The sequence below is a fragment of the Myodes glareolus genome, chromosome 10, assembly GCF_982192425.1.
Source record: "Myodes glareolus chromosome 10, mMyoGla1.1, whole genome shotgun sequence".
Taxonomy (NCBI): Eukaryota; Metazoa; Chordata; class Mammalia; order Rodentia; family Cricetidae; genus Myodes; species Myodes glareolus.
Window position 1 is genome coordinate 12,842,559 of NC_142035.1, and position 60,948 is coordinate 12,903,506.

At 49.1% G+C, this 60,948-nt stretch overlaps 2 long non-coding RNA genes across 4 annotated transcripts; one reads left to right on the forward strand and one right to left on the reverse strand.

Moving 5' to 3' along the window:
• Nucleotides 1-22,412: 22,412 nt before the first annotated feature.
• LOC125404747 (uncharacterized) lies at nucleotides 22,413-51,308 on the reverse strand. Its single transcript, XR_007233353.3, has 4 exons — nucleotides 51,082-51,308; nucleotides 46,924-47,008; nucleotides 23,550-23,989; nucleotides 22,413-23,201 (listed from the first exon to the last, which is right to left on the reverse strand). It is a non-coding gene; the product is annotated as an uncharacterized LOC125404747 (long non-coding RNA).
• On the forward strand, nucleotides 50,012-58,484 carry LOC146892741 (uncharacterized). Of its 3 annotated transcripts, none has more exons than XR_015004248.2 (3): nucleotides 50,012-50,130; nucleotides 56,613-56,743; nucleotides 57,545-58,484. It is a non-coding gene; the product is annotated as an uncharacterized LOC146892741 (long non-coding RNA). The 3 variants fall into 3 exon arrangements; XR_015004249.1 differs by lacking the exon at nucleotides 57,545-58,484 and adding an exon at nucleotides 56,095-56,205 and having other exon boundaries at nucleotides 56,613-56,858; XR_015004247.1 differs by lacking the exon at nucleotides 57,545-58,484 and having other exon boundaries at nucleotides 56,613-56,858.
• The last annotated feature ends 2,464 nt before the right edge of the window (nucleotides 58,485-60,948 follow it).

Sequence of the window (60,948 nt, forward strand, 5' to 3'; positions counted from 1 at the left end):
CGCATGCTTTACATCAGCATATATGGTAGAAGAGGCCACGCCCAAGTGGGCGGTTAACTTAAAGGCTACTGGCAGTAGGAATTCCTACAGCACCTCCCGCTTTTATTTAAATAAGACTGTTCTAAGCCTAATACAAAGTTATATACAATAAGAACAGATATCAGGTATAAAAATAGAATAACAATCAGCATAAACAATGTCAAGCAAGAAACATGTGATAACTGTTTCAATAATTATCCTATCCTAATGAGTTTAAGTCTTGTATATAATAACTTGGTCAAGTCATGAGAGGAAAGTAACTACAACTATCTAGTCTTCAACCCCATCAAAGTTCCCAAGAAGGGAAATAACATTACTTGAGTAAGCAGGAAGTGCAATCCCGCAACTTCCAAAATGTATAACACATGACAGAGACAACTGGCTACCTAGGGAATCACCCAAAGTCTCACTGCAACGTTGGAGCAACCAACTTTAGCTAAGGCCTAGAGTAATTGATAGACCGTTTTCAGAGGCAAGAAATTTTTCAAAGCCATCTTACCCTGTCTTGGAAAGATTTGACAGTCTTTTTTCTTGTATCCTGCTTGTCCTGTAGAGTCATTTTGTCAGTGGTTGACACATAGGCAGTCCCTTGCCCAAAGGCCAGTTTGCCAAGAAGAAAACAAGCTCCAAGTAGAGTGTCTTCGATGCTCAACATTCTCTCGGGAACAGATAGGTGCTGCCAGGAGCAATAGTGTTTCACATCAGCAGAACCCTAAGTTATTTAAATGCCATATTCTACAGCTCTTTGGAGTGGTTGAAGATTACCTATCTATGCAGAATATAATCTCTATGTATCTAAAGAACCTGATTAGACTAAGTATAAATATAACAAGCATGGATAACTGTTGGCCTATAAGTCTTAATACCTATATAACTTAAAGACTAAGACTTCATGTTGAATATTAAACAATCTTTAAACAACTGTGCAACAAATAAGGACAATAAACTCAAAATGTAAACAATCTATAAGTATCTTCATGAGAGGTAGAAATGTAGAAATTTATCATATTGCAATATGATAAATATATCCTAAAATTGTATCAATATACAAAATGTCTTAAACAGAGGTAGAAGCATGCCTGCATACAATATGACAAAATAACATTGCCTGAGTATACAAATATTGTGGATGAAAATAGAAACATATTCAATATAATTTAAGCTTGTATCAATATGCAAGAATCTATGCCAATGTAAATTGCCTATCAATAATAGCTCACAAGTATTCACTCTATTATTCACTATTATTACTGGTGCGAGTAAGCTCATGCTAATCTATTAACCCATCCAATTTCCTCCCTTTTATTCAAAGAGATCCCTGATTCAACATAATTTCCCCCAATCTCCAACCCTATACCAATTATAATTAACCTCTAAATGATGTCCCTAACCCTGAGAACAAACTTTGTTGGGAGAGGGGACGTCATCTTCTAGAATTACTTCCATCTGTCATGGGGACGATGTTTTTTCTATGGGATCCTGTGAAAGTAAAATGATGGTTAAGTTCCAAGATTACTGTTTGGAATTGCAATTAACTCTGAGTATTCGGTAGGGTTTTTCTGAGGTTCTTGTTTGGCGTTCTGGCCAGAACATTTCTAAAAAAAAAAAAAAAAAAAAAGTACACCATTTCAGTACAAGTTGGAACCGTCTTGTGCAGCTGGTACCCAAAACAGGTCTTGTAGTAGTGCTATCAGCATCATGACGTCATATCAACCAGGTTCAGTTGTTGTTGTGGGACTCCATCTTCTTCCTGGAAACTTCAAAGATTATTGCAGGAAAATTCATTATTTATTGTGGAAAACTTAAATATTACTTATATAGACATACACATCCTGGAGAGATGCTCTATCTACTAACCTATCATAACTTTTTAACAAATTTTGATTGTCAAATTCAACAGTATGAATTCTTTCAGATAATTTCTCAGTATCCTTTGGCATGGATTCAATTTTACTTATCAAATTGATGTTATCCTTATTCAATAGTATTAATTTGAAATAGCACGGTGCGATTGGTAATAAAAGATTCGCCAGACTAGTTTAATACAAAATATACAGCTTTAATAAACAGAAGAAAGGAAACTTAAAAAAAACAGGGTTCCAGAGATCCAGGAATGCAGAGGGCAAAGAGGAGGGGGCAAGTGCACCTGGATCTTTTATTTGTTTTGTGTGGCCCCAGAGGGACACACCCTAAGCAGAATGTGATTGACTGAAGTTCCCCATCATTAATTTTTTCAAGTAACTTTTGATTTTCGATGGTATTAATCCGGTCAGCTAGCTGTTCATTATTAGTCTATAACGATTGCATCATTTCTAAAAGTATCTCATTCTTGACTCTGTTATCACACCATTTTCTTAAGGATATAATATGAAGAAAAAACTGAGTCCCAATATCTCATAATATCTTCTTCGAGCTGGTTAGCAGCTGATATAAGCTTCCACAGCCTGGACACCCACCTTGACTGCTGGCTTAGCGGAAGCCTTCACACCCAGTGCAGAGGGAGGCAGAGGAATTGTGCTCTCGCCGTGCAGGCAAAGACAGTTTGAGCTCGTGAAAACTCAGAGCTCTGTTCACTAAAAACACCATTAAGAAAGTGGAGGAGATGGAAAAGTAAGGTCAAGTGGGGAAAAGTTATCACTCAACATCACACGTGTGTTAGCTGCTTTCCTATTACTGTGGTAAAACACCATTGCCAGGGCAGCATAGAGAACAAGAGTATGTTGGAGCTTACAGTTACCGGGAGATAAGTCTATGATGGTGGAGCAAAAAAAAAAAAATGCTGGCAGGATCAGGAAGCTAAGGGCTCACATGTTGGATCGTAAGCACAAAGTGGCAAGGATGAACTAAAAATGGCAGGTCTCTAAACTCTCGAAACCCACCTTCAGTGACACACTGCCTCCACAACAAGACCACACCTCTTGGGCCTCAAACAGCAACATCAACTGGGAATCAAGTATACAATGCTGGAGACTGTGGGGGACATTTATTTATCACCCAAATCACCACACCCAGTGTTGGGACAATTTTAGGTCATTGACATTACTTGGAAGTCTTGGGTGACAAGCTCCTGAGAGTGATTCAGATTCACTCTGGGATCTGGAGACAAGGTGGTGGTTAAGAACACTTTCTACTCCCATAGAGGACCCAGATTTGGTTCCCAGCAACCACTGGGAGTAGCTCACCACTACCTCTAACTCCAGTTCCAGGGGATCTTCTGCCCTCTTCTGACCTCCACAGGCACTGCATGCACGTGGTACACATACACTCATGAGCACACTAAAGTAAGACTTACTCTAGAAACCAAAGAAAATTTCCTCTCTGTCTACCTTCCCTGCCACTCCCCCATAGAATGCAGCTTTGAAGGGCCTTCGATGGTATCTTAATATACTTGTGCCAACCTATGCTTCAGAAGGCCGCTGCAGATCTTCCGAGGATTGCTGGTGTGGGGAGTTTAATGCTAACTCCACACACACACACAGTTGTTTCCTGTTGCTGAGGTGTGTGCTGAGTGGTCCTCGAGGGCCACTGCTAAATGTCCAAGTGTCTTCTTCTGTTGATCCTGTGGCTTCCCTAGAGGCTGCTCTGTGTGAGAGTCAAGAGGACACTGCCTCATTCTCAGAAGGTGGCAGTCTCTCTCCCGTCCCCACATGCTTGAGTTAACCGATAATTGCAAGGAAGCCCATGATCTCTCCCAGACTTTGGCACCCAGCACTTTCCCCAGCGCGGCTCCATTTATCCATGAGGTTTGTCCCTGGAGGGAGTCACATCCAAGTTGGCTCCTTGGCACTGTCTCTTCCTTGTCTCTCTGAAGCTACACTGCCGAATCCAATCTTAGAGCCTCTGCTATCAACTGTAATGAACATAAATTCCCATACAGTTTTAAATTGGCCATGGCCTTCTGGGATCCCAGTGTCCACATTACTGACATCACGGGGTTCCAAACTGAGCCCAGAGTTCCAAAGCAGAGCTGAGCCTCAGTCTCTCGAATACTTGAGAGAAGCACCTCTCCCGGCCGGCCACCGTGGAGGGTACTAAGAATGCTGTGATTGTCACTTCATTATCTCCGCTGTGAGGATGCCTCTGGGCTGATGAAACATTAAACCATTTGAAAAGTAATTTTTAACTTCTTTGTGTGAAGCCCTGCTAGATGTGATCAAATGTGGAAAAAAAGTGGGATAGAGTTCAAGGACATGAAGCAGATCACCACGGGTCTCCATCCTTGCCAACAATTCTGCTGGCGCCGGAGCGAAGCCAGTATGACAGAGGTCCCACCACTGCAGGTGGCAGAGTCAAGTAGGACATTTACTAATTCCGAACTCTAATTAAGGTTCTGGACTGGGGCTCAGTTGGTAGAGTGCTTGCCTAACAGGCACGAAGCTGTGAGTTCAGTCCAAAGCACTCAGGAAATCAGACATGGGGGGGGGGGGGTGCATGCCTGTAACCCCAGCACTCGGGAAGCTGGAGCAGGAGGATCGGGAGTTCAAGGTCATCTTCGCTCCATAGGAAGTTGAAGGCTGCAGTTTCCCAGACTATGAATATTAACCCTGACACCTGGTTGCTTATGAATGAGACAGTGTGCATGAAGTGCTGCTGAGAGCTGAGCTCAGAGCAGGCAGTGGGGGCGACTGCTACCGTTGGGGAGCTCGCTGAGAACTGTGCTCTGCAGACCCCAGTCATGCCTTGGAGACTAGGATGCCCTGCCAGTCCCAAGGACTCAGCTTTATGTCCAGATATAGAGCCAAGCTCACTCCCAGGCCAGCAGAGGCTTCGAAGGTGGGAGATGCACACTGCACTGAGCTGTCCCCACAGGGTAGAGGATACTCAGTGGGCAGCAGGTTATTGTGTCATTGTGGACACTCTTCCCAGATGGCTCCTGCCCATCCCAGGAACGGGTATGGTATAAACAGAAACTGCTCATTCATTTCCCGGCCACCCAGACCCAAATAATCACACAAAAATTATATTAACTACAACACCGTTTGGCCAATGGCTCAAGCGTATTCCTAACTAGCTCTTATATCTTAAATTAACCCATTTATATTAATCTGTGTATCACATGAGGCTATGGCTTACTGGTAAAGTTCCAGTGTCCTTCTCCTTTGACAGCTACATGGTGTCTGTCTGACTCCACCTTCTTTCTCTCTATATCTCTGTTTGGATTTCCCACCTGGCTTTATTCTGCCCTGCCATAGGCCAAAGAAGCTTCTTTATTAACCAATAGTAATAAAGCATATTCATAGCATACAGAGGGGAATCCCACATCAGGTGTGTGTGTGATGTTGCAATAAGTACCCATGAAAACTTAACTTAATGTTAAAATATAGTTACTTGCTATAGCAATGTCTTTGTAACAGAGTTCAGTGTTAGAGTAGCCTTCATGGATGAAGACACAATGGTTTCCTCCAGTTTGGGTTGTCATAGTGGATGGAGTAGTCCTGGCACCTCCTAGGTAGAAACCAGGAAACATACCACGTGCTGAACCTAAGACTTCAGAGGTACTGAGGCTGAGAACCTGGGGTAGGCTAGGCACATGGCAGATGCACATAGGTTGGGAGGGAAGTGTTGGATCATCCAAATCTGAATATGGAAGTCACAGGAGTGAGATGGGGAGTCTCCTTGGAGTAGGGGTCAGAGTACACAGGAGGATGAGGGGAAAGGTGTCTAACTTGGCTGGATGATGTGTGGTTACTCTTATGGCCCATGTCTCCCTTCTGTTATAGGATTCTGGCTGTCACAAATGGGTCCCCCACTGGGCAGTCACATGAGACTTCTAGCTAGACTCCAGCACCACTCCTACACCAGGACTGTGTGCCTTGTCTCTGGTCTCTTGTTTCCCCCCGTTACCATGAGGTAAGCAGTTCTCACCGCCATCCCCTCCCCACACTCTGTTCCTGCGTCCCTAGACCCACACCAGAGAGTACTCAAAACTGTGAGCCACAATCAACCCTCCCTCCTTTAGTTGGTTAATGTTGGGTATTTGTCACTTTGGTGAGAAGCTAACCAACACCCAATCAGATGACCAGTTACAGAGTAGAAGGAGGTTTAGCTGAGTTCAGTGTCACAGCCTTTCATCTCAGTACTTGAGAGGTAGAGTCTGAGGTCTTCCTGGTCTACATAGCAAGTTCCAGCCTAAACAAGGCTTCACAGAAAGATCTTGTTTCAAGAAAATTATATATATATAATATATATAATATTATATATATATATATATTATATATATGCCCAATGTGCCCAGAATCTTCTCTCCAGGTAAGTCCTTCCTCCTTCCAGCCAGATTTATGCTTTGTTATCCATTTCCATAAATGAGAGTGTCTCATTAGGTATGTCTTAGTCAGGGTTTCTATTGTTATGAAGAGACATGATCACAGCAACTCTCGTAAGGAAAACATTAATAGAGTTGGCTCATTTACAGTTTCAGAGGTTTAGTACATTATGATCGAGGCAGAAGCGTGGCAGCCCGGAGAAGGAACTGAGAGTCCGAGACACTGGGCGTTATCTTGAGCATATATGAGACTTCAAACCTTGGCATCTCCAACATCTTGGGGTCACCAAGGCAATCCAGGCTTCAACTTCACAGCTTCACGCGATGACCTCTCTAGGCCTCCATTCACCCCTGACACATGACTCAGTGGCTTTCCTTAGATGCAGAGGCAAATTCCCTAGTCCCTTCTGTCCTGAACTCCAGAATCACATGGACAAAGCTGCCACGTTCTGCTGCTTACTGTAACTGGAACATGGCCCCCTCATTCAATTCCATCTTCACCAACTTTGTTTCCTTCCCTGCCTAAGCTTGGCAGTCCTTGAACTTGCTCTGTAGACCAGGCTGACCTCAAACTCAGAGTTCCACCAGCCTCTGCCTTCCTAGTGCTAGGATTAAAGGTGTGCACCACCACACCCAGCTCTAAGCTTTTCTTTAGCTGGATGGGTTCTTACCCTGAGGACACTTCTCCCTTTATTCCATTTCTCAATCTGTTTATCTTCTTGAACACAGGATTGAGCTCCATTCCACTTTCTGGTGCTCCCTTTCTTCTCAAGTATTTTTCCTTGCTTAGCTTGTTCCTTTTCACCATAAATCTTTATTAGAGTTAACACCACATGACAGAGTCTATACTAGGCTGTTTTGAGATTTCCCCTGCCAAGGGAATTAATCCAAAACTCTTCATTTTAACCTCAGGCAAATTTTTTCAGACAAAGGTAAAAACCCCACATTCTTCAACAAAATATCACAAGAATGAGTTCTAGACAACATACTAAAATTCTTCTTCTCTGAAATCTCTCGAGCCAGCCCTCCACAGTTCAAATCACTCCTAGCACCTCTGTCTTCCATGCTCCTACTAGCATGGCCCATTAAGCAGTGCTTAAAGCATTCCACTGCTTTCCTAACCCAAACTCCCAGAGTCCAAATTCCTCCAACAAAAACTTGGTACCAGCTTCTGTCTTAGGATTTTTGTTGCTGTGAAGAGACACCATGGCCATGGCAACTCATATAAAGGAAAATATTTAACTGAGGTAGCAGCTTACAGTTCAGAGGTTCAGTCCATTGTCATCATGATGATGGTGGCAGGCAGATAGACATGTGCTGGAGAGGTAGCTGAGAGTCCTGCATCTTGCAGGCAACAGGAAGTAAACTGAGACTCTGGGCAGCATCTTGAGCATATATGGGACCTCAAATCCCGCCTCCACAGTGATACACTTCTTCCAACAAGACCACACTTACTCCAACAAGGCCACACCTCCTAATAGTGTCACTCCCTTTGGGGGTCATTTTCTTTCGAATCACAGCAAGACCTATTCTCCCCTTGGATCTTCGACCCTCTGTCCACTTCCTGACTGTGGGAGTAGCTTAACCAGCTTGGGAAGCTCCTGACTGTGCTGCAGGATGAGCATCATCCTCACAGATGCCTCCTTAACAGTGGCCTGGCTCTCCTCATCACCACTGAGCTCCGAGACACCTGCAGCCTCAGCCCCTTGCTGCTGCTGTTCCAGAAACTCCAGAGAGCTTTGGGACCACCAGAGGAGAGCCTGCTGAAGCTCCATCCTGACCCCCAGGGTCCCATTCAGCAGGTCCAGAGCCCAAGAACTGACATCATTGACAAGGTCCAGAGAAGCAGCGGCGGCTGGGAGCTGAGAGGATAGGGATTCTCCACCATGTTCACCTAAAGATGGAGACCACTGGACCTGGGTCTCCTAGTGTCTCACTCAGTGCCTTCTCCCGTGTCAGAGCCTGTGGCACATGGCTCATGGGCTTCATTTTTGTGCCCTCACCCTGTCCCTGAGCCTGGTCAGAAGTCTCCAGCTGCACCACCTACAAGGATTGCCAGGATCTCTCCTCTCCCAGGGCCTTTGTACAGAGGTCGTCCCCTACTCACCTTGGTCTCTCCAGCGCTCACTCGCCCTCTCAGGCAGACCATGACTGCTCACACAAACTTGACCTTGACTTCTACTACCCTTTAAATCACCTGTCACCTCTGAAAGGTCCTGCAACTGTGTATTCAATGGCCACAGCCTGTCCTTTGGCATAGAAAGCAACTAGGCAGAGGGCAGGTTCCCTCCTATCTCTGCACCCAGAGCAGAGACTGGTGGGCTAGGGCTCTGTGAACACCTGCTGGTAATGTCATGGGAGCAGAGACCATGTCCCAGGCTTTAGATCTACTACTACTACTACTACTACTACTACTACTACTACTACTCTCTCTCTCTCTCACACACACACACACACACACACACACAGAGAGAGAGAGAGAGAGAGAGAGAGAGAGAGAGAGAGCAACATCTTGGTGACCGCATCTCTCACTTCACTCTTGCCAACAGCTCTTGACTAGCCTCAGAGCCACTGAGAGAGAGAGAGACTTGCAGGTCTTGGGGGGACTGAGCCCAACCCCATGGCGTCCTGCAGGGCTGTGCCTGTCTGTTCTTTTTCCTCTTCTCTGGCTCTCAGCAGGAGACAGCGCCCAGCCGCTTCCATTTCATCCATTAAGATGGGAAAAAAAGGAAAATGAAAGAAAGGCTCTCAGAAGAGCACCCCGAGAAGGTGGCGGCTGCCTGCCATAAAAGGGACTCCATTCAGGGTCTTCCCTGTCATCAATTATTGACCAAGCCCTGATTGTGTTCCTGGCGCCACCACCAAGACAGAGAGGACACAGGGTCCCTGCTCTGGGGTTTCCCATGGAGGGTTCCGAGTCTGAGGGGCTGCGTGTCACCCACGGACACCTCCGCTCTTCTCTTGGGCCATTTGCTTTCAGTGTTATCCATCTGATTCCCGACTTTAAAAGCAACAGAGTTGAGAAAATGTTTCTCGAAGATAAAGAAAGCTGACGTCCATCTTCAATATTTTTAACACACAAATTGAAGTCTAGTTATAAAAGAAGCAGTTAGAGCGGATGAGAGTTCTTCAGAGTCCGCATGGAGTTTTTCTCCACAGGACGTAGATGCATTCTTTATTGATCTTTGAAAATTACCCACTGGCTCCAGAATGTTCTCCTCTGCTGCTGGATTCGTTTGTTGTTATAAAGACCCTGAAGTGGACATCCTCAGCCAGGATAAGGATTCTGTCTTCTGTCATCTCAACTCACGCCGGGAGAAGGGCAGAGATGACCCTACCTGTGAGACCCTGGTCCTCAGTCTTCCTGGGACCCCCCACCTAACATCGTCTTTCTCAAGAGGGGAGCAGGTACAGGGCACTGCTGGGTCTGCCCAGTCCACACAGTGATTCCCTGAGTCGTGGTGATGCTGAATAAATGAACTGAGTTGGAAGGTTAAGTCAGCGGTTCTCAATCCCTTTGGGGGTCGAAAGACCTTTCCACAGGGGTTGCATATCAGATATCCTGCATATCAGATATTTACATTGCAATTCATAACAGTAGCAAAAATACAGTTATGAAGTAGTAGCAAAACTAATCTTATGGTTGGGGGTCAGCACAACACAAGGAACTGTAAAGGGTTGAAGCATTAGGAAAGTTGAGAGTCACTGGGCTAGGATTCCCCATCTTCCTCCTGCTGTATTTTAGTTCAGTACAAGGCAGTGTATTCCAGGACGTATCAGGAGTACCACTGAGGCACAGTCAGCCCTGCCTCTGCCTCATCCAAGAGGATGAGAGAACACAAGGCCTCTTCAGACCCTCTAGGTGGAAGTGTGTCCCAAAGGTGATGGTTCTCTCCAAGTCTCTAGTCTCTAGCACCAGACAGAGCAGTGATACTCACAGACACCTGTAGTTTTAGGGTTGATGCATCATTGTTTCTTTGTCCTAAGGAACCAGCTACTATAGTCTTAGCTCATTTTTTAAAAATTACTATCTATTTATCTCTCTCTCCCTCTCTCTCTCTCTCCCTCTCTCTCTCTCTCTCTCTCTCTCTCTCTCTCTCTCTCTCTCTCTCTCTCTCTGTGTTTGCCTACACTGTGTACATGCAGATGCCCTCAGAGGCCAGAGTAGGCCAGATAGATCCCCTGGAATTGGAGTTACTGAGAATTGTGAGCTGCCTGATGTAGGTGCTGGAAACTGAACCTGGGTCCCCTGCAAGGGCAGTAAGTGCTTTTAACTGCTGGGCCATCTCTCCAGCCTCCGGTACTCAGACACATTAACACCGAGTCACCCTGTTTCCCCACACACAATTTTCACAAGTGCCTTGTTTAGTTGTTTTTGCAGGGGTGAGTGAGGGAGCATTGTTTTTGCTATTTTTTTTTCAAGGAAGGGTCTCCCATAGTTCAGCCTACCCTTGAACTTACTATGGTAGATGAGACTGGCTGGGCTCGATCTCCTGACTCTTTGAAGTGAAACCTCCCAAGTGCTGGGGTTACCAGCATGCAATGCAACACCACACATCTCAACAAGTGCTATTTTTACCTTCTTGATTTTTTTAAGACCCTCTGAGGGAGACCCACAGAGGTAAGCAGCTCGCAACTACTCTGACCTGTGCATATCCCCAAAAGCCCTGTAGTAAAAGGTTGGTCTCCAACCCATAGTGATGACTGGAGGCGGTGGGAACTTTAATAAAGGTATCCATCCCAGTTGGAAGCCCTCTGGTGATATGCAGGCAGCCCTTGAAAGGGATATTGAGGCCCCACCTTCTTCCTTTTCACTTTGCTTCCTGGATGTCAGGAGGTGAACAGTTTCCTCTCCATGGATTCCTACCATGATTGACTTCCTTGCAACAGGCCCCCAAAGCGATAAGCCACCTGGCCACAGAAACCTCCGGAACTAGGAGCCAAAACAAGATTTTCCACTTTTGTAGCTGATGATCTCAAATACATCACTGTATTTTGTCACCATGATGCGAAGTAGACTGATTGATTCTCTCTCCTTTGCCTCTGGTTCATAGCCACCAAGCAAATCTTTGTCCTCATCCTTCCCATCCTTAAGACATGCATGATAATGATCGTAAGGATGATGTCGATGATAGTGATGATGATGTTGATGATGATAATGATGTTGATGATGATGTTGGTGATGATAATGATGTTGATGATGATGTTGATGATGATAATGATGTTGATGATGATGTTGATGATGATAATGATGTTGATGATGGTAGTGATAGCAATGATGATGATGGTGATAATGAGGCTGATGATGATGATGTTGATGATGATGATGACGGTATTAATAATGATAACGATGATGGCAATGATGATGGTGGTGATGATAATGATGATGGTGGCGGTGATGGTAATGATAACAATGGTGGCGATAATGACGATGGTAGTAATGATGATAATAATGATAGTAATGCTGCTGCTGCTGGTGGTATTGCTGCTGATGGTGGTGGTGATAATGATGGTGACAGTTATGTCGGTTACTTGGTGGTAAGATGAATGACCCACAGATGGATGCCCTCCAGAGAAAATGTCAGCATGAACAAAAGCACCAGAGAATCCAGAACATGCAGACCACCAACACTTTTCATCCCCAGGAAGAGGTTGACTCTTGTTTAACAAACAGAGACAGAAAGATTAGGAAGTGTGAGATATGAGCCAACGAGCTGACATTCTCATGGGCTTTCTCCATAGCGGAGAAAAGTGGGCTGCGGGCTGTCTGGTGAGAGAAAAGCAAAGCAAACAGACACAGAAACACAGGCCAGAGGAGCACGGACTGACCCCGTGGGAATGCACGCACATGGAACTGTTGCCAAGACAAATGAGTAAAGTGCGGGGACGCCATCTGGATGTGCTCAGACGCGGCTCTCACAGGAGGAGACAGGAGGATTCTCCGGGGCCCTGGCTCACAGGCCCAGGGGCCTTTGAATTTTTGCTAGTTTGAAGTTGAAAGTCCATTCCTACAGCCAAAACTTCAGCCTCTCTGCTCATGCCCTTCAGGACATGCTGAAGGTGGTATCTGTGTCAGGGCCTGCGGTACCACACTGTATCCTGGACAAGGATAAGCCTGAGCCACAGCCGACGGCAGGGGTTTCTGTGCTGGGAATTACCTCGTCCATCTGCAGGACAATGTTCCTCCTTACGTTCCAGGTTCTTGTGAGAACACGGGTCTCCATCAGTGGCCAGTCAGCTGTCCTTGGAGCATCTAGGAACATTGTTTACAGAGCCAACATGTCAGATATCAATGTCTGACAACAGTTTTATTTTCATATTGGAGGTGGGGTGCTCAGCTGTTGGGTAGGAGAGGTCAGAGATGCGAACAGCCAAACCTCCTAGAGTGCACAGGGTATCCCCCCAAACAGGTTTATCTTTCCCCCAGAGGTCAAGAGAACTATATCGGTTGCTTCTGCACTGTTAACAGAGTCTGCCAGATTCAGTTTAAGGCAGGAAGGATTTATGTTGGCTTCATTGTCTGGTCCCATGGGCCTGTACTGAACAGCATGGCAGCAGGCATGGTTATAGCAGCCAGACCATGCGACAGAGGGATGTCTTCACATTGTAGTGAACATCTATCAGGAAGCAGAAAACAAGAAAGTAGGGTCAAGGACAAGATACACCCCTCAAGGACATGCTCCCGGATACCTACCACCTCCAGCTAAGTCCTGCCCCCTACAATTTCCAGTACCTCCTAAAACTGTCCCCAGCTGGGACCAAACATTCTGCTCATAAGCCTATAGGCAGATAGTCCACGTTCAAACTGAAGCCCAGCAGGAGAGACTGATTTGGAGCCTTGGTGGACATTCCCGTCCATCACCTGGGCATCTCTGGGGAGCACATGGCTGGACACGACTACCTAGCAGGCTCTGTTGGCTTCATGCAGAACCAGGCCTGCTGCGGGGCAGGGGAGCCATGTGGCAATTGCTCTCCCACCGTCGTCCTACTGCAAGCATTCCGCTTGGATTTTTTTTGTTTTGTTTTGTTTTCTGTTGCTGCGAGAATAGTGGGGAAAAATAATGGCAAAGTCGTTAAAAAAGAATGTTCTCCAGTTAAAAAAAGAAGCAGCTTGAAGTAACACGTGTGGCCCCAAAATTAACAAGAACAGAAGACACGCTCGGCATCCAAAAGCTGAGCAACCGAAAGTGAAACAAAGAAGGGTGTCCAGATGCGAGCTGGCTGGTGGCAGGGCAGTGCAGCTGAAACTGTGGGGCTGTGGGCCAAGGCTGCAGGGAGGCAGTGCCAACTTCCCAAACTAAACCCAGTCGGTGCCTACAATCAGCATTTTACAAAATGGGATACTGGGATTGAGAAGGAAACACCCAAAAGCAGCATTTGACATGAAGACACGAGCTTCTCTGTAAAGTTCTATATTCGCGTGTATTTGGTGTGCTTGCATGTGTATGCCTGTGTGCATTTGCTGGGCTCTATTATTATACGCATATGTACATACATACATGTGTATTTATGTGTGTGTATGTGTGCATGCACGCATGTGTGTGTGCCTGCGCGCATGTGTGTGTGTGTATGTGTGTTGTAGTGATTTGCATAAGAAATATCCCCACTGTCTTGGGCATTTGAACACTTGGTCCCTAGTTGGTGGCATTATTTGGGAGGCTTAGGTGGTTGCAGCCTTACTGGAGGAAGTATGTCACTGGGGGTGGGGGTTGAGATTTAAAAGTCTCCACCAAGTCCAGTTTGCTCTCTCTTCTTCAGGCTCCAGACGGGTCAGGGTGTGAGCTCTCGGCTCCCCGCTCTTACTGCCCATTGCTTGCTGTCACGATATCCCACCACTGCGGACTCGAAACCTCTGGAACTGTGAGTCAAGTCAATTCTTTCTTCTGTAAGTCGCTTTGGCCATGGGGTTTTGTTCCACCAGCAGGAAAGTGACCAAGACAGAAGTGTCCCTTTGTGGTGCCCAAGATGGAAGCCAGGTTCCTTCATGAGCAAGTGAAGCACTCTACCACAGAGCACAGCCCTCTCTGAAGAGGAGATTTCTTCTACTGGGTCATGGTCAGCACAGGGAGAAAAACACTGCACCTGACTAAATCATGACAGGTTTGCAAGTGACGGAGCAAGGGGACAAACTGGAACAAACTGGGAGAAAGGGAAGTGACGTAAGAAAGAAAGGCACTTGCTTCTGATACTTACCTGGCTTTGCTGAGGAAGGCGTCTCCCTGCTGTAATGACATACCCGCCTCCCACCTCCAGCTGCCCACAAGCGGTCGTTCCTCGGTGGAAACCTCAAAGTGTCCAAGACAGAGAAGTAGCCTCTGGCCTTCTACTCTGTTGGCATTGTAAGTCCCTTGCCAAGCTGGTGAAATTTTATATCAATAAATACGTGGCGCCTAGTCCTTTATTTTAGTGGTCATTTAATAATCATCATTTTAATAGTCTCGTAGTTTAGCGTGTCCTAGGGAAAGAACCAAAGCTGTGGTTTCAGGAAGGTGGCAGATAAGGTAGTGCCATCCTGAGCAGAAGAGTTCAGTGACATAGGTCTCTTTTTAGCCGAGAACACACCAACAGAAGACAGCCGCCTGGCTCCACCAGCATCTGCATCTCAAGAGATGACGCCGGTAGGAACTTGGGAAATGCTGTGGCCAACGGGACTGGCCTCCTTAGAGCTCTGCAGAAGTGCTACTCCTTCACTATCCATGCCCATTACCTAGGGAAAGGTAACACAACGCAAGATCTCAGGACTGCACAGTTAACAGGTTGGAGACACTGAAGGTCTGCCTAGAAAACACTCACGAATGATGAACAGTGCAGAACTCATGATGATTCCTCCACGGAGTCACACTCCTGACGTTACACACACACACACACACACACACACACACACACGCACACACGCACGCACGCACGCACGCATTGGGGACCTAGCACAGGATGCTCAGATGGCCCCTGGCTGCAAGAGAAGTGGGCTCTGCACACACAGCGATTAATGTTATTTGACTCGTTAAAGAGAAACTTATTCCGGGGCCCTTGTACTGGGCTATGACATGACCTCTGAATTTTGCTCACTGTGGCCTGTGTAACACACAGATGGATAATCAAGTTCCTGGATCCCCATCCCTCCCCAGCTGTGGTCACACACAACCTTCCATTGTTCCTCATAAGGAGACCTAATTCTGACCTGCCCTGGCTTCCAATCTCTGTCAAAGACTACTGCCTTCCTGAGATCAGGGGTCACTATAAGCATCCTTGACATCTGGAGTAGGTCATAGCTCAGATCCCTGGCATCCCAGCACATCCACAAAAAGCCCAGCTTAGCGGGACTAGACAGAGGAGCCTGGCGTGAGCCAGGTGCAGCGCAGATGGTATCATATTGACTCCAGGATCTCCAACAATGGAAAAAGGAAATGACCTGTTTGTGACCTGCCGTCCCCCTCTGCCCAATTATAAGGGACCTAGTACTCTCTGGCTGTCACTGCTCCCTGGGACTGGTCTGGAATGCATTGACTCGGAGCTTGGCTTGCTTGATCTGAGGTTTTCACGTCAGCCTAGAAATCTGTACAGTTCAAACTCCACCCACTCCTCAGTCACCCATGTGACCCCAGGCAGCTCCCAAGCTCGTGTCTCTCTGTGGAAAGTAGGAATAGTGAATACATGGGACTGATGTGCTCACTGGAGCCATATGAGACACCCCAGGGAGGCTCCGCCAGATCATGCATGGTGCCACTGCAGTCTCTAGGGAGGAAGTCACAGCTGCTGGAAGGAGGTCCAGGTCAAGAGGGAACCAAGAGGGCAGGCCTGTGTGAAAGGAAAGGATCCAAGTCTATGGACAGACAGTCTCCAGAGCAAGGCCATGGGCAGTTACATGTCTGTAGCTACCAGTCCCCTCTGCAGCCCCAGGCTCTCTCGCCTGCCACAGGGCACTCAGATAATAGCCAGGACCTGAAGAGTTGAAACCCAGGGCAGGGAAGATCAACTTGAGAGACATCAACACCAGGACAGCCGCCATACCACCCAGGGCACAAAGCAAGATTTGTAAGAGCCTTGGGTCAAACTGACTGCCAAAACCATCATGTTTTGCTTTTCTCCTCCTTCTTCCTTCTGGCTGTTCCCCCAAGGTGCTGTCCCTCCCAGTCTGTGGCCTGAGAGGACATCCCATCAGGTCGAATGTCAGAGCTCTCTACCACTGCCACCACCCAGCCTCCTGTGTGTGAGCTCCACCTCCAGGAGAAACCTCCTCCAGCTCCTCCATGGTGGGTCCCCAGGTGCAGAGTGTCTTCTGCCTGTTGCAGAACCCTGGACACCTGCGCTTTTAACTTAAAAGATGTATCTCTGATCAGGTGAGACGACTCGGAAGGGCGAAGGTTCTTCCCGCCACGCCTGCCAACCCGAGGTTATATTCCTGGGACTCACATGATGGAAGGAGAGAACCAGCTTCTGCAAGCTGTCCTCTGACCTCCATACATGCGTGTGAAACACACACACTCACACACACACACACACACACATACACACAATGTAACAACAAAAAACCCTTTTATTTTCGTTTTTTTAAGATTGTGTCTTAATGACAAGCCTCTAAACTGGTTTATAATGAAGGATCAGAGGAGCTGGCCCTTCCCGTGGTCTCTGTGCCATCATGTTCCTGGTTCCTGGACTGGACAGAATTTCTCTCATGGAGTCTGGCTTTGCTCAGCCTCAGAGGGCAAGAAGAGGAGCTGGTGCCAAGGAAGACGAATCAGACTGGAGCCCTAGAAACCCTGCCCATGCCTCTGCTTGCTCCTTGAGTGACTCAGGTGTTCCCTGCGGGGCACCAAGATGGGATCCAGCCTGTGACCTCTGGGTGGAGTTCTAGAAACGTATACCTGGCTTCCAAGGCTAACTTCAGGGCTCGGCCATCTCCAGCTCTGGGATTGGACTGGTTTCCATGGTTCCCTGGTGTTGGGGGAGCCTCCAGGAAGCACAGGGCCTCAGGGTTGCAGCATTCCTGTGATCCAGGGGCTGAGACCTGCCTGTGACACTAATGCATTAAATCAGCAGCCTCAGCAACATTAACAAGCTCCTGGCTGGACTGTGATGTTTGGTAAAGGGATCATTAGCTGCTGGCAAACACCATGTGCTGAGGAAGGGCCTCAGGCTCTGACAAATGATAAATGAGAAAATTAGAGGCTTGGAGAAAATGTAAATATCATCCTTTGTAAGTCTGTCCCTCGGCAGGGAGCGAGAAGATGTTTCCTCAGAGCGCTGAGCCAGTTCTTCTATTCTCTCCTCCAGCGGGAAGACGCTGTGGATGTTTTACATGTGTTTAAATATCTTGATTTGTCTTCTAGCTCCCAGCAATAGGTGGGTAACAGGTTGCGGTGTCTGCTTCCTCTAAACCCGTGTTTCAACATCACCCTGGAAGGAAGGCATTTAGACACTTTCTTCTTCCTTGGCCCTTCTTGTGAAATTTTAACACCACAGAGATACTATACCCATGTGCTCTGTGGTTATCCCTGTGTGTTTTCATAAAGATCTTGTTATGCCACTAGCCCTGTCTCTACTCTTCCTTCAGAGCCCACTTTTTTCCAGGATTTTTCTCATTCATTCTTTCAACCAGTCATTTATTCATGCATGCATGCAACAGAATAGGGTCTGGGGACATGGGCGCACACACAGGAGAACCTGAGTTTGGATTTCCAGCACTTACGTAAACACTGAGCACGGCATCATGGGAGACAGAGACACGTGGGGCTCACTGACAGCCAGTCTCGCCAAATCGGAGAGTTCCAAGTTCAGTGAGAGACTCTGTCTCAAAATCAAGGGGAAGAGCCATTTTGGAAGGCATTCAGTATTGACCTCCGGCCACCATACACTCGTGCACACAAGCATGCACACATTCAAAAGAAGTACAATTAATAAAAACAGCAAAGCAGCCAGCCACTGGCTCTTACCTCGAACTCAGTCCGAATTGGCAATCCTGCCTCCAAGAATCTCAGAATGAGACTAAGTCTGAGAACTGTCCTCTCCTGATTTATATTCCTCTCTAGGGATGGGATTAAAAGCATACACCACTGGGATTAAAGGCATGCAACACCCGGTTTCTATGGCAACTAGTGTGGCTGATGGGATTAAAGTTGTGTGTTGCCACTGCCTGGACTGTAAGGTTGACCAGTGGAACTGTTTTACTCTCTGATCTTCAGGCAAGCTTTATTTATTAAAATACAAATGAAATACCACTACATTCACATATACAGCATGCACAGAGAAGCAGCCATACTTGCCTGGCACAATTTCTAGGCAGTTGTGTGCAGGGCACTGATCAGGCAGCCTGGTTCCCGTAGTTCTGGCACTGTCGCGAGGTCGAAGGACAGTGACAGATCAAAGAGTGACTACAAAGTGCACCCAGTGCAGATGGATGGATGCTGCTGAGGATGAAGATGCAGAATAGGAGGACCGGACGGGTTCCGAGTGTAGCCTTGCGGCCCAGAAGGGCTTGGGGTAGGAGAAGGTGGGAAGCTGCCTAGGTTGTGGGGTTGTGGGGGCACAGGGATGTAAGGAGAGAGGATGGCAGTACATCATTTGAGAGGGATGGGGAAAACTGACTTTGAGACCAGCATGGCTGCAGCCCAGGGGTACAAGGTAGTGTGGGAAGACAACACCTGAGAGGTGATAAGTAGGGGAGGAAGGCAGGCCTCAGACCTGTGAGGACTTGGGGAATGGGAGTCACATGACCTAGATCACTTAAACAGGATTAACTTTCTGAGAACAGGTGAGGTGTGCCCCAAGGGCTAGTCTGGGAGACCTGCAGTGAACCCACAGTCCTGAGCCAGGGAGTGGAAGAGAGGAGGGGCCTGGTGCAGGCATCCCTGCAGGATCTGCTGAGAAGTGAAGCGGAGAGGGAAGGCATGGAGGATGCCTTCCAGACTACTGCCTGGAAGCTTGGGCAAGGTCTACACAGGCACATGAAGGAGGGTAGAAGGTGATCTAACAGTTCTTCTGGCTAACTGTGCAAGGTTGGACAGTGTGCTCAAGAGACATTATGGTTCTGCGGGCGCTGCAGCTGAACACTTCTTGAATCTGTATAAATGAAAATGTGTGGGCCACATATCACAACGCAGGAAGAGAATCGCATCAAAGGGACCGCACGGGGCTTCCTGCTGCAGTGTCTCTGGACCTGGAATGCCCCTTGCTGTTCCTGTTTGGTGGTTGTACCACTTCACAGGCCACACACAGCAGGATGGACCCTCACAGGCCGGGATCTATGGGGCAGAAGGGTTCTCTCTGCTGAGCTGATTCTCCAAGGTGGAGTCTTCTTTTCAGTCATGGGTTTGAAGGCATATGTTGGTGTGTCTGGTTAAAACTACAATGAAGGCCGACAAGGTAGCTCATTCGTTAAAGAGGCTGGCTGCCTAGACTGATGATGCCTAGATGCTTTCAGCCCAGGTGATGAGTTAATTCCTGGGCCTCAGGTGGTGGAAGAACAGAACTCACTCCAAGCTGTCCCCTGACCATGCACACATGCACACATATGTGTGCGTGCACACACACACACACACATACACACACTAAATTAATTACCATTTTTAAAATGTACAAATCATAATGGAAGGTGTCAGGATTCTCTGTGGAGAAACTCCCCTATGGAGCAGAACTCCTGCAGACTCAACAGCTCAGGCCTGCATGACCTCTCTCCACTAACAGCACCTCACCCAGGTTCCTCACCTGCATGGTCTCACCTACCCTTGGCCCCTCCCCCAGCTTGCCTTGCCTTGTCCCTGCTCTTCTTCCTCTTCTAGCTCAGAGACCCAGCCCTTCCAGGCTCCAAACCACCGAAACCAACTCGTCCCTTTCAGACCCCACTGCCACCTCTGATGTACCCTCCACTGTAGTCCAGTCTCCTAAATTGGTCTTGCCCTCCTCCTCCTGGCCTCACCCCTGCTCTGGCCACGCCCTCCCTTCCTGGTGCATCACTGCGGTCTTAGCTAAGGCAGAAAGTGCCAGGTGGTTTTCTGAACGCCTCGCATCTACAGCCTAAGGCACTTGGAGCCCCTGTGCTCACTCACATCTGAAACCTCCTGAGACTGCTGTGTGCCACGTCAGCCCTAGGCTCTCACTGGTGACAGACCCAGGAAGTCCCACCCCTGAAAGGACCCTAGTGAGCTGTGCACAAGACAAAGGATGCCCATGAGACCACTCCGGGAGGCGGGGGGCTAACCCCAACCACATAGTAAGTTCCTGAGCAGATTCAGGCTTGGTTGTTTCTGCCTGCAGGTCAGTCTATAGCCTGGTCTGTGGAGTTGGAGGACTGGTTATCAGGTAGTGAGCCTCCCTTCAATGGTTCGGGGACCAGCACCTTTGCTGACCCAGGGACGACGGACAAATTCCAGTGACACTCACAGCTGCCTCCTGTCCCCGCATCTGCTGACGACTAATCCACCTGACATTTTATTCTGATCAAAGGCGCGTACACATCTCGCTCCCTTTACTGTGAAATCAATACTGCACAACCTGAAGCGTCCACGACCCCACCTATGGGAACTGCAGAGTGCAGAACGGTGAAGTTAGTATGCACACGTGTGCACGCAGATCCTGTGAACGCAGAGCAAAGCCCCGAGGGCCGTGCCACCCATGTGTGAGTGTGTTCAGATGCGGTTTTAGACACACGTGGATTGCTCAAAAGCCTCTTGAGTCAGGCCCAGCTGCTGCTCTGGCCTGTGGGTTATCCTCTCAACCCCACCACCTGTTTCTCTCCACACACTGCCCACTTCACGTTGCTCACAGCCATGCCTTGATGTGTTCCAGTTCGGGCCTTGGCTCCTGCTACCCCTGTAGGGAACCAGTCCCACCCTCATGACCTGTTCACACCAGCCTCTGCTGAAATCTCAGCTGACTTCCCTGAGTAGCCCCTCATCACCCCCCAGATGATCTGCTCCACAGAGACCAAGCCGGGTACCCAGTGGAGGTTTGGTGGGCATTTGTGCAAGGACTTGGCGTTTGTGTGTCTGGCATGAGTAACTACACGGATGAAGAATAGGCCTGTGCAGGACTCCCACCCAACCGGCAGGGACTGGACAGGCACGGGGCAGCCTCCGGAGAGGACAAGAGGACTCAACTCTGTCAGGCTCACGTTTCACGGCAGGGTGAGATACTTGTGTAATAAGAACTAATTTCAGCTAAGTCAGTTTCAGGCAATATCTGTTTCACAGTGAAGGAACAGAAGTGTCTGTCCCTCGCTTGAAATGAAACAACTTCCGGAGCATTAAAATAGCCCCGGCAATAGCCATATTGGCCCTCCGCCTCCCAGGATGCTGAGCCTCCTACCTCACCTGACCCTCGGGACAGCACAGAAAAACTGTAGGAAGAGTTGTCATGATTCCTCACATTTGGCTGAAGACGACGGCTGAGTGACTTTACTGCCTTGGGCACCTGAAGGCAGATGGCAGGCATCCATTCACCTGGTCCTTCTCCACCTCCCTACCCAGCAGTCCCTGGGGCTGACCCCACCTCTAGCCCCAGGATCAGGCTGTGATTGGCCAGATCCAGTGAGCACACCCCATTCCCCACAGAGAGTGGTTCCCAGGGGCTCAAAAGCAAGGGGCAAGGTGCTGCCCCTGTGTGAGTCAAGTGGGCAGGCCGCAGCATGCTGCCCCTGACACCTCCTGTTGTCACTGTGGGAGATGAACCAGGGCTGACCTGAGAGAGGAGGCGGCGGCCACAGGGAGCCGACCCTGCCTGATCCCTCCATCCCTAATGCCCTCCACCCCTAGAATCTTGAAGACTGGAGCCTTCAGAAAGCTGTTTACAGAGCTCTCTGTCCTTTATGGCCATCAGCCACCTACTTCTGGCTCTGGAATCACACAATGTGGCCAGTAGACTACGGCCCAAGTCTCCCAGGTCATCTCTGTGAATTTGTATCCTTCCCAAAGCCAATCTGCCCCTTATGTATGAACATCACAGTTAGACTAAAGACCGCCATGGTCATTCTCAAGTCATGCTGCCCAGCACCTAAGGGGACCCATCGGACAGAGAGTCCCTGAAGGAACAATAACCTCCATGACAGGGAGGGAAGCAAGGTTACTCTACCAGCAGCCACCGACGTCCTAATCTGTCAGAACACAAAAGAGATCCTGGAAACTGAGACATCCGGGACTTCCCATGTTAAAGCAGAGTTTGTGTCCCTCACCTACAGTGAACTTCCACATGGGCACATAAACCAACCTTTGAGAACCCCCTGCCCCAACAGCAGAGCAGTCTCGTTGCTAATTTAACCTGAGTTTCCGGTCACCTGGAGTTACAGCTTTTCTCCGCTGAAGGAAAGGGCTTTGGGGAAATTATATTTATTTGGTCCCACTGCCTTCAAAGAGAGTGGTCACACACGCCCTTCTTGACAGGATCAGGCATGGAGCTGAGCTCATCAACACACATCTGACCGTCCTCACTGTCCCATCCCCCAGAGTCCTGCTCTGGGTTCTCTCTGTGGTCCTCTCTCCCACCTCTAACACAAGGAGATGGGGGTACTGATGTTATCGTCCTGGGCCCATCGTTTGGTCATGAGAAATGCAGCCACAGTGGAATTTCGCAGTGTGTTGCCAGTTCAAAGCTGAGCTGGCCTGGCTCAGGGTCTGCACACAAGGAGACATTCCATCTTCAGTGGCACCTGGTAGCCTCCCTTCTCAGGTGACAGCAAACACTTCAGGCCTGTGACACTCTCAGGCAAAGGCAATGCTGGAACCAAGAAAATAGCTGCAGTTTGAACCCGTGTAAAGTGCTTTCTGGTTTCCGCTGGGCTATTAGTGGTAAGAGCTCGCATGATGGACGCTCGGCATCCATTCTTTCAATAGCCGTGGTTGCGGCGACAGTCTCTCACTTCAGCTCAATCAGGACAGGCTAACACAAGGTCAGTGTTCATAGCCCAGGGTTCCTGAAGGAGAATAGACCTCATAATTAATTTTTAATAATCTTACAACCAAGATTAATTACTGAAGCATGACGAGAAACACTAAAAAATTATTGGAAAACCATCCAGGCGGTGCTAGACTGGGGACTTTGGATCTGGAGAGATCTGGGGCTAAAGCCTGCCAGATGGCCCTGGAGATGGCTCCTACCCAAGGACATTTCACACCTGACAGTGTAACTTAGTGAACAAGCACTGACTGGAGAGTTCACTCACCCGGGAAGGGTGCAGACCTGAGAGCAAGCTCACCGACAGAAATTGCTGCCCTGAGCAGTGACTCACCCAAGAGCTCACTCACCAGAAAGGGTCACTCACCAGTGGCCAGTTTCTCTGATGCGCTGGCTGCAGCGAGGACTTCAGGTGACCTCCGAAATACTCACTTCCGGCTAACGGCTTCTTCCTCTCCATTGTTATAAAGGCAGTTTCAGGAACCACCCAAGTCCTCCTGAGCAGAGTCTGGGACTTATCAACAGCCATGTGGCTCTGGAGGGTGTCACAGTGTGGCGGTGCCACCGTAAGGCATGCGGTGCTGGCCCCCAGTTTGGGGCTTGATGCTCTCAGGGATGCTTAGCAGCTGCAGGGTAGGGCACTGTTCTCCCTCCCAGCCGTGTTTTCCAGCCGCTGTGCAGCTTTTCTTCGTGGTTTTCACGGTTTGCATGGGGTTGTTCTTGCTGTCTGTGTGGTGCTTCCCATCTGATCGGTCCTCGCATGTTGCTGTTGGGAAACAACCCTCTAGGCAGTAGCCTTCCACAGACCTATAGGAGAAGAGGAGGAAACAGAGAGAGGAGAAAACAAAGAAAAAGATGTAGTTTACCTCTTTCAAGGAACAAAACATGCAGCCGTCTGCAGCTGTAGAAATAGGGAAGTGGAGGGAACCACCGCAGAGACCAGGGTGGTAGGTGAGGTGTGGGCGCGGCTCCATGGCACCTGTACCCCCCACTCAGCTCAGAAAGAGGCTTCACCTGCTGAGGATCCAGAAGACGATACAATCCGGGACAGGTGAGCTCACTGGTAGCAAAAGCAGCTCCATTAGTGCTCAAGGCCCCTTTCATAGCTCTGTCTCATCCTGTGACCCATATGCACACTGAATTGCATGTCTCCCATCTGGAAGGCTCCCCTGGGGAGGCCTGAGAGCTAGTCCTTACCAGTATGGACCCCTAATGCCAAGGCCAAATGAAAGGAGTCTGGGTCCTTAATGACCACTTCACCCGCTTGGCCCTCAAGAGTGTAGCCTGGATTTCTACAGGTTAGAACATAGAGGCAGTGGGCAGGCTGGGGAAAGGGAAGAGAGGGACCCTAGGACTATGAACTGTGGGCTAGTCCTAGTCAGAGCAGGCACTGTAGGTGCTTCAGGGACTGAGGTGGGGTCTAATGGGAGACAGGATGAGAAGGGCTTATGGGAGGGGTAAATCCCCAAGTTCTACAGGGGAAGGAGGCACAGAGTCCAAACTTACAACCCTAAGCAGCTTCCTCCTGCCCCCAGCAGAAGGCTCAAGGTGTTCTGATCACACGGCCTCTCTTGGCCTCTCTTTCCAGCACATTACAACAAGCCATCTGGTCCTTCCTCTCCACTCCCTGCCCAGAAGTGAAGGTTAAGAACTCGTTAGGGAAAGTGAGAGGAGGGAGGATGAAAGGAAGGAGGGAGAAGTTGGGAGGTGACAGAGGTGTACATGAGGGCATGTGTGTAGGTGTGTATGTACACATGGGGCAGGCATGCATGTGTGTGTGAATGTGTGTGTATGTGTGTAGGTATGTATGCATGTGTGTGTGAATGTGTGTGTGTAGGTGTGTATGCACACATGGGGCAGGCATGCATGAGCATGTGTGGAAATGTGTGCATTTGTATGTAGGTGTGTATGCACACACGGGGTAGGCATGCATGTGTGTGTGTAGGTATGTATGCACACATGGGACAGGCAAACATGAGTGTGTGTGTAGGCATGTATGCACACACAGGGTAGGCATACATGAGTGTGTGTGCGTGTGCATGTGTGTGTAGGTGTGTATGCACACATGGGGTAGGCATACATGAGTGTGTATGCAGGCATGTATGCATACACAGGATAAGCATACATGAGTGTGTGCATGTGTGTGTAGGTGTGTATGCATACACAGGGTAGGCATACATGAGTGTGTACATGTGCGTGTGTAGGTGTGTGTGCACACACAGGGTAGGCATACATGAGTGTGTACATGTATGGGTGTGGGTGTGTACGCACACACAGGGTAGGCATACACTTAAAAACTTCAGGTCCTAAGCTAGAGAGAGCTGAGCTGACAAAGTACACACACATGTACATACACACATTCAGCCACACACAGACTCACACTCACACATATAAGAGAATTTCAAGAAAAGAAGAAAAACTCATAACCTGTTTGGTCAGAAAGGCAGGGAGCTGAGCAAGCGCAGTCGCTGACACAAAGACACTGGTTAGTTAGAGCAGCCACTACCGAAAAGCTGGCTGCACCAAGGCCAATGGAAAATTAAGCAAATACAACCCCATAGAGGTAACTCTCCATAGTATCAGCAACTGAGCCCCAATTCCACAAAGACTGTTCATCTAGAACATTCTCTGTGTCGTGTTGCATACCCTTTCTGTTGTGAAGCTGAGGGCTTCTCCTTTGAGATCTGAATGGTTTACACAAAGTTTGCTTTTCCACTACTGTGATAAAACACTGACCAAAGGCAACTCGGCGGAGGAGAGGGCTTCTTTGGTTTACAGTCCACCATTGAGGAAAGCCAGAGCAGGCAGGAAGCTGGGCTGAAACCTGAAACAGAGATCACTGGGCAACCCTGACTGTTCACTGACTCACTCGCTCCCTGGCTCAAGATAGTTAGCTTCCGCATTCAGCCCAAAAGCACCTGCCTAGGGACGGCACTGCCCACAGTGGTCTGGATACTTCTACATCAATTAGCAATCCAGAAAATAACCTGCAGATGTGGCCTAGAGACAATTTCTCAACCGGGGTTCCCTCTTCCTGGGTGTGTCAGGTTGACAATAAAGCTTAGACATCATAGTACCTTTACACAGAGGTTCTGGTGTCTCACTGGTGTGGAGGCTTCTTGGATGGACCATGGGAAGGGAACCCATGATATCTCAGTTAGAACCCAGGGCTGACTAAGCCAAGTCTCAGCCAAGCAGGCTCCTTCCTCAGCAGGCCTCCCACTCTTTGCTTGTGGTACCCCAGACAGAGGCACAGGGAGTGTGGCACCATCGGGAACACCTGTGATGAATCTCCTTAGGCAGGAGGTGGGGTGTCTTTCCCTGAGCAAGTGGAAGAACCCGGTAACATTGAAGAGACTGCCCTCCGTTTTGAGTCCCTCCTGGCTCTGCCCACGGGAAGCTGACTGTTTGCCTGAGCCTCTTGTTTCCCTCTATTTGGTTTTTATACTTTCCAAATAAGATATAAAGGCACACATGGTGCATAATTGTAACACTTGCAGGGCGGGGGGGGGGGAGCTATTTTCTTTTTTAACCACATCACTGCCGTTCTCAAAGTGTTCTTACAATTAAAGGGCACAAAAAAGGCCAGTTCTGGGAAACAGAGGTGATGGGTGCTTCCAGAATGGGGAAGACATTTGAACTCAACTGTACAGGCATGTGTATGGGTGCATGCATGTGTGTGCATCTGCACACATGTCTGTATGTGTGTGCATGCATATACACATTTGCATTTAATCAGGTCTTTTATGCTGTGTATTCTGGTATTCCAGCATTTCAGGTCCTTGCTAACCGTGGAGACCTGCTTTTGACAGGGTGACCAACCTCCAGACACAGGAAGCAGCTTGCCTGCAGTCTCTGTCTGAGTGCAAACCAGCCCCAGCCCAGAATACACATTCAACACATTCCTTGCTGGGCACCAGATCTGCCCTAACCACCCCTAAGGTCAGGTACAGCAAGGGACAGCCCAGAGTCCAGCTACACCTGCTTGGCCTGCCTCACCCTGTCCTTCCTGCAAAGACCACCCTAGTGGCCCTTGTGCACACCTAGTCCCTCTGCCTGCTCCAACCCTAGCGCTTTGCTGGCGGCTCTGAGTTATGCACTGGTTCCTGCTTCCAGGATCAGTGAGAGTGACCTCTTCCCTTGTGACAGTCTTCTCTGAATCCGTGTGTATGTCTCAAACCCCAAAACATGCAGTTCCAGCTCAGTGCATGATGGAAACCATATGTTTCTAGGTCCCATTCAGCAGGCCACACAGGACAACTGCATGTCTCTTGGCCCCTGGTGTGTGTCTAGACAATGTTTGACTTTGCATCACAAAAGGCGCCCTGTGATGTCAGAGGCGCCATGAATCACAGTGACAGCTCCCCCAGTATCCAAGAGACCTCCCCTGGCTGCTAAGTCACCATCCCCCAACCCCCCTGTGAGAACCAGTCACTGTACTGAGCATCAGCTGAAGGGCCTGGATTCCGCATGGAATGACCCACATTGTGTCCAACTAAGGACCAATCAGCCTCTGGCTAATTTCCTGCCTCCCTGTGCCCTGGGAACCTGTGCTGTTTGCTCCTGTCTGGAGCCTCTGTGGCTATGCTGAGCACTGGCTGCTCTGGCCAGGGTTTCCATAGCTGCCTCCAGGCTCCAGGACCAGGCTGCTGCAGTCTGTGAAGGAGGACTCTGCTCTGCCCTCTGTGCTCCTGCTATCAGCACGGCTAAGCTCCCCTGCCCTGCTCTTTCGGATGGGATGTGTTTGCTGACATTTCTGCATCTCTAAACGGGGTAGGAGGTGGCGGGGACAAGTGACTTGCTCACTGAGTCCGAGTGCCTGAGACTCAGGTCTGCTTCTCCTACGCATGGAAAGATGGATGGCCCTACTCTTCTTGGGAGAGACTGCACACAGTCCCAGCCAACCTATTTCACGAGAAAGGGGGTGGGGGCCAGGTGTGATGGCATACATCTTTGATCTCAACAGGGGCATGCAGATGGATCTCTAGAAGACTACACAGTGAAGCCCTGACTCAAAACAAGAAAACAGAAATGGTGGTGGTGAGGTGAGGAAGAAAACCCAGAAGTAAAAGCATAGGCTTGACCCTACCCCACCTCCCCTCCCGTCTCCCTTTCTGCTTTCTGGCTGCCGTGATGTAAATCTCTGAACCCCTGAGTCAAAAAACGCCCTTTCACCTTGAAACTGTTTCCCACCGGTGTTTGTCCCAGCGACAGAGATGTCTGGCTCCCACACCCTGCAACCATAGTGGAAGCTCTCTGAAGACAGGGCCTTTCTGCCTTGTCCATCCTTATTCCCTGGTGCCTGGAATGGTTGGTACCTTGAAGATGCTTCTTGAAGAACTCGGTGAAAGAGAGCATGGGTGAGCAACAACCGCTGCCCCAGCTTGGCTGTCTGACCTGGTCCCAGCAGCACTGTGGATCCTGGGCACAAGCACATCCTTGGCCATCTGCCTCTCTGGTTGGTAGGCAGTTCCCTATTCCTACACTGTGGATAGACCGTTCTGTTGGCAGCAGGCTCATTCTTATAGATACATACAGAAACAAGACTTCCTAAGACAGAGAGGCCAGCTGCACAATCGCCCAGAGAAGCCAGAATCAGACTTGGAAATGAGAAAGTCACAGGGTTAAGGAAATAGCCCGGTAAATAAAAGCACTTACCAAGCTTATGTGAGAACCTGGGTTCAAATTCCCAGAAGTCAGGAGAGAAATGGGTCTGTAATCCTGACATTTCTACAGGAAGGTTGGCAGAACAGGGGCTGGAGAGACGACGCAGCGGTTAAGACTCCCTGGCTGCTCTGGCTTGGTCCCTGGCACCTACATGCAACTCACAACTACCTATAACTCCAGTTCTAGGGGATCCAACATCCTTTTCTGGCCTCTGTAGGCACCAGGTATGCATGTAGTACATAGTTATACATGCAGGGGAAACACTTAAACACATAAATAAATTAAATCTAAAAATAAAACATGGCAGGAATAGACAGGTAAATTTCTATATGGGGTAAATTTCTATATGGGAGCTCACAGCACCAAAACACAAAAGAGACCCTAACTCAGAGGAGAAGGGAGTCAGGCATGGAGGCATGGATTATATTTTGACCTGACTGCTACATATCCTCCATGGCACAAGTGCACTCACACTTTACACAAACACACACACACACACACACACACACACATATCACACACACACATATCCACATCATACACACATATCACACACCACACGCACACACATCATTTAAAGAAGTTATACAACCAAACAGTTCAAAGCTCTTAGCCCACAAAGCTGCTCACATGACCAGACCACTCTCTAGACACCAATACTGACACCCCATTCATTACCCAGAGCATCAACAGAGGGTGCTGACATCTGACTAAGACCCTTTCCTCAACAGATCTCTGGGCCAAATGTGGCTCCTCCAGTCATGAGCCGTTCCAACCACTTATTTCATGAAGTTCCTGGCCCTAAAGTCACAAGATTCTGACTGAAAAGTGTGTGTGTGTGTGTGTGTGTGTGTGTGTGTGTGTGTGTGTGTGAGAGAGAGAGAGAGAGAGAGAGAGAGAGAGAGAGAGAGAGAGAGAGAGAGTGCCCATGACATTCAGAGCCCCTGACTGGCCCAGAGATGACCAATGGTAGATAACACCTCGGACCCTATGGTTAGGGCAGCTGCTTCCATGGTGTGGAGTTAATGGAAGTTTCTAGGTGGTTCAAAAGAATGGCAAAACCAAGAGTGTTGGCGCACCTGAGAATCAGCACTGCAGACTCTGAGACAGGGAGATTACAAGGTTGAGGCAGCGTGAGCTATAGAACAAGACTCCGCCAGAGAGAAGAGGAAAAGAAGGAGGAGGAAGAAATGAAGGGGAACTTACAGGAGGAAGGAGAGGAGGAGGGGGCAAGAAAAAGAGGAAGAAGAGGAGGAAGGAGATGAGGAAGAGCAGAAGGAAGAGGAAGGTGGGAGAGAAGAGAAGGAAAGGGAGGGAGGAAGGACAGAAGAGGTGGATGAAGAGGAGGGTGAGGAGAGAGTGGGAGGAGTGGGACACTCCCTAATCTTTAGGCAGGTGGCCACGGTTTTAGAGCTGACTTCTGTCTAAGTCACTGACTCTGCAACAACAGACATCTGCAATCTATCCCTTCAACACCTCTGCCCCTGGTGGTGACAGACAGCACCGTGCCCACAACCACAAAGGCCTTTTCTTAAGGCCCAGAGGAGACGGCTGTGTGCTCGCTCACTGTCGGTTACTTGTTCTTGCTCAGCACAAGGTCACCTTCGAGCTCAGTGCAGCTGCGTCCAGAAGAGCTCTTGTGCTGTCCAAAGTTGACACACTCTCTGCAGATGTGGGACTCCCATTCTCAAAAGGGAGCAGAGGCAAACATGGGACTAGTCCTGCGTCAAGGTTAGCTCTTCCTCCCCTTTCTCGTCTCGGTCACCAGCGTTCATACAGCACCATCACCACACCGAGCAACGGAGAAGAAACTTAATATGGTTCCTATGGAATGGATAGTTCTTCTGAGGACAAGGCTGAGGGGAGCATGTTAACCAAATAGTCACTCAATCAAACGCAGAAAGGAAATGAAGGCCAACATGACACTGAAGACATGCTCACAATGCTTTTCCTGTCCCATCCTCAGTCGCTTCCCTCCGCACAGAGTGAAACCCAGCAGACTCAGAGAGATCCAGACCCTGGAGACCCCTCTGGTCTTCTGACGTTGCTTACTGACACAGGCCCAGCCACACACACCTTTCTCTGTTTCCCTCTATTTAGACCACTGTTACTTTAAGTATTGGCTCCACATAGCCAAACCCCAGGGGAGAATATGTGCTCAGAGGCTGTTATGGCTTACAAGAAAAATGAGGCAGACAGGTAGACCGGCAGACAGGCAGACACACTCGATCTCTACAGACTGAGACTTGTGATGTATCGGAACAGGGAAGGACCCCAACCTTTCTGTGGGTAGCTACACTTCGACGTGGGGACCTACCAGGAAGTTACAGCTTTGTGTGTGTGGTTTGAGTGGAAACAGAATGAGCTGTCTTCAATACCGGGTGTATTGTTTCTGCAGTGGAACTGAACCATCACGGTGGGGATGAACCATTCTTTATGGTTACAGAATATTGCCTGGCTCAATTCCTTGTGGCAATTAGCCAACAGCTTGACTCTTAACCGTCCCCACAGGCTCATGCATTGAAACAACTGGTCCCTACTGGTAGTGCTGTTTTGGAAGGCTCTGGAACCTTTAGGAGGTAGGGCATAACCAGGAAAACAGGTCACTAACATGACCTTTGAAGGCTGTTCTCATTTTATTCCCCTTCCTGCCCCCTGCCCCCCCATTCCTATCTGTGATGATGCCCTGTCTAAGTGAGAGCCCAGAATCAACAGAATTGAGGATCGTGTACTGAAACCTCTGACCATGCCAAAGTTTCTTCCCTTAGGTTCTGTGTCTGTCAGGTGTTTGCTATGGCCATGAAAAGTCTAACATGGGAGCAGCTGTTTGCCTTGGGGGCAGAAGTTAAGGCAGCATGTACCAGCAGGTTCCATGAGCAAATCTGAAATGTGATATGGATCACTGGCATCGCTGTTGCCAGTGGGGCACGGTCCATAGTGGGGGACACAGGACGATGGGTTTGGGGGTATTAGGGGAGGTGTGATGGAGCCTGTCAGTCCTCCCAAAGTGGGAAGGACTCCAGGATTCTCCTCCAATCCCCTTGAGACACAGAGGCTGCACAAGGAGGGTCTGTGTGGCTGGAGGCTGAGGTCAAATGGGCCCCCAAATGCCCCATATGGAGTCCCTGGGTTATCCACAGGGTCACATCTCCAGACCCCAGCTTCCTCATCTTGGAAAAAAACCATTAAACCCTGGAGCTTCTGATTTCACGATCCACCCCACACCAGCTCTTAAGGACTGGCACCTCTGCCCCAGGTCAAACAGCCTGAGGAGGCAAACCTGGGACACATCCATCTCTGAGTCTGGGCTTCCTCCCCAGGTTCGCGGGTCCTTCATCTATCCCAAGAAGGGAAACCTCATCTTGTCAGAGGTGAATAAGAGGCAGGGACATGTCTACAACCCAGATGCATTCTCCAGCATCCCCAGGCAACGTTCCTCAGTGTTTGTCCTCCATTACAGTCCAAAGACCACAATCTAATAGCAGGACAGTCACAGGAGAACAACATTGTGGGGCTGAGGCTGGGCTTCAGTTGGTAGAGTGTTTGCCCGACATTCACAAACCCTGGGTTCCACCCCCGGTGCCAGTGTCGTGTAAAGTAGGAGTGATGTCCCAGCATAGGACACAGGAAAATCAGACGGTCAAGGTCATCCTCAGCTGCATGGCCAGCCTGGGCTACAAGACACCCCATCTCTAAAGAAAAAGAAAAAGGGCCAACACCCAAGAAAGCGCCTTAGGAACTTGAGATCAACTCTGGCGGTGCTAGAGGGGTTGGCACAGCCCACATGCCCTGCACAGTATTTGTTAGGTGGGCATCTAACCATAGCCCCAACTTCTCCCTCCTGGGGGTCTCAGTTGGCCTGGAGCAGCCTATAAAACTGACATCCAAGACACAGCCTTCCGCCCATGAGAGCTGAAGACCATAGGACTGCCAGACAGCAAGCCACCCTGCCTCCCATTCAACAACCCCTGTAAAACATTCCAAAATCACCTCGGAAAACAGACCTCTGCCTTTAACCCCAGCACTCAGGAGGCAGAGGCAAGCCATTCTATGTGAGTTTGAGGCCAGCCTGGTTTACAGAGCGAGTTCCAGGACAGGCTCCAAAGCTACACAGAGAAACCCTGTCTTGAAAAACTAAAACATACAAACAACCCAGACCCCTATCTCAGCTCCTCCTCTCTAAGGGTCTCTCCCAGGCCTGCAGCTGTCAAATGTGATAGCAGAACAGACGGGGGCCCAGGTGGGAGATGTTCAAACCCTGGGGGATGCGCTCGCCTGAGTCCTTGAAACAAGAAAGTAGACAGGACAGGAGAGCATGAGGCAGCTGTGTCTCAGTAACGCTTTGTTTATGAAAGCAGGCAGTGTAATTCACGTGACCATGCTGGCCAGAGAGAAGATGCTCTGAAGAGAGACATCTGTACCATCAGATCACAGGGACAGCGGATGCCACAGAATTAAACTCTCTCCAGAAATCCCATGCTGGGGGGAGGGCAAGGCTGAAGCTCTGGTGCCAGGCAGAGGAGGGACCTGCCTCTGGAAAGAGTTCCACACAATTCTAGCAACTCACCAAACGGCTCTGTGGGGACAGGCCAGAGCCAGGACAGTGGTGGGTCATGATGAGCAGGGCCTCCCAGTCCTTGACCAGAACTGCTGAGCTGCAAAGACCTCTTGCCTCTCCCTTGAAAGATAAACTTCCTATCAGGACCCCCCAAAACAGACATGGGAGTCACTTCCCAATGTGGCCACAATGAACACATCTCTCTTCTCTACTTTTCACTCCTGCTGGTCTCCTTAATTGGTGTAGTGAGGATAGGTGGCCAAACCTGGCCTGCCGGGATCTCCAGAGCTTGGGCAGGTGACAGTATCCGGCAGTAGGATGATGATTGTCAGCACAGAGGAAGGCCAAGAGCTGCAGGCTGACTGAACACATTACACACTCCAGGAAGGGTCCAGGGGAGCAGTCTTGCAGCAGGCGCACTAGTGGATGGCCCAAGAACGGAGGCTGGAATAATGTGGTTGGAAAATGGGTGGAGATCAGAGAGGTAAGGTGAAGCACTGTTAATAAAAACTCAGAGACAAATCTTGGGGTTCAACCTGAAGGTCAGAAAAACAAAGCAGCCAGTCACTGGCTCTTACCTTGACCTCAGTCCAAAATGGAGATCCTGCCTCCAGGAATCTCAGAATGAGACTGAGACTGAGAGCTGCCTCCTCCCGTTTTAGATTCCTCTCTAGGGCTGGAATTAAAGGCGCGCACCACTACCACCCGATTTCTATGGCAAACTAGTGTGGCTGCTGTGATTAAAGGTATGTGTCACCTCTGCCTGATCTGTAAGGCTGATCAGGGTGGCTGTTTTACTCTCTGATCTTCAGGCCAGATTTATTTATTAAAATACAAATGAAATATCACTACAGTGAGGCAAATTCCAAGTGCTCACTCCCCACCGCCTTCTCCCTCCCTGTAAACAGATGGTCCGTCCCATTTTTTGGAAGAGGAAATCAAGACTCAAAGAGGTGACGCACCTGTTCAAGGCCAACCAGCTTAGTTGGGCCATGATGCACCTCCCTTTGTCCTTCATAGGAGCCAGACACTCACGGCAGTCACTCTGGGAATAGAACTGCGTATTCAGGGGACAAAGGATCACAGGAGCCAGCAATGACTAATGTTTGTCCAGCACTGGTCTTGTGTCAAACTCTCCCTTCTCAGAGTGTCATGGAAACAAAACATCTCCAATCAGCCCTGTGAGGAGGGACATGATGGCTTCCATGGGACAAAGGAGGACACAGAGGCATCCAAGATTGTATCATTGGCTTGAAGTTATGGGTTAGCCAGTGACTGATCTGGGATACAAATCCAGGTTATGAGGCCCCAGGAGCTCTGTGCAAACGTTTATACACACATACAAATACACATATCCATATGTGCGAATACACCTTTGCACCCAAATGTGGTGTTTGCATACATACAGGCAAACAGACACGCACACACCTACCGTAGGGAAGCAGTGGCTTTAGCAGAAGGGTATTAAGCCACAGAGGCCAGCATAAGCCACATCTGCAAGGCTGCTGTCCTGGGCTGCAGTCACCAGGTATGTGAGTTGACCTGAGAAGAGGCCCAGCCTGGAATCTGTAATTGCAGCAGAAGGCGGTCCACCCTGTCCCACCAAAACTGGGCTCCTTGGATGCAGAATGCGCTACCCAGCACAGGCTGTGATTGACAGCTGGTGGTCACATCTCTTAGCAAACTGTGAGGACCAGCAGCACGCTCCAACAACCCAACCTTCCGTTTCTTACCTGCGAACAGTGTGAACGTTCTGCAGGGCTGCTGAGTGAGGCCGCGCCAGTGAAGTGTCAAGAGCCATGACCGGCACCCAGCAAATAGCAGGCGCAGCGGTAATGCATGCTTTGTGCACACATGGTTCCTTGACTCCAGCGCCAGGCAGACCCTTGGTGCCTCCACAAGCATCACTCGGTTGTTCGTCGTTTTGAAGCCTCGTTGACCCAGGCACTCAAATGAAATGTCACCGTCAACCACAACCATTATTCCCCTGTACTAGCTAGATTGAACAGAGGTCACACAATTATTTCCTTTGTCCCTCTTGTTCCTTCTCTGTGGGCGTTGACAAGAGATGACAGCTGCACCTGGGCTTGTGTTTAAATCACCTCAGAAAGGCACAGGAAATTGTATGGGTTGGGGACACGGTGTCAGAGGGGCAAAAAGTTTATAAGGACAGGTCAAGAGGAAGACCAAGAAACAGGAGAGACCATACATTATTTGTGGCATATGTATGTGTGTGTATGCATGTACACACATTTATTATAAAATAAGGTCATGAATTTGAAAGAGAGCAAGGAAGGGTATATGGAAGAGCTTTGAGTGAAGAAGGGGAAGGGGAAATAATATAATTATAATCTCCGAGAAATAAAAGAAATAATTCTTTAAAATATTGAAGGGAACAACTTTAAAAAAGAAAAGTTCAGGGTTCATCTCTGCAGTGTTTGGGTTAATTTCTCAAAGATAATGCTATTTCACAAACATCCAATAACCAATCACCAAAACTTACTTAACTCAGGAGTTAAGGAGAGATCCAGGAAGAAAAATGTGAAGACATAGTTATGGGCTGCGAAGGGCATAGAGGTGGATTTGATGGATGGAAGTGAAGCTGCTTTCTTGGGGCGGGGTTTAGGGGGAGTTCACCTGATGCAGGTGGGTCTAGTCAAACACAGCAAAGGCCAGAGGTCACCTGGGCTCACGACCCAGACAAGATACCCAGTGAGGTTCCAGTTCTTCCCTGTTTTCCTTACCAGACTGGCTTTTGATGGGCAGGAGGAGCTCAAGGTGCCGTGACATGGGAGATAGCCCCATGCCACCCCTGATTAGCCTTCTAAACATCTATGGATGTGAGTCTCCACCTAAGTTCGCTGGACCACAAAGTACTGTTGCTCCATTTTTGCATTTGTGCGTGCGTGAATGTGTGCATGTGTGAGTGTGTATGCACACGCATGTATGTGAGAAGGGCAAAGGTCAGAAGTTAACCTCAAGTATCATTTCTCAGGAGTGTTGTCCTCCTCGTTTTTAAAATTTATTTTTGTTTCATGTGCATTGGTGTTTTGTCTGCGTGTGTGTCTGTGTGAGGGTGTAAGATCTTGGAGTTATAGACAGTTGCTGCCATGTAGGTGCTGGGAATTGAACCCCAGTCCCCTGGAAGAGCAACCAATTCTCTTAACCGCTGAACCATCCCTCTAGCATCCCTCATTTGTTAAGACAAGATCTCTGACTGGCCTATAACACGCAAGTCATTGAGCCCCAGGGGTCCTCCTGTCTGCAGCTCCCCAGCGCTGAGACAACAGGCCTGCACCACTGCACACTGCACCCAGCTTTTCTGTTTGTGTTCTGGGGATCTGAACTCACGCTAAGCAGGCAAGCACTTTGTCACTGGATTGTCCTCCCAGCCCTCATTGTTTCTTTGGAAATCCACAGATGTGCCTTGCCCTGGCGCCTACCCCACACCTGCCCTGTGTCTCCTGGAGGTCTCAGGCCGGTGACTGCTGAGGTCTTGCTACTTTAAGTCACAGGAGCCCACGTTTTTCAGGGGCCTCGTGTCGTGGTGCAGCTGTTCAGACCGTCTTTATTGACCACTAGTATTATAGGATTCTATTGTTCTTTTTTATTACAAACAGAATTCTAAAAGCCAGTCCCTTTTATCTGTCCTTGAGGACAATGGTGTGATTTTAAGGAAGCCTAGGCTGGCCGCTCTGTTTACAAACCTCATTCTGGTGTAAGAGATCTTCCTGCGATAAGATACGGGAGGAGGGTGGGCTCGGAACTAGAGTGGGAGGGCGGGCAGCCACGTTCCCATGGTCCACCCTTCCATGCTTTCCCCATGATAACAACAGCCCAGTTCTCTTCAGGGGAACAAGGCCTTCCCACACACTCAGGAAGGCCTGCCAGTCAAGGTGTCGTCCCCTCACCCAAGCAATATGTGCTTTCTTCTTGGAAGTTGCTCCTTAAGTGGGGTGATTAAACCATCACGAGCAGCTGAAACTGGTCTCTCTGTGGCCAAATTTGTTCCTGTCGCTCACAGGGAGCCCTGACCCAAAGTGAAAGAAAGCAGATGGGGCACAGGGCACAGAAACAAACCCCTTTGAAAAGACGGGAAGCACGGCTTGGAAGATCGAGGGCGGGGGAGGGGATGCTCCACCAGCACGCATAGGGTCCCAGGTTCAATCCCCAGTAGAGGGGGAAGAAAAGTCTACAAAGAATGTTAGTGAAGTTCACTTGAGGGGCTGAGGCGATGGCTCAGTGGGGAGGAAGTGGGAGGATCTGAGCTAGAATCCCAAGCACCTGTGTGAAAAGCCAGACAGGGCTGTAAGTGTTCCTGTCACCCCAGCACTGCGGCCATAGGAGACAGGAGGATCTTGGGGACTGGCTGACTGTCAGTGTCACTCCAGGTTCAGTGAGAAATAGAGTGAGACACCCAACGCCGTCCTCCCCTGGCCTCGACACTAATGCGTGCACTCTCTCATGCATGTACAGGTAACAAAGAGAGGAGGGAGAAACAACTCTCAATTTGGGGTAAAAGAACATTTCATTTATCCGTGGACAAAGACTCTCCTTTGCCAACAAATTTCAGGTCCTCTAGGCTTCTTCTCCTCCAGGCTTCAGCTTTGACCCTGTCCTCACAAGACTCGCGCAATCCAGGCTCCGCAAGAATCCCACCTCACAGGCTTGCTGTCAATCACCCTGGCCTATCCCCAGCAAGGACCCCAGTAATCCATCAGGAATTGATCCCCAGCAATTCTCCTCCCCAGGGACCTTCCAACCTGCCCCCAGCTGTGAAAGTTGTCCATTTTGCATAGGAGGAGGGGAGCCCACTATGCTCTTCCGTTGTAATAAATGGTTGGCACCTCTGTGACTGGTTGTGACTCGTCACCCACAATCTCTCACATGATCACATGTTACATGTATTCATGTAACCGAAGCACAATCCCTGGTATGGTGAGGGCCGAAGGTAGCCAAACCTCCAAGAGCGAGTGGGATGCTGTCACCAGCTCACCTCCTTTGTTTGGCTTCTTGTTTCTCCTTCTCAAAAGTGTTCCTCCCATGATGCCATCTGTCACTAAGCCACACAGCCAAGCAGCCCTCATCAGAGCCAACGTTGTATTGCTGGGACTTTCAGCCTCTAAACTGTGAATTAAATAAACATCTTGTTTTTAGTGATCCAGCCTCAGGCATTTTATTACAGTAACGGAAAACAGATGGATAAAACATTGACTACGATAGTCCTGAATAAATTCTTCCTTACTAGTTCAACAAGAACTAGAAGGTTTTTCTTTTATTCTTTAACACTTTTCACTTAAAAATGCATGACAAACTCTGTATATATAGTGGGGACAAAATGCAGACTGACCTAAGAACAATTCCTATCCCTATGGAGAGTGTGCATAGTGAGTTCTGGAACGGGAACAGAACCTTGACTACGGGCAGGTTGGTGGAAACACAGACCCTAAAAGAGGAGGGACATAGGTCTGGAAGGAGGCGTCCGAGCTGAACTTCTGCAAAACAAATCTCATTTGGAAGCATCCTCCCAGCCCCAGAAGTCACCTCTCTGGACCCCCAGTCCTCGCTCCTGAGTTGACCAGCCTGATGTTTCCAGGGCCTTAATTCTCTCTTAGACTTCCGCACAAACATTCCATGTGACTGTTCATGAATTTAGAGGTCCTGTCTGCGCAGGTCTGTACCAGATCAGCCAACCAAGCTTCGGGATCTACCCATTTGCTTCCTCAGTGATGTGATCTTCTGCCCACTGCCGTTCCAGCAGGAGATGACACGGATGCCCACAGGTAGCATTAATGGGGCATGAGCCCCACATGCAGTCAATATTTTCCTCTGCCCAGTTCACTGGCTTTGCTCTGGCATCACCTACATCGCACCCTCTGCTCTGGCCGCAGTCCTCCAGTGTGGCTCACCTTGTGTGAATCTAAAAGATGCCAAAGGTCCACACCCTACAATGTCACCATCCCTCATCAGGAGAAAGAGAAAGACAGACGGGGCATACTTTGGGGTCATCATACTTAACTAGATGAGGCTGGTGGGGCCTCACAGCAGCCCTCCCCCCTAAAATCACCCAGATCCCTAGTGTACAAACAGAAGGACAATTCTCCAGCAGTCTGGGCTGGGCCTTCCAAGCATTCAGGTCACATGGAGAAGTTTGCCCAGGAAGGTGATCCTGCTGGCTGTGGGAAAATCAAGGACCAATCCTCCAGGGCAGGATTTCCCCTAGAATTTTGGACCAGAGTCCACAGTTTAAAAAACAGAAATTGTTTTCATCAGAACATGATCAGAGTTCACATGAGCATGCACACACGCACACACACACACGCAGACACACACAGACACACGCACGCACACACACACGCACACACACAGACACACACACGCACACAGAGGCATTCGCACACAAGAGTGGGGGTGCTTCAAGAACACTGCAGATTAACAACAGATGGAAGAGATGAAGTACAGACCTGGCGGCATAGCCCCTGAAGTAGGAGGGGCATTGCTATAGGAGGAGGCGTCCAAACTGAACTTCTGCAAAACAAATCTCATGTAGAAGCAGCCTCCCAGCCCCAGATGTCACTTGAAACTTTATTAAAAATAAACCAAAACAGGGAGGGGTATGCACATGAGATCACCCCAGAAAGTCCAGCTCCGAGCAGAGACTTGATCATGTCTAAGGAGCTGTTGCTAATCGGTCTCAGACCAGATTCTGATCTCCTGTCTGTACTTTGAAAAGACGCCCTTGCCTTTTAGAGACGCATTACTGAAGTATTGTAAAATGATGTCAGGTCTAGGACTGGCCTGAAGATAATCCAGGAGAAAAGACACAAAAGGAGTATAGTGTAGACAAAACAAGATACACAGGGAAAGTTGAAGCTGGAGATAGATGGGTGCTGGATGCCTTGCACTGGCTTCTCTATATGTGATTGAAAACACAGTGTAGAGCTGAGGGGGGAGCCTGAGGGGAACCCCTGGGAGTGACACACAAGGGAACTGTTCATCACATTCCATGGCTATGACAAATTACCTGAGCATGTCAACTTACATAAGCAAAGGGTGTGTGTGTGTGTGTGTGTGTGTGTGTTTGTGTGTGTGTGTGCTGGCTGGAGTACCTGACGTGGGAAAGACTGCAGGGACTAGGATACTCACTCGGTGGCCATCTCCCTCCAACCAGGCCACAACCCATGCTTCCACTAACTCCCAGCGGCATCATCTTAAGGACCTGCCAGTGGAGTCCAAGGTCCTGCTGGGCTCTTGAGCTCCCATCTCCTCAAATCCCATCCCAGACCCTCTGGCGTATCCAGCCCACTCAGATCACAAGGCAAGCTACTGGACAGACAGCTTCATAAATGTGTTCAGCACTTACAGGACCAGGGAGAGCCACAAGATGTGTGTGAGGCTGTGTGATTCTGGGAGCCCCTGAGGACAGAACTCGCTCTATTTTCCCATCCTGCCTCATTGGACAGACCGAAAGGCGTCTTACATACTGCTGGATATAATAGGTTTTTCTCCTTGGGTATCACATGGGAGAGGACAACACAGTCTGCAATGGTTGGTCTTATCCTCTGTGTGTGTATATTATGTGTGTGCATGTTTGTGTATATGCATGTTTGTGTGTGTGCATCTTTGAGTGTACATGTTTACGTGTGCGTGTTGGTGTATGTGTGTACACGTTTGTCTATTTATGTTTGGGCACGTTTGTGTGTGTATCATTGTGTATACATGTTTGTGCGTGTAAGTTTGTGTATGTGTGTACATATTTGTCTATGTATGTATGTGCATGTTTGTGTGTGTGCATCATTGTATATACATGTTTGTGAGTGCATGGTGTGTATGTGTGTTTGTCTATGTATATTTGTGCATGTTTGTGTATGTGCATGTTTGTCTACGTATGCATGTGCGTGCTCGTGTATATACATGAATGTGTAAATATATGTTATGTGTGTGTACACATATATGAGATTACATATGAAGAGACAGGAGGTCAGCATCAAGTATTTTCCTTGATTGCTCTCATCTTGGGTTTTTATTTGGGGGGGGAGGGGTTGGGATTTTTTTTTTTTTTTTTTTTTTTTTTAGTGTTTTGGGTTTTCGATTTTTTGAGACAGGATTTCTCTGTGTCACCCTGGCTGATCTGGAACTCTCTCTGTAGACCAGGCTGACCTCAGGCTCAAAGAGATCTGCCTGCCTCTGCTTCCTGAGTGCTGGGATTAAAAGCGTGCACCAGCACCACCAGGCTCACCTTGGTTTTCGAGGCAGAGTCTCCCACTGAACCTGAAGATCACCCATTCAGTTAGACTTGTCAGCCCGTGGGTCCTGAGGAGCTGCCCGTCTTTGTCCCCACTCTTGCCAGCTTTTCACACTGGCATCCAAACTCAGGACCTTATGCCTATGTGACTCACATGTTACCGACTGAGCTATATCCCAAGTCCTTGTTTTCCTCTTCTAAAAGAGTAAAGGAAATTCAGAATAAAATTGACAGTACAGCTTCAGAAGTGAAGTTTTACTTAGCAAAAATTTGCGGATGGAGGAATGTATTATGCATATGCCTGATGCATGCACATGGGTGAGTGTGCACCATGCACACATGTGGAGGCCAGAACAGAATCAGGCATATTCCTCCATCGCTCTCCACCCATCTCTCTCATTTCCTTCTACCTTAGGCTCCCCTTCCCCTCCCCACCTTCCCCTTCCCTTCCTTCCCTTTAAGACAGGACCTTATTATGTAGTGACATTGGTCTCAAACTCTCCATCCTCCTGCCTCCACCTACTGAACACTGAGCTAACAGGCTCACACCAACACACTCGATTCTTTGTGACTTGCGATCTTCGTAACAGAATCACCTGGATGCCCAGACTATGTCCAATGGCTTCAGAGCGCTGAGCTAAATTTCTTTGACCTCATGTTTCTTGACAAGAGTGCTCGATGTGTAAACCCTGCAGAGGAGGCTCCAATCATTTCACAGTTTCTGAGAAGACCATCTGAAGCACAATTAATAAAAACTCAGAGACAGAAATTGGTGTTCAATTTAAAAACCAGAAAAGCAAAGCAGTCAGCCCCTGGCTCTTACCCCAATCTCAGTCCAAATAGTAACCCTGCCTTCAGGAATTTTAGAATGAAACTGTGTGTGTGTGAGAGCTGTCTCCTCCGGTTTTATAATCCTCCCTAGGGTTAGGATTAAGGCGGTGCACCACTACCGCCCAGTTTCTATAGCAAGCTAGTGTGGCTATGGGATTAAAGATGTATGTTGTTGCTGCCTGGACTGTAAGGCTAGCCAGTGTGACTGTTTTACTTTTCTGATCCTCAGTCAAGTTTTATTTATTAAATACAAATGAAATGCCACTACATTCACACATACAACACGCACAGAGAAGCAGCCATACTCGCCTGGGACAGACATCTTCCTGACTCTGTTGGGATTAAAGATGGGTGCGATCATGCCAGCTTTAAGCTGTATGTTTGTGTGTGTGTGTGTCTGCGCGCGCGCATGCGCGCGCTCGTGCGCACACACGTGTAGATAGAACCTAGGACTTCATGCATGCTAGGCAAACACTCTACCAACTGACCAACTGAGCTGTTTCTCCAGCAAAATAAATACTATTTTAATGCGACTGATTAAAAGTCAAAACCAGTACAATAAAGAGAATGGGTTCCAAAAAGCCATACACAGAGTAGGAATAAATTCTGGTTCCACTGCCAGTGGCCCCGCAGCCTGCCCCAGCCATACAACCGTCACCCACCCCCTCCCACCCCCCAAGATCTCACTATGTAGTCCCAACTGACATCAAACTCACAGCAAGCTTCCTGCCTCGGCTTTTGAGTATTTAGATAACAGGATGGAGCCACCACACCATACTTCCATGTAAATGTTTTTGTGGGAAAATTGGCTTTGGTGGGAATTGGGGTCTGATGTTGCTTCCTCTTCTGGGTGCACACCAGAGGCTGGGGACCCTGCTCCAGACACCTGTGCTTGGTGTGACCCACAATGGCAGCCTGTAAGTGGGTAGAACTTGGCAGACAGATCCCCATCACTGACCCCCCTGGAAACCCCAGTCCACTCCCTCACAGCTCCACACTCCAGGGGCAGAGCTGTGACAGCTCAGAGCCTGTAATTCTCGTCCTAACAATCATTTCCTTAACCTTAGCAACCCTCTCCAGGCATGTTTTCCATCTTCTAAAAAATTAAAATGTTCTATTCCTTTAAGGCAAAGCCTCCTTGCCGTTCATGTCATCGCTTCTTTGCTGGCTTGACTTCACGAATGGCAGAGACTTTCTCCATCTCTAGGTATTTGATAAAGTTTTCTCGAGCTAGGTAGCGTTTTTATTTTTAGTGTTTTACATTTTTATTTATTTTGTGTTTGTGAGTGCACACAGCCTGTAAGCCGTCGTGTGTGTGGAGGTCAGAGGACGACATGTGGGAACGGGTTCTTGCACCGCGTGGATGCCAGCGACCAAACTCAGGTCACCAGGCTTGATGGCAGCATCATCGCCCACTGAGTCATCTTAATGGCTCCCATTTCATTAAAAAAAAAAAAAAGCCAAACAAATCGTCCACCACGTGTTCTCCATCTGCAATCCCCTGCATGCAGCTTTCTCCTTCTTGGAGGCTCCTCAGATGTTTTTGTGATGAACACAGATGCTTTGAGTCATCTGCCAAGACGTGATTTTCATCCCGCCACAGATCTCAGCAGGAGTCTCCTCCTCAGGGCTCTACTCTGCTCTTTCTGAAACATTCTGGGCACATGGGCAGAGTCCTTGGGACAGAGGACAGTTGAGTGACTCAATGGAGTTTACACAAAGAAGACCTAACACCCCAAAAGGGTTTGTTTGCACAGGGAGTTGAAGCATTGTCACTCCTGTTGCCAGGCAACCAGGACGCACCATCAATGATTCAGACACAGTATCTACCTGGGAGATACAGTATTGCGAGTCTCTGACTCAATTGCCTTAGGAGGCAAAGTCTACAAATTTGTTTCTGCTACAAACTGATTCAGGAGAGGGTTGTTTGGTTTATGGGTTTTGTTTTGTTTTGGTTTGGTTTAGTTTTAGTATTTTTAAATAAAGTTGGTACTTATATATGAAATTCTCCAATTTTTTTAATTTCAAAAAACTCAATAAAGTTGCAGGATACAAAGCCAAAAATATTTTTAATTAAAAATAAAATTGATTTAGCACTCAAAAAATTAGAAACAGCTAGAATTTTGATTTCTGACAAAACAATAAATATAGTATTAACATTTTTGATGTTTTAAATTGTAGACTTTATTACATTGGTTTTGATTTTTAATCAGTCACATTAAAATAATATTTATTTGGCTGGGAAAACAGCTCAATTGGTCAATTGGTAGAGTGTTTGCCTAGCATGCATGAAGTCCTGTAACAAGAACAAGTGGGCTGCTTGTTGTCCCAGCCGCCCTGCTAGCTTATACCCAAAATAATCACACAGAAACTGTATTCATTTAAACACTGCCTGGCCCATTAGTTCTAGCCTCTTTTTGACTAACTCTCACATCTTGATTCAACCCATTTCTAATAATCTGTATGTCACCACGAGGTCGTAGCTTACTGGGAAAGATTCAGCATGTCTGATCTGGCAACTCCATGGCGGCTCTCTCTCTGAGTCTGCTTTCTTCCTCCCAGAAGTTAGTTCCATCTCCCCGCCTACCTAAGTTCTGCCCTATCACCAGGCCCAAGCAGTTTCTTTATTAACCAATGAAAGCAACACAAATACAGAAGGACCTCCTACACCATTGGAGTCGGTTTACCATGTTGGAGCACCACTCTGTAACATGGGGGCCTACTTATCGCCCCGCCTGCCTGGCTAGCTTAGCCCCGAAATGATCACACAAAAAGTCTGCATTAATTATAAACTGGCCCATTAGCTCAGGCTTCTTATTAACTCATATAACTTATATTAGCCCATTATTCTTATCTATGTTAGCCACATGGCTTGGTACCTTTTTCAGAGGGGCAGGTCTCATCCTGCTTCTTTGGTGATCTGGGCAGGACTGCCAAAAGAGCTTCCTTCTTCCCAGAATACTCCTATTCTCATTGCCCCACCTCTACTTCCTGTCTGATTTTCCTGCCTATAGTTCCTGCCTGGCTACTGGCCAATCAGCGTTTATTTAAAATTTAATTGACAGAATATAAAATTGTCCCACACCAGAGTCCTAGGTTCTATACACACACACACACACACACACACACACACACACACACACACATTGCTTAAAGTTGGCGTGGTCACACCCATCTTTAATCCCAATAGAGTCAGGAAGATGCCTGTGAGTTCCAGGCCAGTCAGGTCGACATAGTAAGACCCTCCCTCAAAATATAGAACAACAACCAAAATGGTGTTCCTCCCTCTACAGTCCATCAGTCAGGGCACACAGCTTTGCCCACCATCTGCACAACTCTGACATACTGGAACAGGGCAGGAGGCAGGAAGAATGCACTGGCTTTGGCAGTTCTGGTCATGAGGGCTAAGCTAATGAGACCAGTTCCCTCCATGACTGTAGTTGGAGAGGGAGAGAAACTTGGGGTGTAATCAAGGCGGCGACACCAATGAACCCGGGACTGGACTCTGGGTAGGCAAGGACAGCCACCACCCATCTGAGAGGGGCAAGGAGAGCTGGCTCACAGCATTCAACACAAAGCTCTGAGAAATAAAAGGGTGTTGGTGGGCTGGCCAGGGGCACAGCTGGGAGTCTACAGTTGGGTTTGTTTGGTTGGTTGGTTGATTTTTTTTTTTTGGTTCTTTGTTAGGTTGGAAAAAAGAACCACAAACATGAACAACATAGAAAGACCTCCCCCATGTCCCCTGAATACAGCTGAACGTGGGCAAGAGAGTGTATTCCTGGAAAGCATAGCAGGCTCTCCAACCAAGAGAACGGAATGACCACCTTGATGCTGGAACTGTTTAAACACACTCTTCCCCTGGTCTGTTTCCATGGAGAGATCACGATCTGTTTACTTGTATTTAAAGATTAAAGTTTTCCCATGGTGCCTTAAGAGAGACCGTGCTCTCTCGGATCAGGATGATCACCTGACTCAGAGTTCATCAGCTGATCACTGAGCGAAGGTACGACGTCAGAGGCCTGGTCTGGGGAGGCCGTGAGATGGAGTGGAGGTGGATTCACCAGGGGGATGGCAGGCAGGTGAGCACCTCCGGGATGCAGAGACTTAAACAACATTGCACTAATGCTGCCTACCCCTCTTGCCGTCCCCTCGACGTCGGCTGATGTGCGTCCAGACCCCATCTCCCACCACCTCCCTCCTCTTCAGATACACTAGCATCCCCACGGGTCCCTCAGTTATCTGCCCTGTCCCCTCCTCCTGAGCCGTGATGGGTGCCATTCCCCCAGATCCCCCCACCCTGAGTCTTCAGGACTCACCTCCTCAGGGAGGCCCTCCTGCATCACACAGTGTGAGACCGATAGCCCTGCCCAGGACCCCCTCCCCCCATCGGCACCTGTTCCTGCATCACCTCCCCCTGAAGCGGCTGGCTGATGTGTTTACCTGCCCCTGTCATCCTCTGCGGCTGGAATCCATTGTCAACAGATGGATCGTGTTCACTGCCACGTCCAGGCGGCCAGCACAGCAGCTGTGGGAACAACAGAGGTGTCCCCAACCGTATGTTAAGCCAAGTAACGGGTTCGTATGTGGATGACTGCCTTGACAATCTTTGCATGGGGACGTGTTGTTTTACATCTGACTTGTTCTGTTTTCTTCTTGTGGGCAATGCGGGCCTGCCGGGGAAGAACTGGCACCCAGCCATCACAAGGAAATATCATGTGAGGGATGGACAGATGGCTCCGAGGTTAAAAAGCACTGGCTGCTCTTCTGGAGGACCCAGGTTTGATTCCCAACACCCACATGGTGGTTCACAGTCATCTGTAACTCCAATCCCGGGGGATTCGATAGCCTTATCTGGCCTCTGCAGACACCAAGCACACATGTGACGCACAGGCATAGATGCTGGCAGAACACCCAGATACATAAAATACTTTTATTCCTTAATGTCACATTATTTATTAAGTTATTTAATGTCACATTGCTTGATTGGATGCTATCTTATGTTCATTTCCTATCATCATGCAGAACTAACAGGTCAACATCCTCACAGGTCTCTCAGTTCTCTACCCTGTCTCCTCCTCTGAGCCTTGTAATGTGCTGTTGCTGTTCCTCCCACCTAGCATGCTAGTCCCCCCCAGAGCCCATGACAGCTGAAAAAAAAAAAACTGTTAAAAGCAGCACAAGGCTTATTATTTACTGGGTCCAGAATTCTGGGTCACGAGTTCTAGGTCTCAGTTTATTGCAGTAAGGACATCACGGGTGGCCAGGAGCTTGATGCAGCTGGTCACATTGCATTCAGTCAAGAGCAGAGAGCCAAGAATAAATGCAGGCATGCCAGCGCTCAGCTGAAATCCAGGACCTTTTGCCAAAGAATGGCGCCACCCACAGCGGGTGAGCCTTCCTACTAATCAAGACAGTCCCCCACAGCTATGCCCACAGGCCATCGTAATCTAGACAGCCTCTCATTGAGACTCTTTTTTCCAGGTGATTCTAGACTGTATCAAGTAAACAGTCACAAACCAACCATTACAGACAACAAAGCAGGTAGACATCCCCAACTGAGAGCCCTCATTTTTACAGGTTAGTCCCTCGCCTGCCTTTTGACAGAGAATTTTGATATTCGTTCTTTAAACACATTGTTAAAGTTGACAGAGACCCTCTAAAATAAATGCCTGGACCTCACTCATTCTAGGCTTGACCCCACGGTCAATGCTTGAAGGCACTATGGAGCCAAGAAGGCCCTTCAGGCCATGATAAACAGGGCCAGAACCGGGTTGACATCCTGGACACATCAAGCCTTTGGAAACAGGAGTTTCCAGGATGAGTTACTTTGCACCAAGCAGCAACTGGTGAGGTGGCGGGTGAAGTTATGTGGTTGGTGAGGGTCAGGCATGCTTGGGTGTGACATGGGAAACAGGAGACATCTCTTCTGACTCCTAAAGGAAGAAGAGGTACAGAGCCCAGGAGTGGCCACAGGATGGGGCTCCTGGCAGAGAGGTCAGCAAGAGTGAGGCCAGAGTTACCATCCTGGCTATTGATGGCTATTGATGCTCCCAGAATCAGATGCTGGGGGAAGGAAACCACAGAAACCCAATAATAGCCAGAGAAGGAATTTGTCCCGAGAATGGGATTTCACAGAGTTCTGACTTGTCAAGACACCTTGCAGGAGACTTGAGCAGAGAGGACAACAGATCAGTGGTGAGCAGGGCCACATCTTGACCAAGTGGGTGGGACCATGTGTGACCATGGCCAAGCAGGCTGGCCCTACCATGACCAGTGATGTGGGAGTCCCCTCTGTATGGTGTGAATACTATCGATTAATAAAGAAACCACTTTGGCCTATAGCAAGGCAGAATTTAGCTAGATGGAGTTGGGGGACTAAACTGAAAGCTGGGAGAAAGAAGGTGAGATCAGAGAGAAGCCATGTAGCCCCATGGGAGACAAACGCCAGAACTTTACCGGCCACAGCCTCGTGGCGATACACAGATTAATGGAAATGGGTTGAATTAAGATGTAAGAGTTAGTCAATAAGAAGCTAGAGCTAACGGGCCAATCAGTGATTTAATTAATACAGTTTCTGTGTAATTATTTCGGGGCTGAGCAGCTGGAAACAAACAAGCGGCCTCCTACAACAGACCAGGACTGCTTAGCTCCGCAGGCCTCTCATCTAAACTCCTGTCAGGACCTAATATGATCCACGGGTCCCCCGGGCATCTTTATTTGTTCTTTCTCCATACAGCCATATTGTGGACAAGTGGCCAAACCTACCTTGTTGGGCTTCAGAGACTCAGGCTCTACCCCTAAAGCCTGCTAACAGCCTCACTACCCTTCAGAGGCTACAACAGAACCTCTGAGAAATTCCCTCTGATCGCCAAGAGTTAAATCTGTGGCCGCTTATGAGGTTGTGAGTAATTACCACAGAGACCCAGTCCCAGTGATACCACACTCGAGCTGAGAGACTCCGAAATGGTTAACTCTATGCCTGTCTCCTCATCGCGAACACAGGGACAATCATGGTCCCATCTCATAGAGCCTGGCATACGATGTATATGGACTCCGCTGCTGGTGTGTAGGTGGGGACAGATGAAGATACGTAGAATTCTTAGCCATCCACTAAGATGTCAGCACTGACTTGCGAAGCCCAGGGGTCCTGGAGAATCAGTAATCCTAGGGTCAGCCATGCGCTGCCCTTCTGTACCGCTAAACCTGCTCTCAAGGAGGTGGAAGCCCCTGTAGTGATATTTTGTTTGTGTTTTAACAAATAAAGCTTGGCTGAAGATCAGAGTGCAGTTAAGCCACTAGAGACCGGGCAGTGGAGGCACACACCTTTAATCCCAGGACTAGGGAGACAGAGGCAGACGGATCTCTCTGTTAGTTCAAGGACACCCTGGGCCACACAAAATTGAGTCTAAGAAGCAGCTGACACTAAGGTGATCCCAGCACTTGGGATCAGGAACCTTTAATCCCAGTACTAGGGAGGTGGAGACCGGAGTGACAGGGCTGGGCAGAGAAAGGAATTTAAGGCGGGAGGAGACAGGAGCTGGTTCAGCCAGAGGCAATGGTCTGGGGTTTGGCAGAGACAAAGTCTGGAGATGTAGTCTGAGGATTTGTAGCGACAGGATCGCCCCTTCCATCTGAACATGGGTAGAGGTAAGAACTCTCTAGTGTCTGGCCACTCTGCTTCTCTAATCTTTTAGCATTAACGCCTATAGCTGACTCCAGGTTTTTATTATGAAGAACAATTAGAATTCGTGCTACAGGTACCTGCTGCATACATTATGCCCAGTGCTCATGACAGTGCACCTCGCCCCCTCCCTGGGCTCCTAGCCCAGTGTATACAGAAGGTGCTTCATGAGCACCGCTGGGGTTGTGTTATGGCTGAAGGACACCAGGAGAGTGTATGGCTCTCACATGTGGCTTCCCCTGTGACAAGCCATGTGCTCCCTTCAGGAAGGGGATGGGGTTTGGAACCTGCATAGGAGATTTGAGTGGCCTGTCAAAAAGGCCTGGGTTGGCCTTGGTGACCAGGTTGAAGCAGCTTAAGAAGGGCTTGGATGTCACCAGGGAACTTCTGATGAGATAGGAAAGACTTAGGTAAGAGTTGGAGGCACACGGGAATAGGAAGGAAGAGACCTTCTCGACCTTCCCAGTCCAATTCTCTCAGCCCAGAGCCAGCACCTTGCACGCTGGGCTGTCACTGCTGCCCACGTGCCGCAAGCCACAGCAATAACCCACATCATAGGGCACAGCAAGAGCTGGGACAGTGGCTTGTCCCAGAGAGGTTGCAAAAAGGGGCTGCCAGTGTTAGCCTGGCAGAGACTGAAGGGAGATGAGTGAGTGACAGACACCTGATCCTCAATGGAAGTTCCTCCCCTTAAGGTCCCAGGGGGCAAGAACTGGGACAGAGAGCAGTAGCCTGCTTGGGGAGTTGGGGGGAGCATCACACATCTTAATTCATCCTTCTCTGCCACGGTAGCCCCTGGCGTCCCATGCACCAGCCCCCACGTACATACAACCCAGAGTCCCCTTTCAAGGTCAGGAGGGCAGAAGCACAGGGCACAGCCCCTTCCTCTTCCTGACGCCTCAAGGAACATAACTCACACTTCTCATGTGATGCTGGACTCCTGGGTTCAGAGGTGATCCGGGAGAGGAAGCTAAAAGTGGAAGAGAGCTCATCCAACTGCAGCAACCAGAGTCCTGAAAGAGCCTCAACCACCTATGAGTCCCAGCTTCAGCTAGGCTTATACCCCAGCCCAGCTGAGAAGAGTCAGGAACCGGCAATCACGGTGTCAGTGGTTCACAAGCAATCTCTCGCCCCATTGAGCAACTGGCACAAGAGGCTGCTTGGCGATTGCTTCGGACTCTGCTCTCCAGCTGGAGCCAGACTAGGGCAGAGCCCCTCCTCAGTATCAAAGTCTGCCCAGCTAGAGAACACAGGCTGATTTCACGGGTGCTTATGAAGCCACGGCAGAGTGAGTCCCCTCCCGGCTAAAGGACAGCAGCCGGTTGCTCTGTCACTGCTCACAAAGGAGGTTTGCTCCGGTCCCCACAGAGCATCAAATGCTGAGCTCTGGTGCTTGCCACTTAGCATTCTTTGCAAATGACCCTTAAAGGGAGGACAACAATGTGAGGACACAAACCCACTGTGCCCCACAACCAGAGAGCTCAAAATGCAGAACGTAGAGCCTGCCAACTGGCCTGGGTTTCCACGGCCCTGGTCACCTCCCCTTACTGGAGAGCAGTATGTGGACACACTCAGACCCCCAGCCACCTCCTCCCCCACTGAAGGGGGGCAGGGTGGGGGAGGGTCCATCAAGTCGGCAATTGTGTGTTTTACCCACTTCCTGATGGACACACTAGACTTCACTAGGTTTTATATAACCTTGGGGGACAGCGCTTGATGACTTCAGGGCTGTGAGTCACTGCCAGGGGCTGAATTCACACGATTCAACCCCCGAACCTCAGCCTAATTGTACCAAACTCCCCAGCACACACGATGTAGCAACTGTCAGTCACGAGCCCCCGCCTCAGCTCACAGGACCTGGTAAACAACTGATCAGCTGACTTACATGAATTAACATGAGAGATCATGTCAGTCCGTGGCTTTTAACCTGATAAACAGGTGTCAGGCTGGTTGCCATGGAGAGGTGAGGGGGGTCACCGGGGTCAACCAGGACTCCCTCCAATGATGAGCAATTCCTAGGGACTCTGTGAGGAGGCCCAGGCATGCCTGGCATTTTAATTACGCCTGGCTTGCCCATCTGTGAGTTCAAGTGAGTATGATGTGTTTATGTGTAAGAGTATGTGTCTGTGTATGTGTGTGTTATGAACGTGTGTGTGAATGAGCACAAATATGTATGAGTATATGGGTGTATGTGTAAATGTGTATATGTGAGTGTCTATTTGAGAGGTTATGAATGTCAGTGTATGTGTGTGCATGTGTGCTCTCATGTGGGATGTGTGTATGGCCGTGTATGCATGTTTACATGGGTAGACAGATGTACAAGAGTGGACATGTGAGTAATGGATGTGCATATGGCTGTATGCACGAGTGTGTGAGCACATGAATACAAGCCTATTAATCAGAATTCTCTAGAGGAACAGAGCAATAAAAATGAAGATCTATTAAAACGGGAGTTGCTGGGGTTGACTTATGTACCATCTGCTCTGATCTGACAATGGCTGCCTTCCCACTGGAGAGGCTGAGAACTGAGTGCCTGCCTAGTCTGTGAGGTTCAATACCTCCACAGTCTCCCTCATGCAGAAGGAGAACTGCTAGAACCCTCTGGTCTTCAGGACACTTTGGGAACACAAAGAAACTGAGTACCGATAGCGGGACTGGGATGCAGCCACAGCGAGGTGGTGTCAGCGGCACCGGCAGAGCAGTTGAACTCGCCAACGAGTTGCAAAGTCCATGAGCCAAAAAACTAAAGTCTTCCTCAGATCCCCCTTTGTGTGGGCCACTGTCGGAAGATGCTGCCCAAATTTAGGGTGCATCTTCCCACTTCAGTTAGTATGACCAAGGAAAGTTCCTCACACACATTCCCAAGAGCTAACCTCAGTCTAGACAAGCCCTCACATGGAAGCCCAGTGCCTCAGTTGGCCCTAAAGTCAGTCGGTTGACAACCATCATGAACTATCATGCGAGATAACATGAGTATGTGTGACTGTGATACAGACATATATATGAGTGAACATGCGTGTGTGTTGGGGAAACGGAGGCCCAGGGAGAAGATGACCTGCTCATGTCCCTGACTGTCTCCTTTGTCACTGTGGCCAAGTCTTGTCTCATTCGGACTGAGGACAGCTCTGATGGTTTTTACCTGACTCAAGGTGAGGGCTGGGTGGCTTTGGACACAGCAGAGCTCTCTAGTGGTAGCTTCCTTCCCCCAGGTCAACAGCAGCTGAAACTTACACCCTGAGCACCCTCCCTCCCAGAGGCCACCTCTCCAGGCTGTGGCATCTGCACAGCCCTCTCCACACAGCCCATACCGTCAAGTAGGACTCTGGGTTTAGGCTCCCCTGACCCACTTCCCTCCCCTGAGCAGATTATCAATGGAAAAACACAGCTCATTGGGGGGAGGAGGCGATAGTCTAGCCCCAGGATGCTATGGCTCCCAGGCTCCTTGGTAAGCCAGTCGGGTGTCTGCCAGAACACTAGACTCTTTATTCTCACTTAATTGAAAACAGTACAACCATCACAGAGCACATCCAATCACGGCCCCCTCTTTCCTCAACCGCCACCATTAACCTTTAAAAAGATGCTTCACGAGCCATTTGCCTGAACCTCTGTCTTCGTGCCCGGGTGTAATGAGGCTCAGAAACAGCCAGGCACAGGAAGGGATGGATGTGAGAGATGTCACAAATGTCAGCGGGGCAGAGCAGGTCCCAGAGCTGCCACACAGGGACCAGGCGCCGCTGTATACATGACCATGTCAAGGCCCGGGTCTGAACCACAGGCTCCCATGATGGCTAAGGCCAAATCGTCTCAAAGAAGTGAGCTCCCCTGAGCCAAACACATAAATGAAGTCCCACACTGCTCTTCAACTCACAGCCATCTGCCAGTCCTTCCATCTCCTGGTGGAGCTCAGTCCCTGTGTGCCAGCCTTTGCTGGGCTCTGGATCGCCTGTCCTCTGCCCCAATCCCCTCCGTCCATGGACGTCCATAGATATCCATAGATATTTGACCCTGGTGGATAGAAACAGGCACCAGAATGAACATCTAGAATAAATGACAAAACCCTCAGAAAAAAAAAAGAGCGGAGGAGAGGCAGCCCAATAGAACGGGACACAAGGGAGGAGCCAGAGCCTCACTAAAAATGCACACAGAACAGCTCCGCCTCAGGCAGGAAGGTCACTGGCATAGTCCAAGCACCTAGAAGGGTAGGACTGTCCCTAGCTGCTGGAGGGAGACTGGGGCAACCACTTTTATTTAGAACACGTGACTACTTGGTGGTTCTGCCAGTTGTACTGTTTGGGCCATTGCATTCCTCAGTAGGTGGCCAAGGGTGAGCTCCTCGGTGCAGTGAGGAAAGGCGAGCCAGTCAGCCACTCACAGGACATGGCTGTGGGTGCAGAGGGAGATGCTTGTTTCTCGTGTGTGAACTGGGGACAAGGGTTAGGAGAAAATAACATTCCTCACCCGGGCTTAAGTTAAACCCTGCACCTCCAGAATGGAAGCTACTGGTTGGAAGGACTTCCGTTTGTACCCAAGAGGGAAGGACATGAATGCTCATGGCGCTTCTTCATGACTCAAAGCAGGACTGTTCCAAATAGGCAGCAGCAGGAGATGTCCCCTCTCCCCAAGGGACACCTCGAAGCAGGGATGGTGGGCTCACTAAAGAGGTGAAACTGCAGCAACAGCACAGACGCAGAGCAAACACAGACACCTGGTCACTGCCGGCAGCAGATGTGCTGGTCAGGGCACAACCACAGGGTGATTGCTTCCTATCATGGTTTTAAAGCCAGGGACAGGACTGAGCAAGCATCAGGACTTGAGTTCAGATTCCCATAAGTCACATAAAGAAGTCAAGCATGGGGCTAGAGGGTTGGTTCAGCAATTTCAGGCACACAGTGCTCTTGCAGAGGACCTGAATCCAGTTCCCAGCACACATACTGGTGACTCAGTGCTCATAGCTCCAGCTCCAGGGGATCCAACACTCTCTCCTGGCTTCTAAAGGTACCTGTACTCACATGTACAAACCCATACACAGACACACATGTAGTAGGAGGCCACTTGTTCATTTCCCGGCCGCACAGACTCCGAAATAACCACACAGAAACTGTATTAATTAAATCACTGCTTAGCCTATTAGCTCTAAATTTTTATTGGCTAGCTTTTACATCTTAACCCATTTCCATTATTTTATATTTTACCATGAGGCTTGTGGCCTACCAGCAAGGTTCCAGCATGTCTGTCTCTGGTGGAGTCTCCATGGCTTCTCACTGACTCCGCCTTCTTTCTCCCAGCATTCAGTTTAGTTTTCCCTCGCCTAGCTCTGTTTTACCCTATCAGACCAAGCCAGTTTCTTTATTCATTAACCAATAAAAACAACACATATACAGAAGGACCTCCCACACCACACGCATGCACACACATACTTCTAAAATATAAAATCTTTTTTTAAAAAGTGAGGTATTTTGGAACATTCCTGTAACCCCAACACTTTAGGAAGATGGGGGACAGGACGGCCGGGTGTTCTGATCACCAGCTTAGCTCCGGTTTCAATCAGAGATCTCATCTCAAGGAAATGAAGCAGAGAGAGATACAGCAGGATGCCCAAAGTCTTCTACTCATGTATATGTCACATTAAATAGGCTTTCTACTGCTGCGATGAAACACCATGACCACAAAGCAAGTAGAGGAGTATACTGTCTGGTTTGGGGTGAACTTGACAGAAGCTGGAATCAGAGAGGAAGGAGCCTCAGTTGAGGAAATGTCTCCATGAGATCCAGCTGTAATACATTTTCTCATTAGTAATCAATGGGGAGGGCCCTGCCCATCCTGGATGGTACTATCCCTGGGCTGCTGGTCCTGGGTTCCATAAGAAAGCAGACTGGGCAATCCATTAGGACCAAGCCAGTAAGCAGCATCCTCCATGGCCTCTGCATCAGCTCCTGCCTCTGGGATCCTGCCCTGCATGAGTTCCTGTCCTGACTTCCTTCAGCGAGAAGCAGCGATGTGCAAGAGTGAGCTAAATAAACCAATAAACCAAAATATTAACGGTAAGAGGACACCGATGGCTCTCACCCTACAATCTCTCCACCATGGCTTCCCCAAAGCCTCAGAAATCTCTCTCATTGGCCTGATTCAGTCACAGGCCATCGCCAGACCAATCACAGCGGCCAGGAGATGGTAAGGAGCCATTTGGTCCAAGCACTGAGACAAGGCCCGTTCCCAGGATGCCTCTCTCAAGAAATGTGGGCAGGAAGGAAAAGAGTTAAGCCCTAAACTGGGAAATAGAAATAAGAATGGGCACACACATATACCACCACCAACAACAACACACAACAACAACAACACACATATTCACACAGTAAAGTGTTGACAATCTGAACCCGTGTGAATGGGTAATTCTACGTGTCAACATGCCTGGGCCATGGTGCTGACATGTGGCTAAATATTGTTTTAGATGGCTCTGGGACCTTGGACTTCAAAGGGAACAGATTGCCTTCCATACTGTGGAGAGGCCTCATCCAATCAGCTGCAGGTCCGACTAGAAGAACAGACTGAGCCTCCCTCCCTCCGGATTCGACTTTGGATGTGAGCTTGGGTGTTGGCTTGTCTCTGGTTCTCCCGTCTGCCAGCCCACCCACAGATTTTGGACATGGCACTTTCTGTAACCACACAAACCAGTTTCAAAAAAAAAAAAAGTTTATGTGTTTCTCTCTCTCTCTGAGACAGGCTCTATACCCCATAGTTCATAGTCAAAGATGACCTTGAGCTCCTATTCCTCCTGCTTTTACCTCACAAGTACTAGAATACAGGCCAGCGATCAAACCCAGAGCTTTGTGTATCCGGGCAAGCACTGTACCCACTGAGCCACAGCCCCCACCACCTACCCATAAAATAAACACACACGCACACACACACATGCACACACGTGTATACTGCTGTGGGTCAGCCCTCCAGAGAACCCCGCTTAGTCCTCTGTGCCCTGGGTTCATCATTCACCAGTGTCTTCAACGAGGCATTCTCTGGGCAACGGTTGCTCCAAAGCCCCTCACCTCTGGCTGCAACCAGCTCTGTGACAGACTTAATCCATTTCCATCTGGTGGCATTTTCCGCAGGGAAAAGGCCATTTGACAGATTGAAGCTGCCACCTCAACTCCCCCCACCCCCCGCCCAACGCACTTTCTTTTTCTCTAATGTTGGTTTATGCTCATTTTAGAAGCCCGGATGTGGAGAGGAAAGACAAGGCCAAGTAGAGGACACAAGAAAAAATTGTATTAGAATGTAAAGCACTTGTTTGTGTTTTAGAGTGTGTGTGTGTGTGTGTGTGTGTGTGTGTGCGCGCACGCGCGCGCGCGCAGCATACTAATCAATACAAGAGGTTGATTCCAGACAGAGCTGTGAGGAAGATGACCCAGAGAAGATCCTGGCACAGACACTGATCCAGCCCTGCTTCCTGTGAGGACACCACTGTCAGTTCACGCTGGGCTCTGAATCCACCTGACCGGCTGATGAGCCTAGACAAGTTCTCTTGATCCCACCTGCTACCCTGGGCTAAGTGCTTGCACCTCAAGGAGATCCAGGATGCCCCAGTTCTTCTGTTCCCACCTCTGCGCACTCCCCTTCTTCCTGCCTTGAGACTGAATACAGAATTCATCACTGGGAACCTGAACAGCAATCATGACCCAGGAAGGGCACATAAGTCCAGTGCTCTAGAAGGGTTCTTCTGGGACACTGTGAACTGGCAAAGCAGCTCCAAGGAGCCCACACAGGACTTCAGAGGTCTTTGGAGTATTGAGGGGAACATAAAGGGAGCCCCTTCAAGTCCAGAACATAGAGACTTACAGGGACACGGAAAAGGTGGGGGGCAGTCACTTGGGCTCTGGCCCTGGCATCTTGACTCGGGTTCTCAGCTGAGATTCCACCTCCCAACATCTCCCACAACAGTCATGATATCAGCTGCCCCTCTCCTGCCCTGGGCCTCCTGCCCACTGTGACCTGAGGGTTCATAGATTCTGCCCTCCTGGAGCAGGGAGCATTGGCAGTTGGGTTGATTTGCATATCTGCCAGGAAAGCCTCTGGGGCTGACAAATGGGCTGCAGAGAGCATCCCTCCCAACCCAAGTCACACACACCCCCAACTCTATGCCCTGGAAAGTCATCTCAGAGATTAGATTCCCCACACCTGCAGGGTCATGTCACGCATCAGTTCCCTGAAATGAGACAGGGACGCTCAGGCCCCAACCCCACTCATCAGCCACTAGAATCCCACCGTTGCCTGGGTGGGGGATGAAAGGGTTGTGATCAAATAGTAAATTGCATCTGATACAGGACCCAGCCCGATGCCTGTGGCTTAAACTGTTTATCACAGAGATGGGAACAGCTCTAATCGGCCTCCTGAGAGCCGTGAAATAGGCTTGGGACACTTGGGACAGCCATGGAGTGGGGGCTGCAGAACTGAGGATGAGATAAATTCAAAGTGGGGGTGCCACAGACACAGAGTGCTGTAAACATGCCTGGGCCTGCAGCACCCCACACTCAGGAGGCTAGCAGGGTGAGTCTGGGACATCTGGGAGCCAGATGCTAGCCACCTGCCCCCTCAGACTTCATCCCAGAATTGCTGAGAGCCAAAGGCCAACTTCTGAGTCCCAAGAAGGGCCGTGCTTGGGGTTGGCACAGAGCAGCTACGGCCACCGAGTCTGGAAAGCTCTACTGGGATGGCTGCCTGTCTGTCACATTCTGTACTTCGATGGCCTCTGGACAAATCCCCATCTGTTTCTCAGGAAGTGAAACAAGGGGCCACTTCCTGCAGTGAAATCTCTGAAATCAAACTCCAGAGTAAATCAGATCAGATTAGCAAGGCCAGTGTTTCGTGAGACATGGCGAGCTCGTGGGATGTTAGCAAACCCAGGCTCGGAAAATGGTGTGGTGGACTCCTCAGTTAGAGTCCAGAAGGTTCCTACACCTGACTCATCTGGGGCTCAGGATGTTGAAAACATCTTGCTGGCTATGGTGGTTCACGCCTGTAATCTCAGCAGAGACAGGAGCTGTGAGCTCGAGAACAGCCTGGGCTCCATAAGACCCCATCTCAGGAACAAAGAGAGAAAGAAAAAGAAAATGAAAGGAGGGAGGGGCCATGGAGAGACATCTCAGTCAAGTGTTTGCTGTACAAGCATGTGGAAAACCTGGGCATGGCGGCACACACCTATAATCCCAGGGCTGGGGAAGCAGAGACAGGGGATAGCTGGGTTTGTTGGACAGTTGGTGCAGCCTAATTGGCAAGTTTCAGATACCAGGAAGAGACATTGTTTCAAAAATCAACCCTGTATTAGTGTCTGAAAAATGACACCCAAGGTTGATCTCTACAAGCATTCGCATGTTACCTAAAAACAAATGCATACATGCACACACACACACACACACACACACACAGAGGACTCACTCCTCACTGGTGTCATATAGATGTCCATTGCAGCATTATTTATAAAGCAAAACTAGAAATATTGCCAACGGTGAAAACAAGGGAGTGGAAAAAGAGACGGTGGGTCAGAGGACGCGAAGGGGCTTGCTGGTCTCTTCTTAGAAACCTATTGAGTGAATGGCTAACTACTCACATCCAGCCACATTCATAGTTTCACTCAACAAAATGTCCAATAGAAGTAAGGAAGGAAGGGTCTGATTCTGACTCCCAGTTGAAAAGGTACAGCCCATTGTGATGAGAAGGCAAAAAGTAGTTCATGGTGGTGGAGCCTGTGACTGGGACTCCTTAGACCTCAGTGGAATAGGAAACAGAGAGCCAAACCTAAAGCAGGGATATTTGTGACTACACACACACACACACACACACACACACACACACACGTGAGGCACCTCCTCCAACTAGACTCCACCCGAAGGTTCTACTGCCCCCCAAAAGTATGCCCATGGGGGGGCAGGGGCAAATGTTCAAATGTGTGAGCCTGTGGAGGGCACTTCCCATCTAAACCATAGATAGCATCGAGCCCTGGGAGGTAGGCTACAAAATACAGGGCTGTTTCCTAAATCACACGGCTATTTTAGTGACTGATACTGGGATTTTGTGGAGTTTAGGTATTTTTTTAAAGATAGAGTCTCATGTAGCCCAGACTAGATTCAAACTAGCTCCGTAGCTGAGGGTGTCCAAAAACTCCTGATCCTCCTGCCTCCACCTGCCGAGTGCTACGATTGTAGGCATGTGCCTCGCAGCGTGAGTGGTCATTTTCGTTGCTATGAGAACAATAACATCGCGGCAGATCATTTTGGAGGGGCTCACTCACCCACCTTCTCTTCTTGTGAAGCACAGTAGTCAAACACAGAGGAGACGGGTCTAGTGCGCATTTTGCTCTCAAATTGAGGTCTCCTCTCTGCTCATGCGAGTCAAGAGCCTTTTCTGCTCTCCCTCAGCCTTGCCGCCAGCCGGCTCGCGAACGCCAGTGAGAAGCCTGCCACGCCGAATGACCTTTCAAAACTTCATAATGAGTTTTCTTTTTCCCTGATTTTATCACAGAGCTACACATGCATATTCAAACTACACTCTGCCTGACTGACAGGCTGGATGATGCACGTGACCTCCTAGCTGGTCTGGTGGCACAGCCGTGTCTGATGGGGATGGCAGAAGTCATAAAGCCAGCACAGCTGTTTGACAAAGATCCAGCAAAGCTGAGCCACATGATGGCCGCCATGCACCTTTGCTTTGCATCTCCACCTGTTGCGTACTTGAGCGAGTTTTAATATTTGTACAATTTGGGAATATTGGATGGATGGAAAGCTTCTTATGAA